Below are 61,629 nucleotides of genomic sequence, written 5' to 3'. Positions count from 1 at the left end.
CTCCTGATTTACGCCAGCGTATGAAGTAAATCCACTCACATCTTTAGAACACAATCTTGTTCTGACTGAAGTCTCTGGAAAATTTCTCAAGGACACATCTGGGCCCATTGTTCCAGTTTGCAACTGAGTATCTCACCCTTATATGCTAGAGAAGAGTAGAAGAATTGGCGGAGTCTGAAATAAGGCACAAAAGGAAATATTCAAATTTTAAACCTCAGAAGATCTCGTAACCTTCCTCCGCTGTCAAGAACAAAACAATGAAGTGCATAGTTTCATAAAGGTCTTAGCCAGATGAAGGTTTCATCTGCCAGATGCAATGAAATACAAAGACAGTAGAGTCTTGCTAACCAGCACACACTAAAACTTGTACAGAAAAGGCAGTACTCTCACACTTCTCTGCAAAGCTTTAATAGTGAGTGCTGTAGTGAGGTCTCCCAGTACTTATCCTTCAGCCTAGTACTTTTACAAAGTGTACTACGGAACATTTGCTGGTGTACTTTCGAGCTTTATCACACTTGATTAAAATTCAACACGTCAAATAAATGAGCAAAATGCTTTAGGTGATGCATTTATTGCTTGCATACCTGCTAATTTACAAGATTCACTAACTTGCAGTGAGCATCCTGGTTATTAGTGAGGGTCAGCATGTATGGATGGCTTTCTTTCCAGCATCTTATCATTAAACATGGAGTATTTATCAGTTCCTTGTTACCATATTATCTGGCACCTCACAATCTTTCATGTTTCTATCCTCACAACTCCCTGGTGTGGCAGGGAAGTGCTCTTATCCCTATGTTACAGATGGGAAACTTAGGCACAGATCCTCAACGGTATTTGAGCACCTAACCTTGAAAGTAATGGGAGTTAGGAGCCTCAAAACCTTTGGGAATCTGGGCCGAAATGACTAGCCCAAGGCCATTCAGGGAGTCTGGAGCAGAGCAGGGAATTAAACTCAGATCTCTGAAGTCCTAGGCTAGTGCCTGATCCACAGGATGCAGTGCTATGTGTGTTAACTCACTTAATGGTAGCTTCATAAGGTATTTTATTCACTTTAACTGCGTGATCCTGATGAAATATCAGAACAGAGCTAAGCGCTATTGAAGCATTTTTATGCTTATTATTAAGACTATAACGAGAAACTGAGCATGAACAGAAAATCACCCCATCTCGTTCTATTTATTCAACCTGTTCAAGTTACCGTGGACATGTCTTCCCACGCGGTGGCTTGTGGATGCCTCTTTATGGCTCATTGCTTCAGTTGTCATTGCCTACCTCTGTAATGCAATTCATTTTTGAAAGCTCAGGGTTATTAATTTAGGTGGGGATTTTCAAAGAAGATGAAAGCAGTTAGGCACCCAAATCTCACTGAAATCCAGTGGGAGTTGTGTGTCTAAGTTACTTAGACTTTGAAGTCAGAATTTTCAAAGCAATCTATCACCAGTAAGGGTGATCTCCACATCAGAGCTTCTGGCTCTGCGTGAGGGCATCTTTGGAGGGGGACATTCTGTGCTAACGTCCTCTAGTGGTTTCCTTCTCAATGGCAACAGCACAGATAAAGGCAGATAGTGTCACCAATGTTTTTTGTTCTCTAGACCCATGTTTCTCAATGACCATCCATGAGATCTCCTTGACACAGTTTAGGAAGGCAGCAAGCCGGTCCCTGGTATCAAAAAGTTGAGAAACACTGCTTGCTCTAGACTATGGAGATAGTTTGTAACTTGTGAGCCCCGCACTGTTCCCCATGCAGGGTCCCAGAGCTCTAACCTGTGGCAGAATCCCATCCCATAACCTCTGCATCTTGGCAGGTTCTCCTTTCATAACAGAAAACAGGAAGTAATTGTCCTTGGTGACCTTTTGCACCATGACTTTGGTCTCATGCAAACTAGAAATAGGCTTCCTCCCCTTTATTTGTATCTTGGAGCTTCAGGGCTGAGTCTGTTGGAGATAGCACCTTCCTTTTAAGAACATGGCATCTTAGGAGCCAGAAAAGGCTGTCTAGCCTAACATGTCTGCCCTTTCTCAGTTTATTGTACTCCCATCTTCTTGCTGTGTCACCAGACGCCAGACTCCACTCCTGATCCAGAAATAAATCTATGGACATGCTGACCTCATTTAGACTTTTAGCTGCTATGAACTCCCCTGGTAGCCAGTTTTGTGCTGTGTCCATATGTTCCTTTGTAATAAGTTGTTCTGCCAGATTGCCTTGCTTCAGACTTTCAAAAGTGTCAAGTGATTTTTGCTATCCTGATCTGTAGGTGCCAACTCAAGACATTATAATGGAGCCTGATATTCAGAAAGTACTGAGTGTCTTCTCCTGAGAATCAGGTCCCTCCCTCTAATGTATCTTAAGCTGGGCACCTAAAAATAGAATCATAGAATATCAGGGTTGGAAGGGACCTCAGGAGGTCATCTAGTCCAACCCCCTGCTCAAAGCAGGACCGATCCCCAATTAAATCATCCCAGCCAGGGCTTTGTCAAGCCTGACCTTAAAAACTTCTAAGGAAGGAGATTCCACCACCTCCCTAGGTAACGCATTCCAGTGTTTCACCACCCTCCTAGTGAAAAAGTTTTTCCTAATATCCAACCTAAATCTCCCCCACTGCAACTTGAGACCATTACTCCTTGTTCTGTCATCTGCTACCACTGAGAACAGTCTAGAACCATCCTCTTTGGAACCCCCTTTCACGTAGTTGAAAGCAGCTATCAAATCCCCCCTCATTCTTCTCTTCCATAGACTAAACATCCCCAGTTCCCTCAGCCTCTCCTCATAACTCATGTGTTCCAGTCCCTTAATCATTTTTGTTGCCCTCCGTTGGTCTCTTTCCAATTTTTCCACATCCTTCTTGTAGTGTGGGGCCCAAAACTGGACACAGTACTCCAGATGAAGGCTCACCAATGTCGACTAGAGGGGAACGATCACATCCCTCGATCTGCTGGCAATGCCCCTACTTATGCATCCCAAAATGCCATTGGCCTTCTTGGCAACAAGGGCACACTGTTGACTCATATCCAGCTTCTCGTCCACTGTAACCCCTACGTCCTTTTCTGCAGAACTGCTGCCGAGCCATTCGGTCCCTAGTGTGTAGCGGTGCATTGGATTCTTCCGTCCTAAGTGCAGGACTCTGCACTTGTCCTCATTGAACCTCATCAGATTTCTTTTGGCCCAATCCTCCAATTTGTCTAGGTCCCTCTGTATCCTATCCCTACCCTCCAGCATATCTGCCTCTCCTCCCAGTTTAGTGTCATCTGCAAACTTGCTGAGGGTGCAATCCACACCATCCTCCAGATCATTTATGAAGATATTGAACAAAACCGGCCCAGGACCGACCCTTGGGGCACTCCACTTGATACCGGCTGCCAACTAGACATGGAGCCATTGATCACTACCCGTTGAGCCCGACAATCTAGCCAGCTTTCTATCCACCTTATAGTCCATTCATCCAGCCCATACTTCTTTAACTTACTGGCAAGAATACTGTGGGAGACAGTGTCAAAAGCTTTGCTAAAGTCAAGGAACAACACATCCACTGCTTTTCCTTCATCCACAGAACCAGTTATCTCATCATAGAAGGCAATTAGATTAGTCAAGGATGACTTGCCCTTGGTGAATCCATGCTGACTGTTCCTGATCACTTTCGTCTCTTCTAAGTGCTTCAGAATTGATTCCTTGAGGACCTGCTCCATGATTTTTCCAGGGACTGAGGTGAGGCTGACTGGCCTGTAGTTCCCAGGGTCCTCCTTTTTCCCTTTTTTAAAGATGGGCACTACATTAGCCTTTTTCCAGTCATCCGGGACTTCCCCCGATCGCCATGAGTTTTCAAAGATAATGGCCAATGGCTCTGCAATCACATCCGCCAACTCCTTTAGCACTCTCGGATGCAAGAGAGGCAACCATAGCCACATTTTAAAATTTTAGCACTTATTCCTAAATTCCTTGGGCAAAATCCTGACCCCCGTGAGGTCAGTGGGAGTTTTCACACACATACCCCGCTCATCAGCTTTATCAGTCTTTCAGATTTTTGAAACGTTCTGTTACATCATTTCAAAGACTGGTCTTTTTCCAATTAGTCGAATGCTTTTATGAGATTTTAAATGGCAGTGTCACAGTTAACTGGCTGTAAATGTCTTCTCTTGTCCTACCCTTTCAATACACATTGGACTCTGTGGTTCTTTGTTTTAGCCTTAACTGGAGGAATTTCAGTTGCAGCATCTCTAATTTGTTTCTCAAATATTTTCCAATTTTCTAAAGCAGAGTTCCCAGACATTATAGAATTCCCTATTTCCTTAGGGTATTTCACATTCTCTCCAAGCCAACTTTCTGCAAGTCAGAAACACTCATGTTGCTTCCGCTGGCACTTTCCATCTTCTAAAAATCCCATAATACTGTGATCACCGTATCCCAAATGCTCCTCAACTTCAGTCTTGTTTCTTTTACATGATATGGCCTATGCAGATCCCCAGCGCAGGCAAGACATACTCTGCCACAAGACTCATGCTTTGTGACTCTTTGTGACCCAAGAGGAATATACTTGGGGTGAAATTCAACAGTTTGGAGGGTTTATGTAGACTTCAATGGTGCATTTGTCTCACCATGGCGGCTGTGCACAGATATGACCTTCACCTTTGGAGAACAATCTAGCGGTGAGTAAGCTTTGTTTTTTAGATTTATCTCATTTCTTAAGATTAAGTTCCTAATAGCATCTGTCTGTGGTGAACACAGCAAGCTACATAAAGTAGCTGTCCTGCCTGGTCTCTGCTGACACCAGGGTGCCTTTTCTTTTGTGATACCTTCTGAATTCTTCAAGTTTCCCCCAACCAAAGTTCTGTCCTTCTTACTTGCCTCCACTACCTTTATAACCATCTTCCAGTCAGAGTCCTTTCTTTTGCCCTGGGTCCAAGGATTACCTGTCTGCCTTTATTGCTGTTTTGCTGCAACAAAATTCCTGTATCTGCCAAATTGTTGCTGGAATTAGTGTGTGGATTCGTAACATGCCAGGGGACTCGTGAGATTCATTCAGCTATATATCTATTTGCAGCGTACAACAAACAGTCCTAAGTAAGAATAGGCCTGAGCTAAAACTCCTGCTTCTGTACACCTCCATAAATAACAATGCCACTGAAACATCTGCATCCACACATAGAACCATGCTGCAACTAACATGCTTTTCTATGTAGAGATATCGGGTGAAATTCTGTCCCTACTGAACTCAAGGGAGAGTTTTGTCATTGACTTCAGTGGAATCCGAACAATGTTACACTGATTGCTTGTGTTCCGAGATGCATATAGTGATACTTTACTAAAAGAAACAGTAGCTCTGCTAACGCAGGCATTCACAACCTTTTACATACCTCTCCACTCTCCCTCCCAACCCCCATGAGTCCCCTCCCGTCTAGCTAGGACCTTGCTCCTGTTTAGTAACATGGGGAGGGCAGGGAGGATGGTTATGAGCTTCTGACACCTCAGAACCACCATACTGGGTCAGAACAAAGGTCCATCTACCCCAGTATCCTGTCTTCCAGCAGTGGCCAATGCCAGGTGCCCCAGAGGGAATGAACAGAACAGGTAATTATCAAGTGAGCCATCCCCTGCTGCCCACTCCCAGCTTCTGGCAAACTGAGGCTAGGGACCTGTTCTCAACTTCAGCTGGTGTCATGACCCAAGGCTGAGAACCCACATAACTAATTGAAAACACTTAACTATACAGGTAACTCTATGTATATATGTGAAGATTGTTCTGTGCATGTAATTATGAGTGTACCTGTGACCCACCTATAGGTATCTTATACAAATAAACAATTATATATATAGTTATTTTAGAAGAGATAAAGGTTAGCTCCACAACCTACCTCCGTCTCTCTGCTCCATCTATATCCCATTCTCCTATGCTGTATGAATTCCACGCTTGCTGATCTCAGTCTAGATTTCTGCCCCTTCCCCTCCACAAGCACATTCCAAACCTGGTGTGTATGGCTTTAATTAGCAGGGTATAAATGGGAAACAACTCCCAAAGGTTCTGCTGACAAGGCAAGGCTATGGGGTTAAAGAAACTCATCTGTGGAAAGACATACAGTGAAAGTCCTGTCTTCTCAAATATACTGGAATAGCTTGTAAATAGAGTGGTCAAATTCATCACTGGTATAGGAGGCACACCAGGAATATTCTGGCATGTACACACATTAGATGATGATGAGGCACTGGTCATGACTTCATAGGTACAATTGCATTGAAAAATGTGGTTAAAGTGCATATGTATATTTACATATACATCACCCCTACACACCCTCCATCTTGCTCACAAACATCCATGTGTATATGCACCCACAGACACACACAAACAGCCTGCAATTCACTCTTTTACATGCACGTTATTTTGATTCCATTAGAACAGACTGGCCTGGAGTCTAGACCCTATTCCGCTTTCATGTAAATGTTCAGGACTGCATGTTCATTTACTGCAGAAGCTAAATGACTGTATGTAGAGACTGCAAGTAGCTGCTTTTACACATTGCAACAGGGTGGCTTGGTCCTAGAAGGGCTACAGCCCTGGGACCAGCCAACCCAACTTATTAAATAGGCACACCTGAACAAGTGTGTTGCCGAGAGCTAGAAGGTTCCTGCAGGTTGCAGGGAACAGAAGGCTGTAGAGACTTTGAGACACCAGAGAAACAAGACTCCAGACAGGTAGGGCATGGAGCAGCCTGCTAAAAGCAGGGACTTGAGGGACTCTATTTTGGGGACTTTGAGTTTTGTTCTGACCTTTTACATTAATGAACCCAGACCTCTAGGAGGGGTGTGTGTACACAGAGAAGCCTATGTGGAGGGGAAATGGAGGCAGAGTTCTGTAGAGCCACCCCTGGCCATGAGGGGGTACTTGAGAGGCAGTTGACCCTGTTACACATATCTTGGTACGTGATCCCAATCCTCATGGCAAACAGAACTGTCTAAATTGGTACCTATGGAGAAAACATATGCCCTTTGGGTACCACCATTTTAGAAGCATTCCTCTTTCTGTTTAGTTTCCATGTTATTGTAACAGACATTTATCAAGCATGTTCTGTTTGCTGAAGGCATAAAGAATAGCCCTCCTAGAAGCTTATTCACATGACTGAAATATTTGGAAGCAGCTTGGTATCAAATCCCTAGAGCTATAAGGGAAATCACATGCTCAATAAATATTTCCAAAGCCCCGGTCTGTTTGGCTAAAGTGCATTTCCAAAAAGAGACAGAACTCCGCTGGAGGAATGTCTGCGGAATGGGCTCTTTGCTGTGCACATCCTCTTGATTTCCTTCTCCCTGGCTCTTCGGCAGCGAAAGCTTCCTCACCCTTGAGCTATTCTTCTCTCCTGTTGGAGTTTCACATATTTCTCTCTTGCTTAAAAAGCTAGGTTTGGCCCCATTTTCAGAATCCCTGGAAAACAAGAGTTTATTCTCTCCCATTTACATGGACGGGCGTTCTGCTCACACAGTCAACCCATCTGGGTGCTTTTAGGGCCCTTATCACAGAATGAATTGAGCCCCTCTCTTATCTTAGATGGATTTTATCCGTACAGAACCCTTGCGAGATATGGAGGCAGCTCTATTTTACAGACAGAGAACCGAGGCACAGTGTAGATTTAAGCGATGTGCCCAAGGTGAGACAGGAGTTCATTCAGATCTCCTGAGGCCTAGACCCATACTCTACCCACTAGACCAGCCTAGAGGTTAGAATAGACTGTAAACTATTTAGGGCAGAGGCTATCTGTTTGTGCTCTGCCTCACACAATGGGGCCCTGGTCCATCGCTGGGGCTCCTAGGTGCTATGATAATATTTGATAATGGTTCGTTCTGGCTTTAAAGCTCATTCATCTTCCTGCCCCTACTGGAGAGTAGGCCCCCAGTAGGAATCTGTCTTAAGGCATCCGCTGATGAGAATCCAAATGCCTTCGCTCGCTAGAGGATTTTAATCACAGATCCCCCCTCTGGTGCTTAGTGTCACGCACAGAGGCAGACTGATGGGGTGTTGTATTTACTAGGAGGCGTGGCTAAAAGGAAACAGGAACAATTAGGAATCAGGAAAAAAATGCCCTGTTCTGTCTGACTGAGGACTTAATTGCTGTGGGAAGGATGGACTGAATCCTTTCAGGTGGGACTGGACCAACATCCTGGATAATATAGTGCCTCATTCTGCCACCATCATCCCTGCTTAAGTGGTACTTATGCCTGAAGGCCCGTTGGATTCAGTGGGAACCCTTGTGGGTGCTGCTTAACGTGAGTGGGGGCAGATTAGGCCCAAACTGTAGGCAACATCCTGTAATAGCGAGGGGGGAGGGGGGAGAACCAGGCATGTCCTCTATCCCTAACTCCTATGGGCTATGGTTAAAGATGGGCAGCATTTGTAATTCCAGGTGAGTTCAGCTCTCTCACAGGGATGAGATTGTGGCTGACCCCACACAGATGCACAAGTGGGTGACAGGTCTTGGGGAGCCTTCCCTCTGGCCTGGCATCCCTGCACAGAGATGGGGTCACGATCCCAGGGCTTGCATCTGGGACATTTGAGGGTGCAAGTGGTCCTTACGTCTGCTGTGAGAGCCCGCACAGGGAGGGAAATAGACAACTGCAACCAGAACAGCGCCCCCCACAGCCACGGCACAGAATTCTGCTGGTGCTTGAAGATTGGGATTCTCAAAATGCCTAAGGGAGTTGGATGCTTTGCTCTCTTTGAAAATCAAGGGGAGTTGGGCACCAAATCCTTCTGGCGCTTGAAACAGCTTGACCTGAGTTTTGTGGAAACTCGCTGCATTTCACAGGCCTTTTGCACTTGAAGCCCGATGCCGAAATTGAAGAAATTTCACTTCCACTGCACAAAAAAAAAAAGAAATTAAAAATAATAAAAAAAATTGTGCAGGCAAAACCTTGCTGGATGCATACACACTGCCATTTAAACATACTATCGGAACCATGAGCAGCAGCCGGGTGGTGAAATCCTAACACCATTTGAGTCAATAACAAACCACCCACTGATTTCATGGCCACACATCAGCCCCATTCTGAGTACCTGACGCTGCCTATTCCTCTTACAATTCACACTTCCAAAATCTGACGAGGTGATCGGGCTGATGTAAGAGGAGCTCCCGGTTCTTTGTGCTCTAATAATTGTCACCCAGGGCGCATCCCCTAAGACTCCCCACAATGTGTATTGAAAAGACTCCCTGAAAACTGCTTGTAGGAGTTGCTTATTTATTGCTTTCGAGAGGGAATTTTTGAATTGCCATTACTGCAGAAGAATAGTAAACCAGAGCAGCTATATCACTACCTCTCAGGGTACATCTACACTGCAATAAAAAAACAGTGGCACTGAGTCTCAGAGCCTGGCTCAGTTGACTTGGGCTTCCAGGGCTAAAAATCCCAGTGTAGTCATTCGGGCTCAGGCTGGAGTCTGGGCTCTGAGATCCATTTTTAGCCCCACAGCCCGAGCCCCCTGAGACTGAGTCAGCTGACCCAAGCTGGCCGCACTCATGCCACAGCTCTTTCATTGCAGTGTAGACGTACCCTCAGTGACCAAGGCACCCTTGAATGCTGCCCCCTCTGGTGCCCTCCTGGACTATAGAAAAACTCTATGCTCTCTGCTGTTTTCTCTAAGTCAATTATTCTGCATGTCACTGACTCCAAGAAGGTAGGAGTTTGTGTAACCAAGCAACTGCGCAGCCTTTGAAATAGACAAGCTGTCTTTGCCTATCAGGAGTGAGCAATGTTTGAGTCCTACCCCTAGATTGCAGATGCCTGTAATTCAGTTTGATGAAGCGCTTGAACTGAAGGGAGTGGGTTGAGAGAATATTGTTCCCTCTTGTTAAAAGCACATCTGCAATAGACAGAGAGGTATGTATGGGGATGGATGGATAGATAGCAGGGAAGGAATATTATGCTTGCTAAGGGCCACTGTGTGTTCTCTATTATCCCATGAGATTCTGCACCAACTCCATTGACTTTGGTGGGTTTCATCCACTTTACAGTGGTGTAGCTGAGACGGGAATCTGTCACTTGGGACCAGCTTCTGACATCCTTAGTCACTTCACAGAGGTCCTCATGCCTCAAGTAACCCTGCGGAAAGGAACTGGGTGACTCAAGGACTATCTGGTTCCATCGCGAAGGGTGTGTGTAAAAGAGGTGTGGAATCTGGATGTAAGTGATCATCACCCCACCGGGAGGACTCCGCCGGATCCTGTGACTTACCCAAACATTTTGTGTGATCACACATGCCGCAGACCCAGCAACAGGTGATTTTGAACCACATTGTTTTAATTTTTTTAGTGAAAATAGTCAACTGGGTATTTAAAAAATATACATAACAGCAAAACAACATCACCTTCTGAAAGAGGTTAGAAAAGGCCCCTTGTTAAGCAAACAATACCCAATAGGCCAGTCCTCAGAATTAATAGAGCTGCACCAATTTCCACCAGCTGAAGATCTGACCCTAACCCCCGAGCAGCGCTGTCTGGCCTCTTCCCTCTCCCTTCAGGCCTGGAAACATTTAGCTGTTTTGCCAACTTCTTGAATGACAGCTTCCAGAAAGAGATCGCTATTTATTGTTCTAGCATCCAGGGCTTTGAATAAGCCTTTTAACTGGGACGGAGGTCTCTCAGTCACTCCTTTCCATTTAATCTCCAGCGCCCCCTAAATAGCCCCTGCGTGCCGGCTGTGTTCTGGGGAGGAGATAAGGATAGGAGCTGTCTCTTTAAATACTAGAGGCTGTGCTCTCTCAGGCCACCGTGACATATCTGGGCGTTGGACTGGGGGATGAATAAACAGTGAATGCACCAGATCTGTGGTTTCAGAGAAGGACTCCGATCCGCCAGGGATCCCCCTTTCAACTCGACCCACGCCACGAGTGGCTTTTAGCATCCTCTGGGATCCTGCCCCTGCTGGAGGAACTTTAATGCACGCTGGGCTGGCTTCCTAGGAGCTACCATTGCCAGGAAGAGCTGCACGCTTTGGAGCTTGGTAAGTCTCTGGTGGTGAAATCCCAGCTCTGTCAGCAAAGCCCCCACCACCAGACAAGCAAAGAGAGGGGCGCTTTCTACTGGCCTTTCTCTTCCCTGCACTGTGACTCCTCTCCAAAGCGCCATGCAATTTGGAGACACGCGTTTACAAGAAAATAAGCGAGTGGCAAACATGCGCGATTGTATTTGGATGAGCCTAACACAGCAAGACCATTAGAAAGCCAGGCGGGTGAGCGCGGGAGAAAGCAAAGAGGCAAGAGACGGAAGCAGCAGCGGCAGCAAAAGCAAAGTCTGGTGCATTTAAATTAGGCTGATGCCTCTTTTCAGGACTTTGTGAAGCGCTTGGGGATCCCGCGGGTGGAGGAGTGTTTGAGGAGCAGGGTGAATGGTTTGGTTTCCCAGAGGATTAAGGAGAATAGAGGGGCGTGTATTTCCCCCCCCCCCAACCGCTGAGGGGTGAGGAGCGAGGTTCTGAGGGGTGAGGAGCTGGGCTCACCCCATGCGCCCCCCCCTCCCCAGCCATGCTGCGCCCTTCGCCTTCCCGGGGCGCGCGGCGGCCACTTGCACGGTGCCCGCCGGGGCTGGCGGAGCGGGCATTTCCCCGGCTGCAGCCGCCTGCCCCTCGGCGGAGAGCAATGGGGCCCCTGCTCCCCCGGCCGCCGCCCTGCCAGGAGCCCGCAGGCTGGGGTGGGGGCTCGGTTGGAAGCAAGCGGAGCGCCAGGCCAGTGGCACGGATGCCCCTGCAGCCCCCAGGCAGGGCTGCAGCCGCCTCGCCGCCCTCCGCGCACGAATCGAAGGGGGCCGGGAGCAGCCCGCCGAGCGGATCCTCCGGGGACGGGGTGTCCTGCACTGGGGGGTCCCCGACCCCACCCTGCCAGCGCCGCCGTGTAGGGTGCGGCCGCTCTGGGGTGCTGCCGGGACATGCGGCTCCCCCAAGCCGTGGGCTCGCCTCTTCCCCACGTGGGCCGATGAGACGTGCGCGGGGGGAAGTGCCGAGCCCGGCGTGATCCAAACGGGTGTGAGTAAAAGTTCCCTGCGGCGACCGAGCTGCTTTTTTTTTTCCTGGGGGATTATTTATAGCCGGCTCCGCTGCCTGGCCGGGCTCCCTCTGCCTGACCCAGGGACACACCCTGCGGCACAGACGCAATCCTGGGCGTTGTTCCTCGTTAAAGGAGAAACTTTATAACTTCGCGCTTTGCCCTCCTCGCCTCCCTCTCTCCAGCCCCCTGGCTCCGTTTGCCGTGGGCAAAGGGCGGGGCGCATACCCGCACCCACCAGCTGGATTTGCTCCTTTGCTTCGGTTTGAGCTTTTGGGGCCAGTCGAGCCTCTGGGACGCCGCTTGGTGGGTGACTATTGCAGAGAAGTAAGTAGCAGCCGCACCGCCCAGGAGCGGGTTATTTTCAATCGTGGAAGCGAGGGGAGGATTTGGGGGAAGACGAGGCGATCCCAGTAGTGTGGCAGCGCATGACCCCCACCCAGTAGCTGTCTTGCCTCTGTCTGCAAATAAATCCCCTTCATCGTCCGCGATTCTGCCTGTCAGTGGGTCCCCTACTGCTTGGTTACGCTGCAGTTTCACCCTCTTGTTCTGTAGTAATCTCTGTGCCAAACCCCCTAGCTTGTTCTGTTGTGTTGCTTTTTTTTTTTTTTAAAGCAGATTCACTCCCCTATACGGATTCCATGAACCTGCTTCAGACCTGACCTCACTTTGTTATAATTAGAAACAGTTTGAACCACTGAAGAACGTTAGCTGGGTTTTTTGTCGTCCCCGAGACCCGCTTTGTATTTTTGTAACCTGGTTGATTTCCATGGGCTGTGTGCACGGACTGTTGCTTGCAGTGGGGGTGTAGCTGTGTTGGTTTCTCTATGGAAAGACTCTGAACGTGTGTGTACACATACACACACACACAATGCGCTGCGTGGTCATTTCCCTTTCTTTCCGCAGAGCTATTTCACCAGCTCTCTTGGCCTTGCTCAGCTATTTGAGAAGCGCAGTGGCTGGAGCTGGGGCATGGATCTCATCGAGGGGGTCCTGACTTTAGTGGAGTCTAAATGTTGGCTGTGAAGTGGAGAATAGTGGCTTTGTGGAATAACGGTTTCCAGCCCCCTCCCCCTACCTGAGCCTCTGAGCTAAAAATATTTGATCAAGGGACTAGTTGTGGCGGGTTTATATATAAATAAAATCTTTGGCTGGAAACCTGGGCTTTCGTATTGTTGTGATGCTGCTTCAGGAAAAAGAAACCCTTATTTTATCTTTGGCTAATGACACTTCCAAGACAGGCTGAGCCAAGTGGAAATTTTGAGGAATGTAATGGAATTTGCATTTCTCCCTGTATCCTGAGCCATCAAACTATGGACCATAAAACGCTTTAAGCGTGGAAGGTTAGAAAGGGTGGAAGGAAAATAATGTAGAAGTTGAAGGTTCCTTGGTGTTTTCACCGGATTTTTTAGAACATTCCCAGCCCTTCGCTGGGCACCGCAAAGAAAACCCCTCTTAGATAGGTTAGCTGCCCTTTTCCAAGCTGGACGATGTCTGGCATTTCTCAAAGCTGGCTCTGTCCTTCTCAGGCTTGCAACATTTGTGTCTAGTACTGTAGAGCCACACCAGGGATTTCTGTCCAACCCTGGGAGCCTGTCCCTTTCGCATTGTAAACCCCAGTTAGCGCTTTAAAAATCTCCCCGACCCCTCCGAATAGCTGCATTTGTTTGCCAAAAGAAAAAATGCATTTAATACAAATTGTTGAGCCTCATTAAACTTGAGCCCCTGTGCTTATTCTCTGTTGCTGCAGCGACCCCTGCTGCCCTTTCAGATCTAGTTATCCCTAAATGCTGGACACACCCCACATAGACACAAATGCAAGGGCTGACTGCAAGGGGTTTTGCTATCACTTAAAAGCGTGTCTCTTTTTCCCCCCTTCAGATCTTTCCAAAACTTCAGCCAAAATGCTCCTTTTGTTGCTGGGGATCATCGTGCTGCATGTTGCGGTTCTGGTGCTGCTCTTTGTCTCAACAATCGTTAGTGTAAGTACAAACTTTATCTCCCCTCCCCCCCCGCCCCGCCCCCGTGATCGATCTTCATATGGGAACATGGGGGATGTGAGTAGATCAGAATCCATTGCACAGTTCCATGTGTAAGATTTGTCTATGTAGATAAAACTAAGGGCCAGATTTTTTGAAATTAAAGGGTGCTCCTCATTCCTCCAATACCAGACCTTAATTAATACAGGGCCTCTGAAAGAATTAACATGGCCAATCTAGACAGACATGTTTGTGGGTTTTGTTGTTGTTTTTTTAATGCAGAGCTAGTCACTTCCAGACTAGCTTTCAAAGAGCTTTGTTTTTTTTTTTACGACCTGAAAAAACTACTTCTAAAATAATCTCTAAACTGGTTGGGATTCATATGAAACAGTTACTGTAGCTTTCCATGCTGCCAAGAAAATGCTAGAGAGAAGTGAAGCATTTGAGAGCTTTGGTGCATGTTTAAAGAGAATCACAAAAGTCTTCTCTTTTACGCAGCTGAGTCTAAATCAGGTAAAGAACAACGCAGAGTGTGTTTTTTTTTTTTTCCAAAACTCAATTGAAGTGTGTGTGTGTGTGTAATGCATGTGCACACATTGAAATAAAGACATGAAACAGAAATAACCAAAGCAACTGTAAGAATGCAAAATATAACAAGAATGAACATGCGCTATTATGTCGGATCCTTTGCAAGCGCATTTAGTTGAGCACAAGCTTATCTTTTACTTTGGTAACCCTGCTCTGCCTCCCCCCCGGCATTTGCTGCCGCCTCTCACAGTTTTGTGCATCTCTTTCAGCAATGGCTCATCGTTAACGGGCGTACGGCAGACCTTTGGCAGAACTGCAGCACTTTAGGGGTCCAGAGTTCCTTTCAGTGTGTAACGTCCTCCACGAACGGTGAGCGCTCTGACATCTCGTCTGTTTCTTCAGCAATGGAGATTTTCATCCCTTTAACTCCTCCCCCACACCTTTACAAATAGACCTGTATTGCAGAACAATCTCTGCAGGCTCTGTCTGGTACAAGTCAAGCATGATTAATCGAGGGGCTTGGTTCTGTCCCTCATGTCAGTGGTTCTTTAAGCATTGTTACTCAGGCAGTTTTCTCAGTACTGCTTTTGGAGTACAGTACCTGAATAGAGGTGGAAGAATTAGGCCCTAAATAAAGCTACAGAGCAGGGTGGAACTGAGGGAGAGGAATTTAACTAATTTCATGTAAAGGCTGCCATTCTATTAATGGTTCTTCTGGATTGCTCCTTACTTGTACCTGAAGTGGGCACATCTCACCTGTTTTGCAGGGCCTCTGTCTGTACAGCAGCTCATCACACACTAGAACACCAGGGCTTAATTCACTGATGCACAGAGCTTTGTGCAGTCATTTACACCGTGCTGACTAAGTGGGGCAGGATACCCACTTTGCACTGGTGTGCATGGCTGCATGAGATGCTGTTCAATGAAGGATCAGGCCCACGTGGCCGGATTCTGGGCTCAGATGTGCACGTGTGAGTCATGGTGAAGTCAGCGGATCAGATTCCTGCTCTCTGTGATGTCAGCGTGAGCCCAGAGTAACGTCATTGAGATCTGCAGAATCATTCCAGATTTACGTCTGTGTAACTGAGAGCAGAATTTGGCCCATTGAATTACTAGCTGGGGAGAAGCCATGGGTCAGGTCCTGTCCCCGGCCTTGCTACATTCTGTAGTTGTGGTATGTTGACAGTGCCCACAGCTGCAGTGGGGGATGACCCCATGTGACCTCTTTGCAATATGCTCCTCTCCATTACTCTTACTAGGTAATACCTAGATAAACAAACATGGGCAGTCCTTGGAGTGGGGCTTTCTACTGCTGGGACAAGTGTGCGCTAGTTATTCTAGGCATGCCTCTTGTTTGCTGAAGGGGATGAAGTGTTAAAGGGCCAGAGCAGAGCAGTTTTGCTCTATGAAAAACACCTGCTGGGTCCTTGGGGTAGCCAGTCACTTCTTTTTATACCACCTGCCTCTGTGCATATTGCTAAGCAACCAGGACAGAACTCCAACATTCCCCTCTGCCAGTGGTTAGCTGCTACTCCCAGGATGGGTCCCAACTCCCCGCCGTTATGGTGCAAGTTAGTTCCCCAGATGATCACTTATCCCAGGGGCGTGGAAGGAGTTCGAGGACAGTTGACCATTGCAGACGTTCCCTGCTCCATCTCTGTTACACCAATGCTTGCTCTCTACCTATGCTCCCATCTCTGCAGTTTCCTGAGCACAGTGGATTTGCGAAAGCTAAGCATGTAAGAGCTTCCCATTCTAAGAGCTTCCCATTCCTTGGCTGGGGTGGGCTAGTCCAGCACTCTCTACATCAGCCTGTGCGAATGGAGCCTGGGTCACACTCCCAAAGTTTCTATTAAAACTTGAGCCACAGTAACGCATGCTGTTGTAGTTATCCTTATATGCGTGGTTATTTCTGTAGCATGTATATTGGGTAAAGAGCAAAATAGGGTTTTTGTATCGATCACATTTTACTTTTAGTTACATTCATGTATGTCTGGAGTCATTCAGCGGAGTAGCTCTAGATTTATACTGAGCACAGGGAGCCATATCTTGCCAGCAACTTTTCAGACCAGCCTGCCATTGAAATCAGTGGGAGCAGAGCTCTTCTTTAAGAATTAACGGCTCAGAATTATGACCTACGAGTTTCAGAGCACAAACAGTCTGCGTAGAAGGTAGGGACCAGGTTCCGCTCTGCCTTACATGAGTGTAAATCATTAGTGACCCCATTTGATTTCAGCCAGGGTGACAGTGGTGTCAATGAGATCAGATTCAGATGTGTAGAAGTCCCATGGAAAGCACACTGATCCAAAGCTACCTTTGGGTAGCGGAGTGCCTCACGCTTTGATCAGCTGGCTTGTCCGCGTTGTGTGAGGCCAAGGAGTTGCCTCTGTACATTGTGGGTACAGAACTACCAAGTGATGTAGGGGAGGCAGAGTGGTATAGTGGATAGCACACTGGACTGGGGCTCAGGGGACTTGCATTCTAGTACTGGCATGCTGAATGACCTTGTATCCAGCCATGTCACCTCTCTGTCTCAGTTTCTCCCTCATATATAATATGGTTCCCTGGGCTCAGTATAAATCTAGAGCAACTCCGCTGAATTACTCCAGACATATATATGGGATCATGATCCTGGCATCCTTTATAAGCCACTTTGAGATCTACTAATGAAAAGTGCTACATAAGAACTAAGTACAATTATCTGGACAATTTTTAGTTGAGTGATTGGTATGGGGTTTTATTACTATCATTGCTAGCTTTAGGAATTTGTATCTTGACTTTCCTCTCGGAACAGTTTGATCCCAGCATATCCTCAGTGAGTTCAGTGGAGTCACTCCTGATTTACACTAGTGTAATTGAGAGTAGAACCACATCTCTGGTCTGTGACAGTGTGACCTGCTGCCCCTGAGATGCCAAGAAGGGGGAAGGATCTTAAGATTGAGCCACTAGATTGAACATAACACTGATGCCAGGGCTGGTGGGGGACATTTGCTATGTGGAAAAGGAGAGCATTGCGGGTGGTATGTGCAGAGAGTGAAGCCTTTGTGTAACTTAGCAAGTTCTTATCACTCTCTACCCTGCAGGAAAGTGAGTCTCTGATGTAATTTTCTAGTAGGAGTTTTCTGGAGATCAGGTTTAAAACACTCCAAACTAGCCAGTCTGCTGGTAATGAAATACTCGTGGAGACCCCATGTTGGGAGATACAAGCAGGCGCTCGCCCTACCTCTAATTTTAACTGTACTTAAAGCAGTAGCATGTTTCTCATCTCGGGAAGAAGCTCAAATTTCCACAGTGTTGGTGGAGTGGCTTAGGCCTTCTTCACAGCCTTCCAGCAACACCTAGTGGCCACAAGTCAGACCAGCTGTGGAAACCAGCTGGAATCTTCTGTTGCATCACTGTAAATTACCATAGTTATGTCCTGAATCAGCATTTGGCAATATTGGCCTTATACTGCTATCTGCAACGTAGGTAGGCTGGTTCAGATTCACTCATGCATGCTCAAAAACATGTGCTTAAAATAAGGGCTGCAGTAATTGCGCCCTGAACATGGGCACCCTTTTTTTGCAGAGAGGGAGAAAAACTGTCATCCATAAAAATGTGCCTGTTACTTTGGATAGCTAAATAGCTTGACCCCAGTATTTACAGTATCCTTGACATTTTCTATAGGGCAGTGTAGGGAATATAGTAAATAACAAGATAATCTTACCTTGGGCAAGAGTATTTTTTTAAAGGGGGAACCCTTTAGCTACTTGTGATCAGACCTGAATGCTGATGGTGATAGCAGAATAAATTACACACCTGTAACCAGTGAGGGTGGAACCCTTTTAGATCCTTTCAAGTGATTTATTTTTACTATTCGAGGCACACAGTTGAGCAGCCGGTAAAAAATTTGACCTGCCACTGCTAGTTGGATATTTGGATCGCAGGATGCATGCGTGTACAGTAGTGCTTTTCCTGCTTAGGCCCAGCTCCTCCATTCTTGCGAGCCGGCAGAATAATGAAATCTGAACTACTTCGAGGAGTTGTAACCTAAATCCAACACAAGCCAGGAAGATTCACATAAATTCAACCTTCCATCCTTATTTGAATGCTCCTCTCCTGGCGTTTGCCTACATGAAGACTCTGGTCCTGCCATGAACTACAGGCTGCTGGAGCCATGCAAAACCCTTGGGACGCCAGCGGGGTTTTGCATGGGCAAAGGGGGTCTGACTACATCCATCTCTTTGCAGGATAAGGGCTTTATGCATTAGCTAAATTACTATTTAGAATGGTAGCCCCAAGGATCCCCTGTCATGGGCCAGGGGCCCATGGTGCCGTTTTCTGGGCAAACACAGAACAAAAAGACAGTCCCTGCCCCAGAGAGCTCACAGTCTCTCTCTTGCAGTTGTTTTCCATTTTGCTTGAGGCTGATCTGTTTTGTTGTGTTTTTTCAATAGAGAAAATATTGTGTGATATTTTTATTTTCTAGTTAAGGTAAGCTAATCTTGCCCCCATTCCCATTGTCTCTGAGCACCTCACCAGCTTTACTGTGTTCATCCTCCCAATCCCGCTTTTGAGGTAGGGCAGTGGTATTATTTCCACCGTACAGATGGGAAGCTAAGCACAGAGACGCTAAGCGATTTGCCCCAGGGTCGTACAAGAAGTCTGTGGTGGAGCATGGAAGTGAGCCTGGGTCTCAGGTCAGGAACCTAGGTGCTGGACAATTCCCCCCTTCCCCCACCCCAAGAGAATCAGAGACTTTAAATGCTTTCTCTTGGGGGGATAAATCACATTAACCCCTCCCCCCCAATATATTTTCAATTTTTTCAGCATATTGTTTCCATCTTCTATGCTATTAGCTAAAAGTATGCTTATTTCCCCCCTCCCCCACCGCCAATACAAAGTATGTTCCACAAGAGTCCAGGGGAGACTCATGGAAATGTGTTTTCAATACATACACCATGCCTGTTGCACAGTATCCTAAAAAGCTTTAGGAAAACTTTTTTCTGTGCCTCTGTCAAAGACACTGCTCAACATTTAATAATGTGGCACTAAATTCTGCCCTTGGGGGTGGATATGAAATTCTTACTGAAGAATTTGGCAGAACTTAGTCCTTTAGTAGAGATGATTTCTTCCCCCCCGGGGCAACCCACCATAAGAGTTAAGTCTGTATTGTGGAGTAATCACTTGCAGATTTCCCCCCTCTCTTTTGCTAAACTCATGTACCACCTCCCACAACATTATCATAATTGTTAGCAGTAAAATAGGGCCTGATCTTGCATTTTGGAAGTCCAATGGGAGTTTTGCCATTGACTTCATTGGGCTCCACATCAATTGCATACTGCTCATACTTAGACTGGAAACTCTGCAGAGCGGAGTCTGTGTTTGTACCTCACCTAGCACTGTGGGTCCTGGTCCAGGTGCTACAAATACATCATAATAATTGTTTGTTCATAGATCCCAGAGCTTCATAAATTTTAGAGATGGGGAAAATGGAGGCAAAGAGGGGCTAAGGAACTTGCTCAAAATCAAACAAGCTGAATTCTGTCCAACTTCCACCGAGTGGTGGTTGAGGCTGGAATTTTCAGAAGAGCTTAGAATGTTGGGTGCTGAAAGCCCAGCCATGTGTCTCCCAGCAGGAGATGGTGGGTGCTTTGGAGAACATGGTCTTTGTTTAGGTGCTTTCCTGGGAGCTGAGCTCACTGGAAGATCCGGTCCCAGTGGCGGGTGCTGAGCCTTTGACATTTCAGCCCATCCTCCCGTGCCATGGAAGTCATGCCTTTGAAATCAGTGGGTGGCACAACCAGACCCGAAGTTAAACATCTGGGAACAGAATCTAGTTCTCCTGATTCCTAGTGTTTAGGTGCAAGCCACTAGCCCACAGTTCCCTCATTTGGAACTTGTAAACTTTCAGCAGCTGGTGGGTTGGCTCCCGGTTGAAGCTGAATGATGACTTCAGGAATTTTTTCCGGAGCATACGAGTCTGGCAGGCATGTTGCAATACTATGGAAGGACGTTCGGAGGCGAGTAAGCATCACAATCAGTGTGGGATGCCCCGTTCCTTTGGCTTTCATGTCTGTGGGCTCATTGCTTTGTTTGCAGCATTTGCTTGCTAGATAATGTCATTTTTCAAGAGGCTGAGAATTATTTCAAAAATGTTGCAATCGCTGCTTAATTTAAGCTGCCTGGCATTCCTGGAGCAGATTTATCTGAGGAATTCAGCACTGAATCCCAGAATTGTATATTTAACAGGTTATGGGTCAGATTCTCAACTGGCAGGGGCGCTGGAACAATTTGTAAAGTGTGGGGGCTGAGAGCCATTGAACAAAACAGTAAACCCTGTATATAATGGAAAACACTTCAAGCCAGGCAGGCAGAACCCCTAGTTCCAGTACCTATGTACTAGTGTAAATCTAGTATAGTCTAGAGTTATGCCAGCAGAGGTTTTTGACCCTATGAGTTTTAAAGCTCTTAAGTAGAGCTGGACAGAATTTTTCAAACTTTTTTTTTTGTCAAAAATTCCTCCCCCCCCCCCCCCCCCCCGCAAAAAACAGAATTTTTCACAAGAATGTGCAGATTTTTTCCACCTTGCAATTTTTATGTTTTTCAAACATTTTTTGATGGACCCTTTAAATGGACAACCCCGCCCCTCCCATCCCCACTGGCTTCAGGATTGTTCGATAACATGTTTTTCCTGTTTCCTCTTTCTGTTCCTCAAATTGCCACTTTGTGACTTTGTTGGCTGGCTTGGTCACTGCTTGGGTTTGTGGGTATCCTTTAGTAACTGAAGGGATTGGTTTTTGAAAATAATCCCATGGGAACTTTGCAGACTGCAAAGCAGATGGTTACTAAGCACCACGGGAGGAAAGGGACTTTCCAGTTTGCTGATATGATGACCACCATATTGGTCCATACATCAGGGACTGGAAGAGGGACCTGAACAGCTAAAAGCATAAGCTGCTAAGCTTGAACTAAAAGAGCCAAGGCTCACTTGCTGCAGGCCTGTAAGAAACTCTTACCCTTCTATGGATTGGGCACAGAGCAGGACCTGTGACACGTCCACCCCTGGGTTCCGTGGCCGTTCTGAAGACGCTCTTATGACACTTGGATACCTCACAGCAATACAGTCTCTGATCCTGGACTGACTGCTCTGCATTGGTCCACTGGCACACCAGGCCCTCAACCTTGCATTGAGCCTTGGAAGGCTTCCTCCTTGTAGAGCGATCCTTGAATGGCATAAACTAGAGCCATAGTAGTGGCTCCCTGCTGCTGCTGGCGTGAGGAAGGGGAAAGGTGGTATGTCCAGTGCTCCCCTGGGCCCCAGCAGTCCCTAGCTGCTGGGACTGGCCTAGCTCAGAGTAACCTAAATTCCCAGGAAAGCAGAGAAACTCTTAGGCCCCCTCCTGCTGCTGTGGTGAGTGTTCCACATCCACTGATGAGTGTCCAGTCTATAATCTGCATAGATGGGAGCCAGGCCAACGCAAGTCACCATTTACTCAGGGAGATGGCTCGTGATGGTGCAGCTACAGCAATGTACCTACACTGGTGGCTAAAAACCCCAGTGCAGCCAAGCCTTGAGAGAGACAGAGCCATGCAGCAGAGCCAGGATTAGAAATCTGGAGTTCCTAGGTCCCCTGCCCTGACCACTAGACAGTGCTTCTGAGTTGCCGGAGAGGTCGTCTTTTGGAGGAAAATTCTCTCCATGAATTTGCAGTGATTAATCACACTGCTGTGACACAAAACCCACATGAAAAGCAGGGAGGTCAGTGGAAGCCGTGCATGTGGAATAGGTGCACAATACTTGACAGCAAGCCACGCTAGACTGGCAAAGAAAATTTTGCCCTTGCCTAAGACTGAGGCTTCAGATGGATTTTCTTTGCATTGGGAGAAGCAGGAAAGAAACGTAGCACTTGAGTTTTGGTTGCATAATACGGTGAGCCCTGCAATTTGACCTGTCTGCTATTCTTAATAAGAGTTCCACTATTCATATCTACTTTGAAACACATGATGCAGAAATAAACACTGTTTCATAGCCTTCTCATTGAATGGATTTGCCATTTCTGTGTTTCAGAACTACTTTTTATCTTTTTCGTTTCGCTTTTATCTAAGTGTGTTTAAAAGGTAACAGGTATTCTCAATGTCATCTTGTGAAATATAGTCCCAGTGCAGATTAATACAGGTTTTCTTTTCAATTAGCTACTTAAGGGTGACAAAGCAAAAGAGACAAATTAGCAGGGAAAGGTAAATACCCAGAAGGAGAATTGTCCACCTAGCTGCAAATGCCTAAGCTCCTTATTTTGATTTGTTCACACTACTCTAAATTAGGAGTAACTCCAGTGTAGGATATGAATGGAGGCAGAGAGCTGGCATTGAGTCTCCTATCCCGTTAGTTCATTAATTTGCACGAGGGAGCAGATCCTCAGCTGGTGTAAATTGGCCCACGTCCCTGGAAATCCATGTAAGTGCTGCCTTCTAATGCCAGCTGAAAATTCAATTCAAGATTAATCTGCTAGAGTTCTCCAGGTTCTCCTGATGCTCTTGTTAATGGGTGCAAGTGACCTGAGCCGAGCCCGGTTATATGGATGCAATGGAGAGCAGAATTTGACCCAGAGTGTAGCAGCTTAACCAGAGCAGACCCTTGACCAAGTTTCCCAGTGAAGTATTGTGTAATGTAGTCTGTGAACCGACATTTCAGGAGAGTACCACAGATTATGTCTTTAAAAAGTCCTATTTGCTCTGTGTGGGGATCTTCCTTGCAGACTTGTCTTTGGTGTTGCTCTCGACCCATCACTGAAAACCGCATTAAGCCGATTTACCCCAAAGAGAAGTGTCACGCAGTGTCTCATTCTGTTATTGGCAGCAAGTATAAATCAAACATATGGGCAAAAATAGCTGCATCATGGAAACGGGGATACAGGAAAATTCTACTCGGCTACCCTGGTGTAAATCTGGATTGGAAAAGCTGGACCAAGTCTTAGAATATCTGTTTCATTAGAGAGGTGGATGCTTTCCATGGCAGGGTGGGGCCTACGCCATTAACTTCTGCAAAATGTGTCTATTTAAAACATTTGAAAGGTTTGTAGTGTTTCAGGTTGCAAAGATAGCCTTCCAAATGTGACTTAATGCAGCGTCACCTTTCTGAGCCTGCAGGGAGACAGCCAACCCTGCCACTGCTCATAGCTTTGCCAGACAGCAGCAGAATGACATTAACAAGGCTGTAGTCAGTTTTGCCAGTGCAACGCCTAGCACTCTTACAGTAGAATCCAGGAATCGTATTGTCTTTAGACTAGATGTACTAATGATCACATGCAAAGACTGGTCCCATGCAGTTTGCAGGCTACGTTTAAAGATGTCTCAGTTTGAAGTAATTCAAGCTCATCAGAATTTTCACTATGAAAAAGAGACAGATTCTGATGGCGATAACACCACTGTAATCGTGGAGTAACCCCACTGAAGTCATTGGAGTGCCTCCAGGATAATACCGGCCTCACGGAGGTTAGAATCCACCCAGTGTCTACTAGCATCTAGGCAACCATAGCTCTGGAATTGCTTCCTACCGGGCAAAGTCAAGAATGTAGAGCTATTAAATCTTACTCTTGTTACGTGGTCTATAGGAACATCTTACTTTTCTGTCCAATTTTTACAATGTTCTATACTGAAAATATCAAAAGGATGTTGTCAGCTTAAAAGCTACACTTGTCTGACGTTTTTTCTACCTACTTTTGTTACGAACACCTGCCGTTCCTGTAACTGTATGAGATTAGAAGTCCATGGTATCTTTCTCCCTCTTCTTTCAATTTAACTGAATAATTAGTCTTTCAACATTCCCCTGTATCGCAAGTTAGTCAGTTTCCCCTGTTGGAGTTTCTTTTACCCAGCAACAGGGGAAAGAAAAAAAAAAGTATCTGGGGCAAAAATGTGATTGTAAAACCACAAACATTGTTGGGGGGGACTATGGGTTTGTCTACACTGCAATCACCGGGTGCATCTGTGACTTGTGTAGCTATACCTGACCTAGCTCTAGTCTGGCAAGCTTGGGTACTGGAGCAGTGAAGCCACAGCAGAGCAGGCTAGCTGCCTGAGTAATTACCCAGGGTTCTAGGCGGGTTCATGGAAGCCTGGGCTGCTGCAGCCATGTTGCCCCCAAACCTGCGCTAGCTAGATTCAAGCTAGCTCCCGTATGTCTAGATGAGCGGCAGTCATGCCCCACAACTGCAGTGTAGACATAATCTCAGGGGAAGGGTGTAGTGCTAGAAACTCCTTTTTATATATATAATTTTTTTTTGAATTGGTTAGGCATGAAGCTAATCCCATGCCTAAATCTTTGCCAGATCCGGGCAATAGATTTCAGCTGGATGATGTTCCATACAATACTGGTGACATGCTAAAAATAAAATATAAATTTGTAGTGTCAAGGGTGTCTCTTAGTCATCCCTGTCTTTTGACATCAGTGGGAGTTTCCTGGGGTGAAGTCGGGGTGAATGTTTTCTGTGGTGGAAGATTCCTTGCGTTAGTCATTAATGCAGATTGCAGTGTGCTGCAGTTCATGTATAATCTCTTCAGACAAGTTCCAGTGACTTCTGAGATTGAAGTGACTAATGTCATATTCTGTGTGTCCTTCTTTGTGCTGCAGAACAAATGTAATTCATTGTCCTGTTGTAATACTACTTTCCTGCAGATGAGGGATGTCTGGGACAGATTCACCAGTAGCCTGAAGTGGCTTTGCACCACTTTGTTGAAGTGGATTTTGGCTGCTTTGTATTGCCAGAGTAGCACAAAGCAGCTGGAGCATTGTAGTGAATCTGGCTCAGTGACTGTATTTGAGACTGGCTTCAGGTTAGGAAGAAGTATCGGGTGGTGCTAGCATATCTCTCATAATCTCTTTTTGAGGGCTGAATCCTGTCTGACCATGAATAGACGTGCTTAGCAGGGCGAAGGGCAATGAAAGACCTTAACTTCTATTTGTAAGCATTTCTGTGGTGTTCATCACTGTAGCGTTCAGGCACCTTGCAAATAGTGATGAATTTATCCTTGCTCCATTCCAGTGGTTGAGGGAAGCATCAGTATTCCCATGTTACAGATGACAAAAAACAATGCACAGAGAGATTAAGTGACTTGCTCATGGTCATCGAGCAGGTCCTAGGCAGAGCTGGGAATAGAACCCAGGGACTTGTTTACTCTAATGTAAGGGTGGAGAGAAAGCACAAATAACTCCACTGAAGTCAAAGGGACATATCAGCTAGTTTCTCTCCAAATCACCAGAGTAACTGAGAGCAGAATCAGGTCCCAGATCTCCTGATTCTCAGTCAAGTGTCTTAACTATAGATCATCCTTCTGCAAGGCTTTCCCCCGCCCCATCATTGTGCACAGAGGGCGCAGACAACCTGGCCCCCCATAGGACCCCACACCAGATTTTTCCCATCTCTGTACAGCAGCAGGATTTCCCCTGACTACTGTTATTGAGATGATGGTGAGTGATAGAGAGGAAATGATACAAATATCTCCCTCATACCTTGACACTGCGCACTAAGGATTCAGTTGTTCTGCCTGGCAGGGGGCTCCCCAAGGCGTACTGCATTTCCATCCTGGTTGCTCTCAGGAGATACCACGTGTGCCAAAACCCAGCCACAGATTCACGAGCCTGAACCCCAGGGATTTGCCAAGAAGCTAGTTGAGACATCATGAAGCTGGCAGTGAGAAGATGCTTAGCTTTTTCCTTGATGCCTTTAGTTTTCCAGTGCCAGCAGGGCACTTTAAAATCTAGATGTCAACATTCAGGGTCCAAATGGATTGAGTTAGTGTGGATCCAAACCACAGAGGTCTGGCCACTGTGTATCATGAATTGGGAGGATTCCTCAAGAGTAGCAGGGAAATGCCGTTCCTCCCCCCCCGGGGGGGGGGGGGGGGGAATGCAATCTAGCTAGCAATGGTAGCAATCAACTGCTGCTTTCGGAAGCCCAGAATGGCATCTTCTTGCAGAGTGGGAAGGCATGCTGTGTCTTTCACAGCCCTGTTTATGCAGTGAGTATATAAGTCTTGTATATGAGTCTATGGAGCTTTCTAGAGCTTTAGCCTTCTGGACAAGGGCCTTTTTCAGTGTGGACTGGAGGGAAAGGCAAGGAGGAGGGAAGAACGAGGGAAAGAAAAGAGGACAAGGTGGGAGAATGATCCACAGCTAGAAGGAAGGAAATGGAGCAAAAGAGGAAGCCCTGGGAGGGGACTAAGAGGTCCATAGTTAGGTACCCAGTTCCCACTAGGTGCTTATCTGCATCTTTAGGCACCTAAATGCCTTTAAATATCTGGCTGTGGGTGACTATCTTTTGATGCCCAAAATACTGGCTGGAATTTTCCAAGCCAATTTGGGCATTTAGATACACGACTCCTATTAGTTTTGATGGGAGTTGTGGGACTACGTTTTGCTGTGTTTCTACAGCACCTGGGACAGTGGGAGCCTGGTCTGTGACTGGGGTGGAGTGGGGTGGGGTGCAACATAAATAATCTCTCACTTGCTCTGAAAGTCCTGACCATTAGCCTTAGCTGCCTCGGTTTCCCCAGATGGAAAATGGTGATGAAATCTTGCCTTACAGAGGGGTTGTGAAGCTCAGTTCATTCATCTTCTGCATCCTGGGATGGCAAAGTACAAGATATTGTCATGGGAACATACTTGAGTCCATGAGATTGATTTCCTTAGGTTTTCGTTCCGTTTTCCATAAGCTAAGCTAATGCCTATTGAACAGAAGCCTAGGCTAGTCTGATGGAACAGTAAATGCAACAATAGGCAAAAACATTTCTTGCAAGAAACGTGACAACACTGAGAGCAGGGATCATTGTTAAACAGCATTGCGGATAGTGGGTTTAAGAGATCAAATGTCCTGGGGAGAACACTGCTAGGTGTGCATACCAGTCTCCCCAGCAGAGTGGTGGTGGTATCTGCAGTAGAGTAACACCTAGAACTTCATCCAAGATCCGTGCCCCCATTGTGCTAGGTGCTGTACACACACCTATAAACTGATAGTTATACCGGTATACCGCCCCCCCACCCCCCACACCCTGTGGACACTCCGATTCTAGTATAAGAGAGACTCTTTTCAGTTTAGCTTATGTTGCTTGGGAAGGGGCATAATAATAATACCTGGCTCTTAGCATCAGATCTCAGAATTATTATTTTCATTTACAATGGGGGAAACTGAGTCACAGAGAAGGAATTTAACTCTGATCTGCAGTTCTGTACTTTGGTTTAAGCCACACCTATGCTGGAATAAGACGGTCACTCTGGTGCAACTTCCCCTCTAAACAAGGCAGACAAAGACTGGGGAGTGGAAAACTTAGCCCAGAAAGGGGTAGGTTGTTGCAGAGCTGGGAACAGAATCCAGATCTCCTGACTTCTAGGGCAGCATGCTCCTTGCAGGACCACCCCACCTCTCCTGGTACGAGGTGCTACAAAGCGAGTGTTCTTGGATGGCCATGGGGCATGGTTAGTGTTGCTCTTCTGCACAGGGAAATGGGTGAGTAGTGCTCAGGAATGTCCGTGATCTCAAATGGCACTCCCTGGGATGTTTGCCTCCCTAATACACAAAGGGATTGGGCATAGAAGCCAGGGCAGCAGTAAGGCATCCTCATGGGCTCATACAGCTTCACTGGAAAGCTCCTCTATGTAATGCTTAGCACCCTTATCGGTCAGGAATCTTGCAAAGTGCTTCTGGGCTCCTTTATATTTACCAGTCCATAAAGGAGAGGAGGCAGACATGAAAGGGGGCCTGGCTGCATTTTCTTCATTCTTTCATTTAAAGAGAACAATTCCCTCTTCTCCTCTCTCCAGAAGGAGTCCTGTCCTGCCTGCAAAGTGGAGTTTTAGAATTGTTTAATTCCAGACTCCTGTTGCTCTCCAGTGTCCTCTTTACTTGTTATTGCTGGGAGTCTGTCCAGCCACAGTGTGAGTCAGAGATCTGTCGGGAACACTTGTACCATGCTATACCTGACCGCCTCATTGGAATGGCACGAACCAGAACAGTGTGGTGCTTGCCATCCTCAGGATCAGCGCTGAAACATCCATCTGAGATTCCATACATAGGCTGCTCAGAGAGGCATCAGTGGGAGGCTAACACAAACCTCTCTGATTGCTGCAGGGATTGTGGGGGGTTGGGAACAAAGCAGAGGGAAAGTTACCATATTTATCGTGCCAGCCTTTTCATAGGAAAATATGCAGGTGGATTAGCAACCCCACTAAATCTCTGGCTGCTTTACAGGTTTAGGGTATGTCTGCACTGCAATCGTGGGGTGTGATTGCAGTTTATGTAGACAATCCCTGGCTGGCTTTAATCGCGTTAGCTCGGGTACCAATAGCCATGAAGCCGCAGCAACGTGGGCTTCTGCAGGGGTTGTGCCGGTCTTCCTGGAACCCTGGGTAATCACTCAGGCAGCTAAGACGTACTGAAGCCCATACTGCGACTTCATTGCTCGAAGCTAGCAAGATTAAAGCTAGCTTGGGTACATTGACAGACTGCAGTCACACCCCGTGACTGGTGTAGATGTTGCCTGCTACACTTGGCTAGAGGGTGTTTGGTATCGAAAAAACCAGCCATGAATGAACTGTATCTGGATTGAGCTAGGGGACGTGTGTAGGAGTCCTAGATTACAACAACTGCAAGAAGATTCTTTCATTCAGATGGCCACCCTCATGTGTATTTTCTAGCTATTACTAAGGCTATGTCTATGCTACGGACCTTACAGCGGCTACAGCTGCTGTAAGGTTGACACCGTTGTGGTTTTCATCCTCTTTAAGCAGACATTGCTTGAAAAGTAAGATACTGCCTCTGCAACCCACTTGTAGAGTATGTGGGGTAGGGGGTGTCTCTCCCACTAACCGGCTTAGCCCGTTCGCTCAAAAAGTAGCAGCTTGTTTTTAATGAACCCTGAAACTGTAGAGTTTTGCCCTAACATTCTTGGCCAGGAATTTCCCTTCCCCTTAGCTTTGTGTATGCATGTTGTGTGCTATGGCTGTGTGCTTGGCTGATGCCTTCCTCCCAAGAGGTGGCTGCATTTTGGGGGTGCCACTTGTATACAGGTTGGGCTTTGAGATCTTTTAGGAGGAAGGATGCCCCATGCATACAAAATACAGTATCATTATAAGCTGCAGACTACAGCACATGGGTATGTTCTGTGCCTGTCACCATTTTGCATGATGTGCTGAACTTAATACTTCGCAGATTAAGCAGGCAGGTTGTTCGAATCTACCTCGAGATTCTTTTCACTTGTAATTTACTGTGGAATTAAAATTAAGGTCAGGAAAATGGCACTACGATAAACATTTTTCACAGCATATCCGCTTCCTGGGTGGTGGCTTCTCCCTTGTCCTGCACCTTGCGTCGTCATTCACAAACCTGAGTGGTCGCCTTTGCCACTTGTTCTGTGCTCATCCTGCCAAACTGTAAATGATGATTAAGTGAATGGCACAGAGCTGTGTTCTCATTATACCTGCTCATTTTAAGCTTTCATTGCTGTTACCCCAGCAGGGCTCATAGCTCTCTGTGGTGACCATCACTGAACTATCTGACACTTCTACAGTGTTTCATGTAGGGAAGAGTTATTACCCTCATGTTATATGTGGGGAAACTGAGGCACAGAACATGGCTTACCTAAGGTCTCACAGGTGGCAGAGCAGGGAATCAAACCCAGCTCTCCCAAGTCCAAGACTAGTGTCCTAACCACAGGACAACCCTTCCTTTCTCTGACAGACTGAACTGGAGTCTACACTACAGCACGAGTCATCAGCAAAACTGCACATTTCTGAATGCAGACTCTTCATTGCTGGTGAGGGTGTGAGAAGCAGGATGAATGTGGATGGGCTTGCAGATCCTAAGTAGAATTTCAGTGGCAGCCCTTCAAATAATTCCAGCCTTTCCCAAAAGCCATTTGCTTAATTAGTGTTAGAAAGGGGGCTCTAAAAGAACCCCTGACACAAGGTGCGCTGTCGTCTCCTCTGCGGCCCCTCCCCTCCCACCTCCGGTGTATTTCCTTCCATCTCCTCCTGGAAATAAGGATGCAAACACTTGGCTGGATAGATGCTTACCTAAATTCAGATTAAGCCCCTCAATCCACTGTGGAAGCCACAAACAACCGTTTGAGATGACGTGATTCTGAGGAGCTGATAGTAGATTCCCTTAGCCCCAAATCTTTCCACTGGAAGTTTTTATATAACTGAAAAATAGACACATCTGTAGGTTAGAATAGTAAACCAGGAGAGTTAATGTAATTCAGGGGCAGTGATTGGACAGTAGCACTCTGCACTTGGAGGTTGGGATATTCAAAAGAGATTAAGGCAGTTAAGTTGAAACTCATTGAGACTTGGGCGCCTGCCTCCATTAACAATACTAGCCTTCATCTGTTGATTTCAAAGCAGCTCACTAACGTGGGCAAGCGACCTTGTGCCCATTTTATAGAGGAGGCCAAGAGCCCGCATCAAACGGCAGGTTCTGAGTACAGACGCAGACTAGAACCCAGGCTTCCTGAGTCTCAGTCAAGAGCACTGTCTGCTAGACCCCATGGCTGTTACTTACCAGTGGCTGCCTGTGTATCCCTGTGACGTGGATTGCTATTAGCATGGGAATGTGCACATTTGGTATAAAGCCTTCAGGTGGCAGAACCAAGAAGAGGGATGCAGTTCAAGGGGTCCTTGCCCTCTAACTCAGCAGAACTTTTTTCTCTCTGGAAGGCCCTCTCGTAAACTAATCACCACCAAAGGAAAAGGATTTAGGGGCCTGATCCAGAGCCCACTGAAATCAGGAAAGGCTCCAGTTGGCATCATCATCATTGGGCTTTGACTCAGATCCTATATTAAGAGCGAAATGCAGCAGACTTTTAATCAGCCAGCTGGTGTATTGAACCATCTCTCCTTATTTGATAGTTTAAGGCTCACATGGCAGCGAGAAAACAACAAGAAAGGTTGTTACTGTTCTTTTCACTGTGATTTCCCCGCCCCTTCTCCGTTGACATTCCCCTGAGAATGGACAAACCATACTGCTTTTTCCTAACAGCACTGGCTGTTAGCTGATGTGCTGAAGATGCAGTCGCTATATTGCTCCTCCCGATAGCCAGTCGACTATGGCTGAGTTCAATGATTTGAGCCGATCTGTGCTGAAAACTTCTATCACCACGGCTGTCTCTCTCAGGGGTGTGAAAAATCCCCTCCCGGAGGAGGTAGTTAAGACGTCCTAACCCCTGGCATAGACAGCACTAGATCAAAGGAAAAATTCTTCTGTTGACCTAGCACCGCCTCTCTGGCGATGTGGATTAACTACAGTGAGGGGAAAATGCCTCCTGTCGCTGCAGTGAGTGTCTACCCTGCAGCCAGGCCACCGTAGTGTTTTAAGTGTAGACATAGCCTGATTTATTATTTGATTACATTAGCGGTACTTTAACGGCTCTTATCTCACTGATAACACGGCTATGTTCCAGGAGCTGTCGAGTGCTAAAAGATCTGAAGGAAAGTGCACAGTTTGTGGTTTTGTTGACCTAAGGCAGAACTTGAGATTGACTAGATGTTGAGAGCGTTTCATGTGCATGGCATTTAGAACATAAAGCGATCATTGAGACTCTACTTGCTTACAGTGGTGATAACCCTTGCATCCTAAGTGATGGCAAATATTGTTAGAAACGGGTATATAATGGGATGCCTGCTCACCACTGAGATGCAGCCACCTCTGGAATAAAATACAGCAGTTTTTTATTTATTTATTTATTTATTTATTTATTTAAATAGCTCAGAGCAACTCTGCACAGCGCTTTGGGATAGGAAGCACAATAGAATAGTGAGGCAAACTGTGCTTTGAAATGCACAGGAGCAGCTCCCGTTGACTTCATTTCCCTTGTGTGATCAAGACCTGAATTTGGCCCACTGTATGGAACTTTACGGGGGCAGGATAATCTTAAAGGAAATTGGAAATTGGAATTGGGTGTGGACCGTAGGGCTAACCCTACTGCTCTTATGACATATGTAAGCTTTAAAAGAGCCCTGTGGGGCAAAAATCCAAAAGGAGTGAAACTACCAGGACTACAGAAATGCAATACAGCTCCATGAAAATTCCTCTAAAAACGTATGGAATTAAACCAAGTCAGATTAGTATGCATTGTCCTTTAGTATTTTCTTTTATTCCATAGGATGTTTCAAAAACGTCTAGAGTGAAGTGATCATTTTCTGTTAAATTCTGTAGGACTCTTCCACAGCTGTCTCCAATAGCACGATGCAGGCCTGTATTACAATTCGAGTTCTGGTTGAAGTCTGTGTTTAAATTTTTGGGGGAAGTTCTGCTCTCAGTTCCACAGGTGCAGCTCCCATGGACTTCAGTGGGAGTAACATCCATGTCACTGAGTGCAGCAGTTGACCTTTGCGTTCTAAAATAGCTTCTTTCCATTGCATAATGCTTTACTAGAGCAGTGTGGAGGCAGCTGGACACAGAAGACGAGTCATTGGTTGTCATGTGGCTAAACAAATAGCCAGGCAGGGTGCAGATTTAATAATGGCTGGCTGGCTGTCTTACTGAAGCCGGGACACGGCTTAAAACCTAGGGTGGGAGAAATATTATGTAGTGCAAGGGAAGAGCACAAGTTTGGGATTCGAGACTTTGGCCAGATCTTCAGCTGGTGTGAATTAAAGTCAGTGGTGCTACATCTGTTCACACCAGCTGGCTCCATGGGTTATGTTCCTGGGTCTGCCACGTATTTTCTGTACATGGCTTTGGGCAACTCACGTCCCTGCTCTGTGCTTCAATTTCCGCCTCAATAAAATGAGGATGATAATCCTTGCTTCCTGTACGTGATTGATTAACTTGAAATGCTTTGAGATCTCAGGATAATAAAGAATATTGATGTCAAGTTTTATTTAAAAAGCCACTACTGCGGTGTTTATTACAATGATATTGTAATGGTCCCTAGTTGCAGTATTTTGGGTCATTGCTGTAGCATTTGTTTTGTTTTCCAAGGGGAGTTACACACCCACGAACAATGGAAATAGCTGGGCAGTGACTCATGGAGGGGCTGGTCTGACTAATCTCCTCTTTACCAGTCTTCAAACTTAGCTACGATAAAGTGTCTTTCCTAAGGGCTTAGTTCCATAAGGGTGTAAGTGGGAGTGTTTATACCAGCTGTCTATTTATATCACCTAGGAGCTGGCCAGCTTATTGTCTGTCTTGTTTAAGAATGGCTTTCGTGTTTCTCTTCAGGGCCTGGTCCAAAGCTTACTGAAGTTAATGAGAATATTTCAGTTGACTCTTGTGGGCTTTGGATCAGGCTCTGAGTCCCTGTGGGCCCACTAATATGAATGTTCCTCAAGTTACAAATGAACAGCCTTGCCCACTGATTTGGTGGCGTGTTCCAGGATCCCAATGTTACCCGTTACACCTTGTTTTATCCTCAAATGGGAAGGACCACTGGGTGTTGCTGACCGTGTAGCACAAGATGCTCCAAACAGCATGAAATGAGATAAGTGGTTGCAACCAAGAAAACAATCCATTTAAAGTGGGACTTTCAGGGCTGCCTAATGTACTGATGCCCAATTCCTGTTCACTTTAGGGAAATAGGAATTGAGTATCCAGATATTTTAGGCAGCTTTGAAAAATCTCATTCTTAATGCTGAGCAAATATGGACAAGAGGAATCGCTGAAGAGTGAGCTCCTGGTTGCCTCGCATGTCAGCACTTAGGTAGGACTGTACTCAGGGCTAGCCCTGAGACCAGATTGTACCCCCCATGTCAGCCCTTGGATAGGTACCCAGGAGCAGTACTGAGATCATACTGTGCTTTGTGTGACTACACTGGGACCACACCATGATTTGTCCAACCCGGCTTGCCCTTAGAAATCCTGGAGCCATTCTTCCTTTTGTAACTGGGGTTGGCTTCTGCAGGGGTTTCTTGTGATGACCTGGGGTCTGACAAGGGAAGGACGTATGTTCTCCCATGAATGGCAAATGGTGGAGATGGAAAAAGACCTTGCCAGTCCAGCCCTTCTCTGCGGCCTTGCAGGATTGTTCCCTGCCATGCCAGAACGGAGGCAAGTAGCGTCATTCCCATGGATCCTCAAGAGGTTACATGTGCTCAGCAAGAGCCTATGAGCCAGATCCAGAGCACAATGAAGTCCATGGGAAGGTGTTCGTGGACTTTAATGGCGTCAGAATCAGGCTTTTTAGTAGGAGCAGCAGCTGATCCATGCAGAGAAATCACAGCTGTAACTAATGTTGCCCTGACTGTGTTTCTCTGTTTTCCCCAGAGTGGCTGCAGTCTGTCCAAGCTATGATGATCCTCTCCATTATCTTCAGCGTGTTGTCCTTGTTCCTATTCTTTTGTCAGCTGTTTACGCTCACCAAGGGTGGACGGTTTTACATTACTGGAATCTTCCAGATCCTTGCCGGTAAGTGGGGAGTGATAAATGGGCGATGGCTCGGAGGACATAAAGGGAAAACACTCTCGGGCGGAGGCATGAGGGCTAATGACAGACGAGAAGCAAGCTCTTGAATAACAAAGAGGGCTCTGTTTGGCTGTTACTTAGTTTTAGTTCACAAGGGGTTAGGATTGGGGCAGTGGGAATTGGCTTTTCTAGAAGCTGCAATGCGAAGGCCTCTGAGTTGGCACCTACGCTACATGACTGAAGAGAACAGAGCATGAATGGGAGGGCTCAATTCTGTCTTCAGACGCATAGGTCTGTAGTCCACTGATACGTGTGTGTTACGTGGTCCTCACTCTGTGCCAGATCCACGGAGGTTAGAAGTCTGGTATAGTCCCTGCTAGAGGGCTTTAGCTCAAGCTGCAGCAGCTTCTGCTTTTAGCCCCGGAGGTTTCTGGTTCTACCCAAGTGCACCAGCCCTCATAGGTGCTAACTCCCAATTAATTTGCTGGGAATTACACGTGCTCAGCCCCTCTGAAAATCAGCCCCTGTGCATTTCAGGCTGGGCACACAATTAATGCCCTCTTCTTCACCTTTTGGGGTCTGCAGAGACACTGGGGCAACTCCATAAACTTCTGTGCTGTTACAGCAGGGATGAGTTTGGCCCAGTAGCTACATCTTCCTTTTGTTTAGCTGAGAGACTGGATGCTGACAGCCTGCAGTGAGTTAGGCTGCCCCAGGGACCTCACCTCTCCTAGATTTCATACTGAACGGAGTCAGGCTTCCTAAACTGACAGCGTGAGACATGTGACTTCTTCCCCAGAAGACGTTCTTTATAGAACACACAGTGCTTTCCGTCTCAGCCAGGGCCACTACAGCTCACGAAATTAGCCAGCTGCTTTTCATATCCAGCTGCATCATCTAAGTCTTAGCTATAGTTCAGCTTTGAAAACCTGTTTCTTTTAAATGTAGTTAGGTACAGCTCTTGTTCAGACGTAGATGCCATAAACACAGAGGGGTCTGTTAGGCTGCCTAGTATAGAATTATGCAGATGATTTCTAAGAGTTAAATCAAAAAGAACCAAATTATGCAAATAGGCTCTTGTGAAACTTATATTCCCAAAGGAGAACAATCTGAGCATGAGACTCAAGGGCAGAAGCCACCTTGCTGGCCAGAGCTTTATTTGACACACTGATCCAAAAGCACCTTGGGAGGTGATCCAGAGGTCACTGAGGTTAATGGAAAGGCTCCCAATCAGTTTTAGAATTCTCTCCTTAGTGGCTGGCAAGTGAGCAGGCTGCGAAGAAGGGACTTGGAAAAGTTTAGCGCAAAGCTACGTAGCAAGAATGGTATGAAACCTATTACACATCCTGTGTAGAAAGACTTCACGCAGGTGGTGAGCTTATATTGGGCAATGATCTCTGGAAGAGGCTGTGTCTAATAACTCATTACAGCTCTGGATTCAAGTAAAGAAAATGGATATTGATAGTTAACCACGCACTCTACATTAGTAATGAAGTTCTCCAATTGAGAATCGATCTAATAGTTCTGACCGCAGTGGGCATCCCTCTCCTTATTGAGTGGTATGCCCTGTGCTATGTTTGCTCCAAAAAGTTGTTTTCTCCTGCTTGTAATTTCTGCAGGCAGGGTTTTTCTGGATGTGGTTCTCTTGTTGGTATCTGACTTTCAAATTCTGCACATGGGTGAAAAAGGTTTTGATGATTCCAGGGACACACACAGGGATATGGCCTGTTGTTAACGATGGTGGTGAGCAGATGATGTGCTCAACACTGTTCAAGACGCAGAAGGAAAAGGGTATCTTTCCACTGGAGGTTAGAACCAGATCTTGGGGTCCAGCCAGACTACACAGCTCACCTTCACACCCCCAGCCAGAGGGCTTCCTGCTGTGCTAGCCCCCTTCCCTGTAAGAGGACTGATCAGGGCAGTAAGCCCTGCATGCAGCGGTAGGTGCAGGCAAGGATCTGATCCTAACCCTGGAGCCTGTAATCCAAATTATCCATGTCCTCTCTGAGTCACACGCCTGGCCTCAGCCCGGATCAAAAACTTTTCCAGTCCCTTCTTCACAGCATGCAAACATACCAGCAGCTAGGGAGGAGGCGAAGGGCCTGGTCTGACGCCCTTTGAAGAGAATGGGAGCCTTGACTTCAAGGGATGGTTGGTTGGGTATGTGTCGGTTAACTGGCCGAGCCCACTGCCTAGTGGACACAAGTCCACATCCAGCCAGATGGGCTCCTTGTTGAGGTCCCAGAAGAAGGCAAGGAGCGAATGGGCCACAGCGACTGAACTCCCCTCTTGCCCAAGCCAGGGTTGAGGCAGCTTGTGGGCGGGCAGTGGGGTGGGGGTGTTTGTACCCCTGTTGCCTGCACCTACCTGTTCTGTGGATAAACACAGGACGTCCTTCCCCAGCGCTTCAGGTACCGCTGTCCTCATACCCTCACTGTTGGCTAGGCTGGAACTAAATGCTGGCAGCAGCTCCTAAATCAACTCCGTCAGCATCTCTGCCTCTGTTGAAGCAACAGGCTGAAAAGAAATGGATACAATAAGAGCTTGAGTGCGTGCCCCTACTTCTGTATGGAGAAGCTCAGGGCAGTTGTTAGGCCTCATTATCCTGAATTTCAGGATAGCTGTTAGTAAACAGCAGCTAGAATCCATGTCCTCTGCTCCTTCAGAGCGGTCTGGTCCAGAGCTGAGCAGTCGTGGTCTCCCCTTGCCCTCCTCTCAGATTTTCTCATGCACCAAAAAAAGGTGGGCTGGGGTTTAAAGCCAAAAGAGCAAATTCCTGTGGCATCCAGTCTTTGTGGATATTAGTCCTCTCCCTCTCTATAGCCTTGGAAAGGCCTGGCTTGACTCCTGAGGAGCCGTGATTCACGATCCCTTCAGGAACGGGCCATCGCCTGCCTTTGTCTTTCCTACTAGAGGTCTCTGGCAAGGCTAGTTTGAGCGATGGAAATTCCATTGCGGCTGGGTGGAGCTGCTGCAAAGTGCTTCTGTGGGAGGTGAGGAGACGTCTCTTCCCAGACACATCGTTCAGCCCTGGCACGGTCTGTTCAGATGATCCTGCTTCCAGGGCAACCCACTGACTGGGTGAGTCACCCTGGCAGGGCCAGGATCCACAGTGTAAACTCCTCTGTTTGTGGAGCCTGACTCACCAGCCGCGCTGAGGCTGAAGCCAGTGGGCTGTCAAGTGCAGGAACTCTGATGTTCCCAAATGTCTGCACTGGTTCCAATCCATGCAGGGCCTTTCATCTGGGAGGAGACGCTCGTCTCTCACCATTGCTGCTGCTTTCTGGTGAGGTGACCCAGCCCATAGTCCCTCCGTGTATCTCTGCCTCGTGGAACACACGGAATTGTAGGCATTGGGGATGGACAAGACTTATGAGTTCATATCTAGTCCCTCCGCCTGGGCCAGTGCTGGTTACACCTAGAGCATGTTCCCTAGGACCCATGCAGTGAGCCTCCCTTTAGGAGATTATTCCGGCGTCTAGATCTCACTGTTAGGAAGCTTTTCCTGACTGTCTGCCTAAAGATTCCTGGATGTGAGTTCAGCCCTGTTATTCCTAATTCGGACCCTTAAAAACTCCTCCCTATCTATCGTGGGTGTCTACACGCTGCAAATATTTCTAGATGGATTCCACATGCAGTGTAAGTATAGGAAAAATCAGGCTGTCGGCAGACTGAAAGAACACTTGCAAGTCCATCTTTCCAGCCCCTTTATCATTTTTGTTCTTCTCCGGACTTCATTTGTCTTTTTTTTTTTTTTTTTTTCCCCTAGTGCCCAGGACTGCAGTCAGCACACTTGGCTAATTTGGGGCTTAGGCTCTGTCAGATACAGACTGGTTTTACCGACTGACTCTTGCATTCCATGCATCTCAAGGCATTTTGCAAAGCCCTGAGAGGCAAAGGTGGCTGCGCACGCAAACGCCGCAGCTATTGCACCCAGCAACAGCTTGCACACCGCTTTGCGTGCTGGAACACCTCGTGTGCAACAGGGGGATGGTAGACAGGGTACCAGGGTTATCTTGCTACTCAAAGACCGGTGAGAACAGACAAGGAACTCGAGCTAAACTTTCTTCTGAAGGACAGTTCCTCTGACCATACAAGGGGAATGTTGGTGTTGAAGCTCCCAAAAGAGAACGTTGGCTAGAGCCCAGCATACAAGTTTTCCCCACGCTGCGCTATCCCAAATGGGAGACTAGACTTAAAGTTCTTCCTAGTTCATGGCTATTCTGGCCTAGTAGTTGCCACATCAGGCTACCATGAGCTACAGAAGATAGGGTATCAAGGGCAAGGTATGGTCAGGATAACCTTACAGTACTTTGCACTTCTACGTGCCCTTCTGTCTAAGGATCTCAAAGTGCTTTTCAGACATCAGGGAATTAAGACATCACAGTGCCCCTTGGAAGATCGGTATTCACACAAATGCACATGCCTTTGTGCACCGAACGGCACCATCAGGTGGCTGAAAATCAAACCCCAAAGGAGTTGCACAAGGTACACATCAGAATGGGAAAGATACCCCAGCTCTCTTGATACCCTACCCTGAAATTTACTCACCGGAGTATATTCCCAGGGTCAGAATCACTAATTCTGTATCTCCAAGAGAAACGCAGTCATTGTCATCTCTTCACTTCTACCAGATTCCTTCAATGGACAATTGACTGCAGTATTTCTAACCATCCGTAGGTCGCTCTGGAATGGTCGCTTGCTGGTTTTCTATCCCACCAGAGTCAAGAGACAATCATTTTGCTTTCTCTGCATGGGCCAGTGCAGTAGGAGTTCTCTTCTGTGCCTGGAAAATGGAAACAGCATTCAGCAGCTTATTAATTAAACATATTCCCACTTCTGCACTTTCTGTGAACAAAGGAGCAGTGTGAAGTGAAATAACAGCTCAAATAGCATTGCGGTTAGCTGTAGGTGGTCCTGATGCCCGGTGGAGAGATTTGGAACAGAGTTGGCTTCGATAGCACAGTGAATGGATAATGGAATTGCGGGGATCAACTAAAAGCCCTTGTATTTGGCGGGGGATAGTGGTGGCTTTGTGTGAGCACTTTGCAGCCCCCGATGTGGATATTTTTTGCGACACTGCTGGAGTGTAGGTCGATGCTGTGATTGAGGGGTCATGCCTGGCCCACCGTAAACACAGGACTCACAGGCTTGGTCCTTGGCAGCCCTGAGCTTGGGGAAGCTGGGAAATAGAGACAGTGTACTCATCCCATGACAGTTAGAAACTCTTCCCGGGGTGGCAGTGATGTACTTTGGACACTGTGTTCCTCTCTCCTGCCCCCATCTGTGAGCTGATCACAGAGCATGGGGAGGAGACTACAAGGGGGGATCGAGAGCACACCTCTACCAAATAAGCTTGGATAGGGGCCCATTTCAAAGAACGCTTAGATTTCAAATGCAGAACGGCTCTCTGCATCACTGCACCAGCAGGTGTGGAGTGACCTTGGGAAATTCTGTGCCTCTCCCTCCTAACACAAGGCACAAGAATTTGGAAATGAATCTGCGCTCCTGCCATATTGCACAGAGAAACGACCTGAACATTGAATGCCCCATGTATCAAATCTGAGGCCCATTGAAATCATTTGAGGTATCTAACCCTCCTATGAGCTTTAATTCCTCAAGACACAAAATGTGTCCTCCTGGCTTGGTTCTGTAGCTGGAACGTTGGTTCATGCACCCTGCAGACCCTGGGTTTGAATCGTGGCTTGGATCACATAAAACAGGAGTTGGCTGGAGGAAATCCCAAAAGTGGGCATGATGGGTGATCTCTCCTTTAGAGAGGCTCGGGAATTGTAAAATAGGCAAGTGGTGCAGACCGGGATTGAGGCGCATTGGCAGAGCTGTCTATGAGGAACATGCACAGTACGCTGTGGTGGGGTCATTAGCTAGATTATGCAGCCCTTTCTCACCCTGGTAAGCACTTCGTCCCATGAACTTCAGTGGGAGTACCCCTGGGAGTGAAAGTTCACCCCAAGAGTACAGGTTACACAAACGATATTGCCTTTTAATAGATCAGATTCCATGAGCAGGTCTCACGAGTGTGATTGCCGAGCTTGATTATGTCAGTCCAAAAATCCTAAATAAATGCAGAGCTCTGATCAACTCCTACATTCTTAAACCACAGCAGGTTTTCGGGTTTTTTTTCAGCTGCATCCCCATACACCCAGATTTTTGATCAGGCTTCTCTGTTTGTGGCACATAGTTATAGGTGGGATGGGTGGGTTTAATCAGTGTTGTTCAGCATTGTCCCTGCCAGCATCACCGGCCAGGAAAGCAAGGGCAGCTCTTGCATTACACAGAGCATCCTCAGTGCAGCTTGTTCCATATTTACTTCTTCTCCCTAGGCCTGTGCGTGATGAGTGGCGCAGCCATCTTCACTGTGAGACACACGGACTGGCAGCCTGACACAAGTGATACCTCCTTCGGCTTTGCGTACATCCTGGCTTGGGTTGCCTTCCCACTGGCCGTCATCAGCGGGGTGATCTACGTCATCTTGAGGAAGCGCGAATAATGAAGCATGAGGCCAGGGGGGGCGAGACAAGGGCACTCATGACGTCCATGGAGGGGATTGAGGCAGGGGAAGAAAAGACGACAAAACTTGGGGTTGGGGGGGGGGAAGTTAACCAAACCCCCACCCCCCAAATAAAAACCCAACCAAAAAAACCCCAAAAGGAAACACACCAAGGGTTACTGTGTTAATTGAAGATGTATATAGTATCTATGGTTTAAAAAACCTATTTATAACACTTTTTACATATATGTACATAGTATTGTTTGCTTTTGTTGATCATCTGCTATGTGTTAAAGCCTAAAGAAAGTGCCTAAAGAACTATTACTCCTAACAGTGTAACAAGAGTGCAGTATTTTTTGGGTCCTTGTTTTTGTTTTACTCTGAATGCGAATGGAATCCTCTTTGAAAGCTCCCACCTCGAGGCAACCCACCAAAGAAACCCCAACTCAGACCAGATCCCCAGATGGTGTAAATCAGGGTCGCTCCAGTGGCTTGAATGGAGCGATGTCCATTTACATCAACTGAGGATCTGCCTCCTCCCACAAGTGCCACGATCCTATTACCTGAAGCGCATGTATAAATACCATGCCTCAGGAATTTAGGAGCACATTTCACAAATTTTCAAACCACCTAAGTGATGTAGGAGCCCAAGTCCCATTAACTTGCCAACCACACCCAGTTGGGAACTTGGGCTTCTAAGTCATGTAGGCATGTTTAAAAATTTTACCTACCAGGTCCATTGAAATTTTACTGAAACAAGTGTACTTTAACCCCTTTTTCTTTTGGAAGTTTCCCCTTAGAACACCAGTGCTTTCCTGTGTTAGGCCTTGTGTATAACAAACTCTCACATACCCATCCCCACACACCCAAACCACCCAAGAACTGTAGCCTACGACCTTGAAATGTATTTTTTCCTTGCCGTGTAGATAAAGATGGGAAAGAATCAAAAACAATATATATCTATGAAATAAAATACCAAATATGTGAAATGGTGCTATCTATTTGCCATTCCTTATATCACTAGCCATTTAACCTTACTCACTGGAAATTCAGTTAACAATTTTATGAGATAAACAAAGAAGATAGAAATGATAAATAATTCTATGTAATATAAGTGGTCTATAACTGCTTTTGTACTTAGACAAGTTGCTCTTAGTATTATTGTTTAATAAAGCATTTATAACCAGTTTTTTTTCCCCCTCATGGTCAGGAGTAGCAGAAACAAATCTCTGGATGGAACCCGCAGGTCTTCATCCTCCGGAGTCTGGCTTCTGTAATCCTCTTTCTGTGCTTCAGAGGTGTGTCTGGCAATGAATTGTATGGGCATTTTACTGTAGATTCATATACGGTGCCTTCTGATGCTAAGACTCCAGACATTCTGTTTGTTTTTTACTGGTTTTTTTGCTTTGCTTTTCTGATTTTATACCGACTGTGTGGACTAAGCAGCAATGAAATAAAAGTCAGAATAACTCAACTGGTTCAGCTTTATTTATTTATTCAGGGCTACAGTGTGAATGCACCAAATTGATCTACTTAGGTGCCTTTGCCGTAGCGTCTGAGTACCTCATGATTGTTACTGGGTTTGAGCCACGCACCACCCTACCGTTTAAGGAAGTATCATCCCTGTAAAGTGGGCATTGCTCAGGGGCCAGCAGGCATAGTGGTCAGGCTGCAGCCAAACAGTCTCCAGGTCTCGGGATGGGCTTTTCTGGATAGCCTCAGGGGCCCAATGGCCAAGTTAGTTTCTTTTCCCCCTTCTGCCCAAGCCCTCCAGGGTGTCTCAGTATGCTGTGGGAGGAAGGAAGGATAGGAGTATCCAGACCCACCCTCTCCACCAGGTCTGGGCCTGGCCCAAGGTGAGGAGAGGCAACGGAGGCTCAGTCCCTTCTGGCTGCTACTCATGGAAGCAGCCCAGGGAAGGCTGATCCCCTTCCCTGTTTTCCCTTCAGTTTTCTTTCAGTCTCAGCCATTTGTAAACCTGAGGGGGGTGCTTCCGATCCCACTCTGAGTCCAGTTGTTCCTCCTGGTCAGGCCCTGGCGTCTGGGCCAGGCCTTACAGTCCTGATCCTTGCCCCATGGATCGCGCTCTGCCTCTGTGGCTGCAGCCTCTCTGCCATCTTGCTGTCCTGACAGAGCTCCGTGGTCCTCCATAGGCAGCTGCTGAGGAACATGACCTTGGCTCAGTACTGCACCGCCACTTGTTTAACCTTCATGTGGGGGCTGGACACCCCATCACAACCTGTTTTACAGATGAAAACTGAAGCACAGAAGAGGTGAAGTGACTTGGTCACGCAAGCAGCCTGCAGCCAAATTTGGCATTGAACGCGGGTCTCCTGAGTCCCAGTCCAGTGCCTTAACTATTAGGTGTTCCTCCTACGCTAGACAGCTTCAGGAAGAACCCAAGGTCCAGGCACCCAGGTGCAGGTGGGTGCTGCCGCTTCTTAGCATATGCGCAACATGCCTCAGGTGGCACGTGACCAGGATTCATCACTGAATTTGGTCCGCCGGTTGGATCATTAGCTTCCCTGGGCCAGGCTGGGTACTGACTGGGAGTGGAACTGCACTTAAAGCCTACTTCCCATCAGAGCCAATGGGTGGAGCCAGTGCCCACTGGCTGGCCACCATGCTAGTCCTCACAGCTGAAGTGGTACGAGAGGGAACGTTGTAAGGTCGTGCTTTCATGGTCTCTTGAGCATGGGGACTGCTCTCTCACCAAAGGAGATGGCGAGAGGTGAGGGCTGCTGAGTGGGGCGGATGCAAAGGAGCGTGCTGCATTCTGTAAAGGTGTGTGGTGGGAGATCTGGGAATGATTTTGCTTCTTTGAGGTGTAGCTCTGTTTGGAGCCTAACTTCAGCTGGCTGCTGAATAGGCCCAGCCTGGTTGACGTGCTGTGTGAGCAATGGCAGATCTGTTTTAGGGAAGAGAGGCACATGCACCAGCCAACCTGTGTCCTGAAATTATGGGTGACACCCCTTTGCACCTGCATTGCTGGTTTATGTTGGGCCTGTCTTTGTTTCCATCACATGGCAAAGCCTCGGTCTGCCATGGTTAAGATTTTCCCAACCTCACTCACTTCCTTTTCCAAAATGATGGGTGGGGCTATACAAATCGATAAGTGTCACATCACTAGCAAGCTTTGTCGGGCCTCTGCAGTTCCTCCATGGACAAGCGTTTCTGCTAATGTGCTGGTAACATGAGCCAAAGTGCCAAGCTCTGAGGATGCAGTTAGGAAGGTGACTTGGGGGATTAGCAGGCTGTGAACAGTATGTACTGTCTTAGTGGCTAGTGGTGAAACATTCACGTTTCCATTCACTCGTTGCTTTTGGCTGCTGAGAATCTGAGCTCATCTAGCAAGGGGATTGGCAGAGATACAATGGTTCACCGTGGGCCAAGTCCTGAGGCTAGTTATAAATACTGGGCTAAATCCTGAGGCCTTTACTTTGCACTTACTCGGTCCCTACTAGGGTTGCCAGCCCTCCAGGATTGATCCGGAGTCTCCAGGAATTAAAGATTAATCTTTAATTAAAGATTATGTCGTGATAAAACCTCCAGGAATGTGTCCAACCCAAATTGGCAACCCTATTCAGAGTTTACTTAGCCCTTGCTCATTGAAGTCCATGGGAATTCTGAATGAGTGAAGGCTGAATTACAGCCGAGTAAGGAACTCAGGATTTGGACCAGGGTGAATGAAGGAGCATTCCAAAATGGTCACAATTTATTATCAGTAGTGGTAATAGCATTACAGTAGTCAAGGAGTCCCAGTCATGGACCAGATGCTGTGCATTATTGCTATTTATTAGGTGTTTTATGGTAGCGCCTAGAAGTATCAGCCACGGACCAAGCCACAACTGTGCGAGACACTGTATGTTGTTATTGTAATTTATTAGATGTATTATGGTAGGTTCTAGGGGTCCCAGTCATAGACGAGGGCCCTGTTGTACCTTATTATTGCTATTTCTTAAGTGTATTACGTTAACCTTTAGGAGCCCAGTCATGGATCAAGACCCTGTCGTGCTAGGCATCATCCAAACACAGAACCAAAAGATGGTTCTTGCCCTTAAGAGCTTATAACAGTCACACAATTAGAGGGATGAGCCCAATAAGCTTATCTGCCACACAAACGTGTGCAGTGCCCAGGACCGCAACCACTGGTGGGGTTGTCCGGTGACAGGACACATCCTGAGGGGCAGTGGCCACACATAAGGCACTGAGATGGGAGACGCCTTGTGTGACATACTCTCTGTGTGGTCCAACAGCCTGATCACCTAGGCTTGACCCAGATCCTTAACGGTCTCAGTGTGGGATTTGCACCTAAATATCTTTGAGGGTCTGGGTCTGAGGCCCAAGGTCACACAGGAAATCTGTGGCAGGGCAGAGATTCAAGCCCTGGTCTCTCAAGGCCTCGGTTAGGACAATCCTTTTGCTCTATTGAAAGTCTTCTGCCTCATCTAGAACGGGTCAGAAAACTGATATTTTATCCCCCATTGGTAACGTTGGGAAAAAATATTTGGATCGACCTTTCGAAAGGAAACAAAAACATTCATTTTGCTTTGACTTAAAATAGCATTTTGTTTCAGTTTACAAAAATACCTAAATGGGACAATAGTTTAAGTCAAAACACATTTTTTTGCTTCCAATCAACGCTTTGACATAAAATGTCGTTTTATTTCGGCAGGGGGTGGGCTAAAACCGAAAGAAAATAACATGCTGCCGACACTAAAGGAACGTTCTTTCTGCCTTTCGAAAGGTTGATTCAGAACGAGAATTTCCCCTTTGACGTTTCCCGCAGGAAACTGCACAGTTTTTGTTAGAATTGACATTTTCCAGTGAAAACAGGTTTTGAGGAAACCATATAGTTTTGGCGGGAAAATGTTCTGCATGAAGGATTTCCACCAGCTGTATTAATACATTGACCACTGACAGGATACTGGGCTAGATGGGCCTTTGGTCTGACCCAATATGGCCATTCTTATGTACGTCTCCCTGTCTGAATCCTTAATATGCCCATCACCATTATGGCACGGTGCGGGACTCCATGCTCTGGCAGTTGGCCTGGGTGTGGTGCAGTTTGCTTGGTCCCCACTGGCTAGCCTGGCCGCTCTCACACAGCTCCGGCAGCTTTTGGAACTTCGCGGCCCATGTTAGGGCTGGCTGAAGGAACCTTGTTTTTCCTGGCAGTGCTGTTAGGGCCTCTGTGCTCCCCAGCACTTAGCTAAGAGTCGGGCTCTGATTAGGCAGAGGGGCAGGGTCATTTGGGTACAATGCATGACATTGCTGCTGCAGGAATAACAGGCCCTTGTAAGAGCAAGAGAAACAGTTGGTCATTCTGTATGACAGGTTTTTACCAGGAACTTTGTGCAGGCTCCAGGTTTTCCTCTCTCTGGTGCTGACATAGCCTTCTTTCATCCTGACCAAGAACAAATCACACCCCCACTGAAATGCAGCCTCCTCTGGGGTGGATCCTGGCAGCCAGGAGGACAACGTACTGTGTAACGCCCGGGGTGTGGGGAGGAGTAATTTGGGGAAAGACAAATCCCTGCTGATATTAGTCTCATGAGATCTCTAGTGAGATTGTTTTATTGTTATGGTAGCATTTATGAGACCCAGGCATGGACAAGGATTCCGCAGTGCTAGATGCTGTTCGAACATACAAAGCAATAGGATGGCCCCTGCCCCAAAGAGCTTTACAATCCACATACCAGACCAGTGATGAAGGGTGAATAGAGGGAACCAAGCCAGGTAAACCAGGGACTACGTATTGCAGTTCGAAATCCAGATGTTTAACGCCCCCTCCAGCTACATATGATAGTTTCTATAAGGGCTAGTAGAAAAATCCTAATTAATTTCTGCTACATTTTAAAAACAAAATTAACAGTTTTCATTTCATTTTGAAATTTTTTACAGAGATTTTTGATTTTTTGATGGAACTTTTCATTATGTTTTGCATTTTTCCATTTCTTTGTCCAGTTTTTTATTTTTGCCCCCACCCAAGCCCCTCCTTTTTATCTTTTTTTATCATCCTTTTATTCTGGGTTTATACAGTGCCTGGCACAAGAGAACCTGGGCTATGATTAGGATTCCTAGGCACTAGTCTAATGCAAATAATAATAATGAGGTAATTTTTCCTCAAAAAAACCCTTTTCAACAAGCTATAGGGTCATGAGAGCTCCAGTTATGGTTGCAATTCAGTTTTAAAAGTAACCCTGTTTTCACTTTCAAGTCCTTCAAAATTCTCTTCTGAGTCTGAAACTTTCCATGATGTTTGAACAAAAACTGCCTTCCTTTTTTGAGTTAAACAAGAATGTAGCTGTTTACATTAACAAATCTTCAGGCTTCATGTTCATCTAGTCTGACTTCCTGCCTGGCACAGGCCAGAGGATTTCACCAGTGATTCCTGCATCCCACTACTGCCACCTGAGATGATAAAAGGACAGTGTGCCAGGCTTGGTGAAATCTCTTTGGTTTGGGTATGACTAGAGTAGGCAGGCCATTGGTCCAGTTTTAAGCCGGACAGTCCTCTTTTCAGGTGGTTTGTCCCCTGTCCCATACTGAGACAAAACCAAAACTGCTTTTGTCCGGTATCAAGGACGGGGGATGCCACTCCATCGCCACTGGTGTGACCTCGCACGCATCATGTGAGTGAGTTCGCACTGGTCGGGGCGGAGAGGTGCACTCTTCAAAATGGCATCTGTGGGTGACCTTGTATGGTCCATGTGTGCGAGGTCACGCTGGCGGTGGTGGGCCCATGCCATTCCCGGAAGTACCAGAATGTCCGGCACCTGGGAATGCCTGAGTGGCCACCCTGGCTTACGGTCCCCAGCCCTGTAGTATCTAGGTGCAGAGCTGGGGTGTGGCACTATGGGGATGAACACAGCTACCATGGTAAAGCAGAGAAACGAGCAATTTATTGAAATAAATGGGCTCAAATAAGACCAGAGGAGATGACGGCTCCTGCAGCCCTGCCCAGCCCAGGTCATCAGCTGACATGTCATCTCATTATCTTAAAGGCAGTGGCCCTGTCCCCATGGGGTGGCCAGTGGATGCTGATCTCACAGGAATGTTTGCAGATGAGGTTTTTGCAGCAGACTTGGAGAGCAGTGCCCTGGAGAAGCACGGTTTGGCTGGCGGTTCTGCACACAGCCCTGTGTCTTGCTCGGGCCCTGATGAGGGAGGTTACATGTGTGGCCCTGTGCACAGCGCAGACAGCCATGCTTGCCTAGGCAGAATCTATTCTCTCTCATGCCTGCACAGGGAAGTCCTCCAGCTGCATGGCCGTGTGAAATGTGATGTAACTCTGCCCCCTTGTGGTGAAACCTACCAAGAAGAACTCTGGGTAGCTCAAAAGCTTCTCTCTCTTTCACCAACAGAAGTTGGTCTAATAAAAGATATTACCTGACCCACTTTCTCTCAGCACAGGCAGAAGCAGACCTTCCCCTTATGGTTGCTAAAATAATTTCCAGCTGGGAATAAAATGCCCTCTTTTCAGTATGAGAAGCAGATCTTAAAACACAGCCAGCTCTACTTAGCAGGCCTGAAGAGTTGGTGTGCATAGAGCAGAATAAAACACTGGATATGCTGCATTCTGTATGAATAACCTGTACATTGACTGAAGGCCTCTGGCTTTTAAAGGGGATTTGCAAGTAGTGTTTTTTTAATGCACGCCTGAGAGGGTTATACAGTGAATTCTCCAAACAGTGCAGGTAATGGGCATTCTCCTCTGTTTGCCCCACTGTCCCATGGGGCAGAGGGGGAAGAGAAAGCACTGACTGCTTCCATTGTGAGCCACAGCATAAGAGGTAGCAGGCCCTAAAACTCCCCAGACCCTACACACAGTATGTAATCTGAAACCACCTCTTAGACAGCAATACGAGAATTTCCCCTGCTACCACTATCACCTTCCCAAAGACTGGAGCTTCTCTATTCAGCCCACCCCTGCAGGGGAAGCAGGGGCCAATAAGTATGCCATGGGGTGTGTCCTGAGGATCAGTACATTTGGGCTTTGTTGGGCCAAAGTTCTGAAGCTGAGGGCCTTCTGGTGAACACACCCAGCCCCTGTAGACACATCGACCTACAGGGGTGCTGTCTGCTTAAGCATCTTAGTGGTTGCATTAGGACCTGATCCACAAAGGTATTTAGGTGCCTAACTTCCATTGGAATCAGTGGATGTTAGAGGCCTAAATCCCTTTGTGGATCTGGGTCTTAGAGCACAAAGAGTGAGGTGGTCTCTGAGATACCCACATCCCAAACCAAGTGCCTAGCTTCGTTTTGGGTTCACATATCACCGGTGCCCACTCTGAGCAGCCCCCAGCAAGTGTTACAACCTAACTGCAGATGCAGGGCCACCAAGTCATCTGTGGGGCTTGAACCCCGGCTCTGCAGTTCAAGAAGCACAAGCCTCAGCCTCTTAACCCTGTACAGCCCCTGCCTGCTGTAACAGCAGGTTGTTGTAGCTACTGGGACCAACCACTAGAGAGAGATGAATATTGCATGTCAGTGATGTATGAACAGCTTCTAGATGAGGGACCACCTTAGGACGGCTGCAGCTGGCTTGGCCTGGGAGAGTGTCCCTTGGCTCATCTGTGAGAGATGCTACCTGGGCACAGCCAGGCTCTGTTTCTGAATCTCTGGGTTAGGGACTGCCATTACTGGGTAAAATCATTCTAAAGTCTGGCGCTCTTTCAGGGAAGTCGCTTGAACCCCTTCAGATGTAGCCTTTCTGCTTTCTGGTGGCATTAAAGCTGGTCAGAAAGGTGTCGATGTAACATTTCTTTTAGTCAAATTGGAAAGGTTTGGCAGAGATAATTCAGTTTTGATGAAGGTCTGAGGGAACCCTGGCGGGGTTCTGACAGAAACACCACCTGGTTTCCTGCCAGTGCACTCACCTGGCCCATTGGCAGCCCATTTGGGGGGCTGATGAGGCACCCACTCTTTGCCATTTCACAGAGAATTTCAAAATATTTGGGCTTTGTTCTAAATAGGAATGAAACTGCATTTTGAAACAGCTAAAACCCCCGCAAAAGTGAATCACCTTTCTTCATCCAGCTCTAGTTAAAATTTTTAGCTTGAGTTTCTCTTGGAGCATTTAGGTTTCTCCTAAGCGCTTGCCTACTTCTTCCTCTTATCTCAGCTACTGGGGTTGAGTCATCATGCAAGTGTCGGCCCTCTTCAGATGTGTGATGTGGCACTAACTGCTACCTGCTTGCCATCACTTCCTTGGCTTTCCTCATGGTCCGACCTCCCTTTCCTGCCATACTATCTTCACCAGCTCCCCTTCATTCATCCTCTGCATGTGTCCGAACTAGTAAAGAAGTCACACTTCCTGAATTTTGTCAGCCACATTCATGGACCTTGACTTCCAGCCTAATACTTTCATTTTTAAATCTGTCCCTTAATGTAGCTCCTCTTATGGGGTGAAGACATCTCATCTCAAACACCTGTAGGCATTGAACCTGCCAGCTCTTTATCACCCATGCTGCTCCAGCATATAGCATTGCGTGCAGCATCATTGTTCTACACAGTCGAGTTTTTAGTCTCAGTGGCATACACTTGCCCTACACAACCCCTGAGATGTTATTCCATGCTCTTCCAGCACTCCCAAATCTAGACTGTACCTCACATTCATCTCACCATCTTCCATGACCAGCCATCAAGGTACTTGAACTGGTCACCCCAGGCCAGCTTAGCTGGTCATAACATTAGTTTATGATGTCCTCCAGATCTTCTTCTGAGGATGCCCTTATTGTCATCCGCACGTGGCAGCATCTTACCTTTTCCTATTGGGATCTTCCTGCTGATGCAGTCCATCAATCTGATAAGTAGTAGCGGCCTGAGGGCCTGTAAGGAACTGAGGCCTGCAGCAAAGCCAGTCTCCGGGCAACCTAATGAGCACAGCTGGCCTGCAGTAGGCTGCCTGACTGGCTACATTGTCTGGCTGGTGGGAAGGGTCAGCAGACCAGCTTTTAAGCCCAGAAAAAGTTCAATGACTGATCAGAGCATTCACCGATGGCTGTTATAGCGCTGCTCCTGCTTGTTCCCTGCCTTGACCCCAACCCTGCTCCTGCCTCCCCTCACCCCAGGTAACCAGGTCCCTGACCTTGGCTCCGATTCCTGGCTTCCGACTCCAGCTCTGACTGGGCTCTGATTCCTGCTTACCAACTCCTGCTTTAACCACTAGACCTGGTTCCTGCGCTAACCACTAGGCATGACCACCTGTTAAGGGCTTTCCCATTGACCTTCCCCTGGTTCTTGCCATGCAGCCAGAAAACAGAAGACCAGAAGTCCAAAGTGCAGGCAAGGCGATGTTTATTGGGGTTAATCAAGCAAACATATCCATAGCTCTACATGTCGGTCGAGCCTTTTCCCCAGTGTCCCGGTTTCCCCTTTCTTAGAAGGCATAATTATACCTGTAGTGCACGCTCCTAGTCCCATCCCTTACAATTTATGGTCATGTTCCATTTTGGAGGGTCTGGGGGCTTCGGTATCACCTCTTATGTATCCCATGGGAGGGGTAGGGAGTGAGGATGTGCTTTGGTCAGGGGCAGGCATTTCTTTGGCTTTTAGTGTTTCTTATACCTTACCCTCCATCCCCCTCGCCCATCCCAAGTGGTTGCTTGACCTTATCTCGGTAGAGGAGTTGAGGCAGGACTGTCCTTCAAGTATATGCTCGTATATTACACTCCCACTATACCCAGCAATACTTTAGCTCTATTCCTTATCTTTTCTCATTGTGCTAAAAGGCCCACCTGGTTGTGGGAAAGGCAATATACAGTACCTTTGTTCTTTGTTCACACATATTAGTAAGGATATAAAAGTAGCAGAAATCAAACCCAAAATTCTATCTCAGGCTAACAAACAAGGCTATATACTACCACCACCCACGTCCCGGTCACTGACCCCTGGTGCAGTCTGACATTCCCTCAACTTGTTTCAAAATCTGTCTGGCTCACTGTTTTAGGTGCTCTGCTATACAGGGCATTCACCCTAGTTATTAATTGCTCAGACATTCCATATTTCCTCAGCAATGGTGTGAGCATCCTTCTGTCCACTTTATCTTATGCCTTTTCTAGGTCTATAAAAGCCCAGATGCTGCCCTGTTGGTATTCTAGCTGCTTGTCTACCCCTTGCCAAATTACAGACCTGGTGTCTGGGGTTCCTTGTCCCTTCCTAAAGCGGAACTGTTCTTCTTCAAGGAGGGGTTCCAGCATTCTCCTAATCCTAGCAGTCAGGACCTGTTCCAGTATCTTTATTCCATGCGACAATAGCTTTATCCCTCAATAGTTTCCACATTGATGGATGCTTCCATCTTATGTATTGGGACCAGGATAGACTTCCACTGGTCTTTGGGAATCCTCTTGTTTCTCCATATGACTTTAACCACTCTGCTCATCCATTTTATGCCTCTCTTGCCCAAGACTTTTGCCATGTCCGCTGTCACTTCCTCAGGTCCTGCTGCCTAATCGTTTTTCATTTCCTGGATTGCATTTCTCCCCTCCCCTCCGTTTTGTCAGGCTCAGGTGTCACATTAGGCTCGTATGTTGGCAACTCCGCTTTATAGAGGGTTGCTTCATTTAAGAGAGTCTCAAATATTGTTCCCACCTCTCTTTCACTTGTTCTGGTGTTACTAGCAGTCCCCTCCGACCGTCATTTACAAATCGTGTTACAATGCCAGCCTCCTTCCCTTTGCATCTCCTTTTTGTAATGTTATAGATCTTTTTGCCAGCCAACTGCGGGTCATTTACAAACTCGGCACTCTACCTGACCTTCTGCACTGCCCGCTTGGCAGCTTGCTTTGCCTTTTTGTATTTGCTTTCATTTCCACTCCATTCATTCCTGCCATTTCTCTTGGTTGGGTTGCTACCTGCACTTTGCTGATCCACCCCCACTCCTCTCTGGCCCTCCGTCTTCCCCATCAGTATCTTCCACATACTTCTTCTGCTGCCACAAGCCACATTCTTTTGAGGAGGTTCCTTGTCAGCGGAAGCCAAATCTGTTTCCACGCATGTATCCTTTACTGCTTGCACAAACGTATCTCTCACACTTCCCCGTCACTTCCTGTACTTTAATTTTGCTTCCTTTGAGCTTAGTCCCCTCCTTGTCCAACACGCTACTGCAATCTTTGCCACATGGGGTTTGACATTTATGCTACAGCTCTACCATCTCGCTAGGTATCACTTTGCAGTCTGTAATTTGACTCCACTAGGAATTCCTCACCAACATCCTATCAATCTCCCCCCCCATGCCCTTCTCCCCCCACCCCCACCCCCACCCCGTCACTGCTGTATGTAAGCAAATGACTCACCCACTTTTGGAGCTCTGTATTGGCTTTCATCCATTGTGCACGTTTACCAACCCCCTCCCTTCCTCTTTCACAGTGGCTAGGCTGCATTTTCCTAAATGTATTTCACAGCCCCTTCTGTTTTTGCCTGTGCGCGCATTCAGATTGCTCAGCACCAACAGAAGCGAGTCAGGGGCAGCTGTGGTGGCTAGGGCCCGCGCAATGCATTCTCCTTTAAAGTCAGTGCATCGGGCTTGTGGATACAATTCTGAAATCCCTTCTGCTCCTGTCAGAGGGAGTTCAGCTCTCTCTCTAATCTCACCTAGGATGGTTTATAGCTCCCACCATTGCAACATCTAAGCCTATAGCCACTTGTCAAACAATTGTAAGCCCCATATCTGAGGCCAGGTTCAGAGGCATGTTGTTGCTATGATGCGCCTTGCGCTGGGTTCTCATAGGTCTCCTTCCAGACTTCTCTGTTGCATCCCTTCCCATCCGCCTGCTCCCATCTCATGAGGAGAGACGCAACATTTAATCAGGACTCAGCACTTGCAACCGGATCAGCTGTAAAGGACACTTTCGAATCAAATTGGCTTCGGGAATTTCAGCATGGCCTGCAGCTGCCGGCCTATTAAAACTGAACAATCCCATAAAACAGGCAGTTGAACAGGAGAACAACAACAATATGGTGAGGAGCTGCAAAGAGGGATGGGGAAAAAACGCTATTTGGAAAGTTTCTTTAATGGGTGTCATATTGTAAAAGTAATTATTTTAATGACTTTCCACTGCGCTCAGCAGTAAATATTCTTGCCATATGTGCTGAGAAAACCGTATCTTCCTCTTCCAATAACTACCTCGTAAATTCCAAAATTATAGTGGGAATAAAAAAAATAGTTAATGTTTAGAAAGCACTATTTAGCTTTTTGATTTTGATCAACTTCTAGCCCAGCCAGTTGTAGTCCCTTCCAGGACCACATGGTGGTGCTTGTGAGCTGTGTTTACCCAGAATAGGCTGTTTCTCCTGTGAAAGAGCTCACTGAGGTGCATTGGCCATTTAGGGTTTGCTCCTGTGAGAGGCAGAGCACCTGCTGCAAGGTGCTGAGTACCAGTTGCTCCTGTAGAAGCCAATGGTAGTGGCAGATGCTCAGCACTTTGCAGGATCAGGGCCTTAAAGAACTCCAGCCAGTAGCACACCCGGGACCAGGGAGACAAAGGATATTTTTACCACGGTAGGGAGAGGAGAATGGGGTTTGCAGAGCAGCTGGGGTCATATAAAGTTCCCCCGTGAGGCAGCAAGAGATGAGACATTTAAAGCACCGCAAGGATGTTTGTTTCAGGCATTAACGTTCATGTCAGATTCAGCTTAGCTCAGAGGCTCTAAACTTTATTGTTGGGTTGAGCGTGCAGTTCTGCTTGTATTACGCAGCACTAAAACACGGGCGAGAGCCGGGGGTATGACAGAAAGGGTTAATGTGTTTCAAAGGCAGCTGTGCAAGAGGTGATGAATGCACATTAAATGCATTGGAGACTGGGGTCTAAATCTTCATCTCAACCTATTGTTCCCATCACAAATCCATAATCTAGTTCAGCAGGAATGGCAGCCTCGACGCCTGGAACTCCCGGGCTGGGACAACAGGGCTGAGGACCGCGATGTGCTGAGCAATGTGTATGTATTTCTTGCATAGCACCTCCATGTACTAGATTGCAGTCAAACCCAGGGCTCTTAGCTCATCACGTTCAGAAGCACTATATTGAATCAGGGCCAGATCCTCAGCTGCTGTAAACCAAAGTCACTCCACTGAAACCAGGTCAAGATCTGGCTCCCAGTTTTTTTAAAAACACATATTTTAAATGAAATTTCAGGTAGAAAAGTGTGTTGACAGACCAGATCTAAGGTCACTACGACCTCTTGGGAAAAAGCAGTGGAAATCTGCTCCATGAGTAGGGATGCTTTTAAAAGCACGTTGGACTGCATAAGGAATGGAATGGGCTGGAAAACAATACTGAGACTATTCTAATGCCATTGTATAAATGAATGGGATGCTCTTGTCTGTAGTACTAGTTGACCACAACACAGAAAGGGGGGCGTTCAGAAAAGAACAAAGGAAGTGATTCAAGGCTTCCATAGGAGGAAAGCCTGGGATTCTGCAGGTTAGGGAGGAGACAAATCTGGGGGGGGGCATAACAGAGTGGGATACAAAATAACAAATGGAATGAAAAGGTCCTGTGGCTGCTCTTATTTCCCAGCTTTCATAATACAACAGCAGGGGGACGTGCACCATTAGCTTGGACAGTTATGTGAATAACGAGAACCACCCCCGTTCCATTAGCTGTAGTGAAAAACATGTAAGGGATTTCAACCAGCATGTTCCAGGGCATAAGCCAGCCACAGGGGCTGGGATGAAACTCCCCCCATAGGTGCAACTGTCCATTATGTAGGCTTACACTTTCCTCTACAGCCACTGCTACAGGTCCTTGCTGGAGACAGGTCACGGACCTAGATGAAAAGAAAAGGAGGACTTGTGGCACCTTAGAGACTAACCAATTTATTTGAGCATAAGCTTTCGTGAGCTACAGCTCACTTCATCGGATGTTTTCTTTTTGTGAATACAGACTAACACGGCTGCTACTCTGAAACCTGACCTAGATGAGACAGTGTTCTGACCTAAAGGGATGCTAAATTAGGTAGGTCATTGGTTTGCCCAGTGTGCTGGGGAGGAGGGATATTAGCTTAGCTGTATCATTGGTCTGATCTGGTATGGCGATTCCTATGTTCCTGTTTCTGGAGGGTTATTGGCAGCCATTTCATTAGCTTGGTTCCGTTGCTGGATTCTATACGAAGTCACCCTTTGTGATTTTGTAACACCCTTTCTTTGTCTGACTCAGCACTTCTGTACATTAGTGCTTGTGCGAAGAATGGACATTCCATTTCATGGCGGATTTTGTACTTTGTTTTCATTCCAATTAGGAATGAGACCTGGAAATTCTCTGCAAAAGAAAATTCTGGGGAAAAAAATGGTTTCAGGTTGATAGGGGCATTTGATTTTGACTATTTAAATGTTCTGTTCTATTCTAATATAGAAAATGAGACAAAATGTAAAGAATTTCAAAGTGCACAATCAGTTTGAAAGGACAAATCAAAGCATTTCGTTGTGAAAATGTCAAAATGGGACATTTCAACCCTCTCGGAACTTTTTCCTCTGAAACAAAATTTCGGCGCTATTGACATGATTTCACGAAGTGTTCCAACGATGGATGGAACTGCATTTGCTGATGCAAAGTGGTTCTGTCAAAGTTTTTCTGATCAAAGCTGGTTATTGTTCACCTACCTTGTGGTGGGGTGTTTACCCCACACTAGCCGGGAAAGGGTTAATGGGGCTCAGAAGGGGCCAGTTAACCTGCTAGGCAGCACCTGAAGGAGAATTAGGCTTGACAAGCAATCCCTGATGGAGGATGGAGCCCAGGAGCAGGAGGGGTTGGTACAAGGCCAGGAAGAGAGGGCAGAAAAGAGTTGCATTGTGGAAGGCTGCAGTCACTCTCTGGACTTAGAGGGGGAAAGGAGGAAACCCAGGAGGAGAGTAGAAGGTCCTGAGGAAAGGCTTTACCCCGAAGGGCGGTGGAGCAGAAGACTGATAGAGGTGGAGTCAGAAAAGGCTCAGAGAAACATCAGCAAGGTTTGCAACAGTGCAGACCCTGGCTGCTGATTTGATCGCTGAGCTGGATCCCAGAGGAGTGGGTGGGCCCGGGTTCCCCTACCAATCACTGGGGGAATGGCATAGCTTTGAATTAGAGGACTGCTGGGAACGATACTCAGCCAGCAGGTCCAGTCAGATTTTGATACCCCTGAAGGAGAAAACTGAATAGTGGCCTGGGCCAGAGGGCCAAGCCATGAAGAGAAAGGGCCAAGCCATGAAGAGGGAGCATCCTCATCCACGAAGACGAAGCACTGCAACTCCTGGAGTGTGAAAGGGGCCTTAGCACAAGCCAGAGACAAGAAGGGGAGTCAGACTGAGCGGAGCTATTCCCCGACGCAGCCATGAGGGGGCGCCCCAACAATGAGTAGAGCCCCATGGCGTGCCCAAAGAACATTCACAATGGGTGTTACTGCTCAGGACTCGTGAGTTGGTGGATCAAAATGGACAGCGATGGAAACCGAATGTGCCATCAGAGATGGAAGCCAGAATAGGGCTCAGAGTAACAGCCGTGTTAGTCTGTATTCGCAAAAAGAAAAGGAGTACTTGTGGCACCTTAAAGACTAACCAATTTATTTGAGCATAAGCTTTCGTGTGCTCACGAAAGCTTATGCTCAAATAAATTGGTTAGTCTCGAAGGTGCCACAAGTACTCCTTTTCTTTTTGCGAATAGGGCTGTGCATCTGATTTCTGCAAGGATCCAAAACGTCTCAAAGACCTCAGTGTTTCAGTTATTGCTTATATGTTTATTAGGCATTTTTGGGAGGTGGCGTGGCTGAAATAAAGTCAGATCTGGCCTCTTCAGGGTATTTCTACCACCCAGGAAGTCAGACATCACAAGGAGATCAGATCTGCCTTTATTTGGGTCTTTAGATGGTTTCCAAGGCTCTACAAATCCAGTGGAAATCCAAATATAAATGCTGGAACCTGAGAACGCTCCTAATGGAAACTCCTTGGTCACTGGACTCAGAGGATCTGTGTTTGCATTACAGTCAATCCTGACTTGCAGAGTCTGGAGTCCAGTCTGAATTTGCACTTTTCCTAGGTGGAGGGAGGGATGGGGGCATAAGTGAAATTTAGCTACTAAAATTATCGTTGCATTCAGAACTGCACAGTGGAAAACTGACACAGGGCATTCTTGCAGTTTTCACCATTTCTGCCCCATTGACTTATTTGCCTTTCATCTTGTGCGTTAGTAGTATTTATACACATAACTGTGTGTTCATTTGCATGTACAACTGCCTGCTTAAGCTTCCAGCAAACCTAGCTCTTAAAGTGTTGCCAGTAAGTTCTAGAGTTAACACAATAATGAGGCAGCTTTGTTCCTTTCACCTGTTACCTGTGTGTCATATACAACATTGCATCAATTTGTATTAGGGAAAGTTTCTTTCATGGCCATAAGGGCTAGCACAAATATCCTTTTTATAAAGAAATGAGAGGTTTTTAGGCTGCAGATTCTGGGGCCAAGATTTTCCCAGGTAACTAGTGATTTGGGGTCCCTTAGTTTTGGGGTGTCAGTTCAAGACTCCTTCAATAGGTCTAATTTTCAGAGCACAGCAAATTTCCAAAAAAAATTAGGCCTCTTTAAGGCTTCTCCAACTGAGCACCCAAAAATCACTATTTAGCCTCTTGGCCTGAAACTATCATTGGCCAGATAAATACATCAAGCAACCCAGGCCTGGGATACCTCCGGCCTAAACCAATTCCAAACACCTCGCAGCGATTTGGGAGCAATGTATTGAAGTCAATTAGCAAAGCAGCAAAGTTTGTTCGCGATGCATAATTAATAATCCTGACCAAGCTGCATGGAGAAAACAGTGCGAGCAAGTGACCCTTTGGTTTGTGCACGAGGCACAAATCAAGCAGCCCTGGTACAGATCATCCTTTTCGTTTTCTTTCCTGCTTTGGTTAAAGTAGCCACTTACTCTGTTTTTATGAGCGAAACAAAAAGAAGCCCATCCACAGTCATTTTTTATTACTCTCTTTTTGCAAGAATGGAGGGTAGGGGGCACAGATTTTGTTGTTGCCGTTGTTTTATGTGACATAAAATGTTATGGAGGAGCTGACCTTGGACAGGGCCTCCCCACTGAAAACAACCTCAGCCTGTGATCTGCGTTTGGACAGTGGTGTGTGCGGTGGGGGATGGGGAGAAGAGGAGACTCAGGTTCTGCAGAGATCACTCATGTCTTGGACATTTTTGCACCTACTTTGCAACCAGATGTTATTAAAGTGTGTGTAGTTCTCACGAGCGCCCCAGCTAGGCCAGAAGCCAGCTCCTCCTCTCCTGAATTCCCAGGGGATCGGAATTTTGCAAATGACCCTGACTTTATAATGGGCTCACCCGAAACTGGAGCTCTCGGTTTAGCCACCACGTCTGTCACTCGCACTGTTCCCCACCATACCCAATCCAGTGCCCTGCCCAGCCAGCTGCTCAGCCCCTCAGCGCCCACCGAATTCAGGGCAAGGAAAGAGTGCTCAGCACCTTTCACTCGTGGGGCTCGCTAATTCATGCTACTTCTGATTATATTTGTTAATTGTTAAAGAGACGCTGCCCTGCTTGACCCAGGTCCCTGGTTTGTTTCAAATAGGCCCCACGCAAGTGATGAAAGCATTAAAGTGGCCTGGAAAGCCCATTAACCCACTGGGCTGCACCTGGAGGGGTGTCAGGCATAGCTGGTGATCAGTCCCAGCTAGTGAGGGGCTGGGAGTTCATAGAGGACGGAGCAAAGGGCTGTTGCAGGAGGGCCAAGGAGGAGATCCAGACAGCTGAGAGAGGGTGGTAGCTTTGTCTCTTGGGCTGAGGGCTGAGTGAGAGCAGCCTGGGAGGCTGAGTCTGGAGATGGAACCCTGACTGGTGACAGGGGTCAATCAGGGATTGCAGCCTGCTTCAATCCCTGGCTAGAGGGAGAGCGTGACCACCCTTGGGAGGTGGGAGGGAAACCCGGGAACTTGGGTTGGTGTTGGGACCGTTTGAAGCTGGGGCTGACCTGCAAAGGAGGAGGCTGCCAGCTGATCCCAGCTGGGCTGAAGATGCAGTTGTTGTGCTGTCTACTGGTGAAAGCTGTTGAGGCCCTGCAAAGGGCCAGGTCAAGCCCATGGCTGAAACAGGCACGGGAGAAACGGAGGCACAGCTGTCACAGCACCTCATATGGCGCCCCCCCCCCACCCTCCCCTCATGGGCATGCTGCTGCCGCATCTTTGCCACAAGGCCACAAAACACTGCCCGGTTGCAACAGCTGGTATGTTCATGGGGGCAGCTGGTTCTGATCAAATTAGAAATGGGCTCAAGGTGTAAAAATGAGAAATAGATTTTGACTTGCCCAAGTTCAGGAGGAGGGATTGGTTTGCCCCATTGTAAAGAGCAGGGACACTTCCAAAGTTTGAGTCCAGATGGGGATTTGTATTGTGACTCTCCCAAGCATTCCGAAGGGTTTGGATCCAAAGTTTTGCTTTAGGCAATTGGCCCTGGATTTTACCCAAACCTGGAATCAAATCAAAACCTAACCTGAGGTTCAAACAACTTTAACAACAATTGTTTTGTCTGACATTTTTTTTCCACCCCGAGCAAAAGCCAGATGCACGGGATAGGATTTCCAGGCCAATGGTGCCTGGCATCGGAGTGGGTAGCTGGAGCCTCTTGCATCTCCCTAATGACCTAGGCAGGCTTTGAACTGGTGAGGGGAGGTGAAAGGCTCTGTAGTCAGTTTCTAGTCCCCAGAACTCTCCAATCCTCCCACCTCTCCAATACTCAAACCTGCCCTCAAACCTCTCCCTCTTGTCTCTGGGCCCTGACTTTGACCCCAGAGTCCTTCTATTTTCACTTGGTCAACTTTCGTCCCCTGTAATTATTTAATGTGATTATTACTGCTTCCCTGAGCGCTGACTCTTTATGCCTGTAATTTATGGAGCTTGTCCGCTTGCACCAAGTCTGGCTGCTGCTGCGTGTTTTCGGTTCTCTTTGCATGAAGGAAGCTCTGGAACGTGGTAGGGGCTTGAATGAGGTGGGGGATGTTCCAATCCGGGGAGATGCTCCGCAATGATGGCGATGGGCCGCAGCATAAAACCCTAACGCAGACAGATTCACAGAAGCATGGTGTGCTGCCTCCAGAGCAGAAACACTTAGTGGAATTCGGAATGGGATAATTGCAGGTTCTGATGGCTGCTCCTTTGCCCAGGACAAAACCCCAAACTTTTCTGCTGTGTCCCTGGGCAGATCCTGCTCCCCTGAACTCCTTCCACGCCTGTCCTTGTCATAG

At 47.0% G+C, this 61,629-nt stretch overlaps 1 protein-coding gene across 2 annotated transcripts; it reads left to right on the top strand.

Moving 5' to 3' along the window:
- Positions 1–10,584: 10,584 nt before the first annotated feature.
- On the top strand, positions 10,585–42,881 carry PMP22 (peripheral myelin protein 22). 2 transcript variants are annotated; one of them, XM_007072500.4, is made up of 5 exons: positions 10,585–10,978; positions 13,896–13,996; positions 14,791–14,890; positions 34,759–34,899; positions 41,241–42,881. In XM_007072500.4, exons 2-5 carry the CDS (start codon positions 13,919–13,921, stop codon positions 41,405–41,407), a joined length of 486 nt encoding a protein of 161 aa, XP_007072562.1. In that variant the 5' UTR covers positions 10,585–10,978; positions 13,896–13,918; the 3' UTR covers positions 41,408–42,881. The 2 variants fall into 2 exon arrangements, with proteins under 2 accessions (XP_007072562.1, XP_037770121.1); XM_037914193.2 differs by having other exon boundaries at positions 10,731–12,341.
- Positions 42,882–61,629: the final 18,748 nt, after the last annotated feature.

Source organism: Chelonia mydas, chromosome 14 (genome assembly GCF_015237465.2).
Source record: "Chelonia mydas isolate rCheMyd1 chromosome 14, rCheMyd1.pri.v2, whole genome shotgun sequence".
Taxonomy (NCBI): domain Eukaryota; kingdom Metazoa; phylum Chordata; order Testudines; family Cheloniidae; genus Chelonia; species Chelonia mydas.
This window is presented reverse-complemented; position numbering and strand designations above follow the sequence as displayed.

Coding starts and splice junctions, on each gene's coding strand:
- PMP22 (XM_007072500.4), top strand. CDS start 13,919: ATGCTCCTTTTGTTGCTGGGGATCATCGTGCTGCATGTTGCGGTTCTG. Junction 13,997..14,790: donor TTGTCTCAACAATCGTTAGT/GTAAGTACAAAC, acceptor CATCTCTTTCAG/CAATGGCTCATCGTTAACGG. Junction 14,891..34,758: donor TGTAACGTCCTCCACGAACG/GTGAGCGCTCTG, acceptor TGTTTTCCCCAG/AGTGGCTGCAGTCTGTCCAA.